This window comes from Momordica charantia, assembly GCF_013281855.1.
Source record: "Momordica charantia cultivar OHB3-1 chromosome 11 unlocalized genomic scaffold, Mcharantia_2.0 BLBB01000011.1, whole genome shotgun sequence".
NCBI lineage: Eukaryota > Viridiplantae > Streptophyta > Magnoliopsida > Cucurbitales > Cucurbitaceae > Momordica > Momordica charantia.
The window spans coordinates 18678049-18741422 of record NW_028275159.1 but is presented as its reverse complement, the minus strand read 5'-3'; the positions used below and the strand labels follow the sequence as shown (position 1 = coordinate 18741422).

At 39.1% G+C, this 63374-nt stretch overlaps 2 protein-coding genes and 1 pseudogene across 3 annotated transcripts; all 3 read right to left on the bottom strand.

The window, feature by feature from the left end:
- Positions 1-9554: 9554 nt before the first annotated feature.
- LOC111020005 (uncharacterized) lies at positions 9555-18182 on the bottom strand (annotated as a pseudogene).
- Positions 18183-27579: 9397 nt separating this feature from the next.
- Positions 27580-30593, bottom strand: LOC111019992 (SET domain-containing protein). Of its 2 annotated transcripts, XM_088119313.1 has the most exons (6): positions 29854-30593; positions 29724-29766; positions 29545-29645; positions 28737-28835; positions 28250-28652; positions 27773-27935 (listed from the first exon to the last, which is right to left on the bottom strand). In XM_088119313.1, the coding sequence occupies exons 1-6, from the start codon at positions 30532-30534 to the stop codon at positions 27916-27918; spliced, it is 1347 nt and encodes a 448-aa protein (XP_087975439.1). In that variant the 5' UTR covers positions 30535-30593; the 3' UTR covers positions 27773-27915. The 2 variants fall into 2 exon arrangements, with proteins under 2 accessions (XP_087975438.1, XP_087975439.1); XM_088119312.1 differs by having other exon boundaries at positions 27580-28652; positions 29854-30588.
- A 3786-nt stretch (positions 30594-34379) lies between these two features.
- LOC111020017 (thioredoxin Y1, chloroplastic) lies at positions 34380-41696 on the bottom strand. Its single transcript, XM_022296554.2, has 5 exons — positions 41433-41696; positions 40750-40838; positions 40250-40427; positions 39679-39749; positions 34380-34578 (listed from the first exon to the last, which is right to left on the bottom strand). The coding sequence occupies exons 1-4, from the start codon at positions 41625-41627 to the stop codon at positions 39684-39686; spliced, it is 528 nt and encodes a 175-aa protein (XP_022152246.1). The 5' UTR covers positions 41628-41696; the 3' UTR covers positions 34380-34578; positions 39679-39683.
- Positions 41697-63374: the final 21678 nt, after the last annotated feature.

The following is a 63374-nucleotide window of genomic DNA, read 5'->3' as shown; positions in this document are numbered from 1 at the left end:
TCAACACTTCATCTCGTCATTTGTCTTGTTGAGCTCCATTAAACCTTCAGAAAGCTCAATATGGTATACTGATAACTCTCTAAAAGAGAATACTGATAACTCTCCAAAGAGATTAATTTTAGTAAATAATTGGGTTAATTTGTTCGTTAATGCGAGAGTATTTGTCTAAATCGTATGCTTAAGTGAGGAATTGAGTGAAAAAGCTTATTACCACGTTCTAAATGCTCATGTTGTTGAATTTACGCAAGTTCCTATTTATTTCCCCTATTTTGGCTTAATTGTGTAGAATCTGGAGAAGTTGCTAAGGAGCAGTAGATTAGAGGAGAAATGCACCGAAGCGTTGCTAGGTTAGAGCATGTTGTGCTGAAGCATAACTTTCTGCATAAATTTCTGTGGAGCACAGTAACAAGTTTCACGAGGGATTTTTACTTATGTTCGTACAACTCGCGTTTTATTGAGTTTTGCCCTAATTTTCGGGGGAGCTATAATAGCAACAAGATGAGATTGTCTCATCATCAATCCTCAAGGGGAAAAAGATCCCAAGAAGAGAAATTATTGCCAAAACGTGCTGAAGACAAGGAAAGCTGCCCCCCATTTCGAGAAAAAGCCGACGGGAGAAAGCTGAAACTGCTGGTTTCTCAGTAAGCTGGAAGTTTCAGAGGGTTTCTCAAAGATTTTTTACCAAATGGGTTGTTAAGCTGAAACTGTTGGTTTCTCACTAAGCTAGAGGTTTCAGAGGGTTTCTCAAAGATTTTTCACCAAATGAGTTGTTTCTCTCTTTACCCATTGTATTTTCTTCATTCTCTATGAAATAAACCCCATTTTCGGGGGATCCTTTTCTGTGGCTTATGAACAGAGGCTTTTCAGCATATTTTTGTTGTTGTTAAATAGAGTTGATATAATATTTTCATCTTATTGATCTATGTTGGCCATATTTATCAGTTTGTTTGCTCCTGTATTGCTCGGAAGGGTATATAGGTAGCGTGTTTGGCTCTCTTTGTGGTTAGTTACTTTTTTCTAGTAAATTTGTGGATGCTTACGGATAAGGTCCCCTAACCATGCTTATAAATTATTTTTTATGCTCGGGTATTTAGCAACGAAAGTTGTAGATATTCATTTTTAGGTGTCTCGGAAGGGAACCACGTCGGTTTGAGAATCAGCATGTGATTTTATGCTAGAGCATCTTTTGTGAGTGAGTGAGAGCATGTAGCGATCTCCCCCGTTCTCACCTTATCGTTTGTTTTCCTTTCCGTTGGTTTTGCTGAAGCATCTCTTTGCCCCAACATCGTTAATTTATAGTATTTCTCTCTTGTATTCCTTTATGCATTTTTATAGCATTTTACTTAGTTTAGTTATACAAACACTAATTATCTTTTATTTGCATTTTTTATATTCTTAACGCATGCTTAAAGTAATATCTTTAGTCCCTGTAGATTTTGACCTTGTTTATACTACAATCGGCGATAATAGTGTACACTTGCACTTGTATTCACATCTATTATGGACACATGACATATACCGAGTCGGTCGTCCTATCATGAGGTTTCTTGTTTGTTTTCTTATCCTTAGTTGGCATCTAGTATGCCATTATATCCTCGATGAATAGCGGGTCTTCTCGTTCTCTTGACTCGTCATAACTAGAGTCATGTTTTTGGTAGCTCTGTTTTAAGCTCTCAAAATAGTTTTGGAGCTTACTGATGACTTCTTTTAACGAGCCAGGCACCACTAGAATTGCAACCGTCACTTGAGGCATCTGCATGGTGGTCTGTTTCGGTGTAGGTACAGTTGATTGGATATCTACTGTCTGGGGAAGTGATGGAGGCATCTACTACAGTCGGGTCTGTAGGTTGGACTATAATTCTATGGCCCTTTCATTGATAGTCTTTCGTAAATCCCCTATCGTTGCATTAAGATAATCACGAAGGTCTCCCTGCAGATCTGTGGCTGCCTTACACGACCGGCCTCCTTGATGCTTACTAGGTGGATCCAAGTTAACACGGTATCCCACTCTTCCCCGAATCTCCCGTTCCTTTCAACGGATCTCGTGGGAGGGGTGAGGATGTATATCCTCCTTGACCACTTGGTGTTGTGTAGATGGTCTTGATGCATCCCCTACTCGAATTGGTGGAGGTGTTTGGTTCCGCGGTAGAGCTATAGTTGGCTCCGTTATTTCTGCACAAAGATGGGTGATGCCACCCAACTCTGCTCTCATCTCATTCAATTCGTCCCTCAGTCTGATTAATTCTTGCTCCATTCTTCTAGCTAATTGAGATGAATTTGACCTTCGAGCTCCACTTCTAGTGGGGTTTAAAGGCGGCGTCCTTTTCCCCGTCCCTAATGATGAGTCAAAGAATGACTCCCACTAACACTCAATTGTTGACAAACGTTGCAACCATGAGTAACTTTTCCTTAAGGAAAGATTAAAAAACAAGACTTTCTTTCAAACGATCTTCTTGATATTTATTTGAAAGGGAAATAATTATTGGAATTATTTGTCCATCTCAACGGTTACCTTCGAGATTTAAGACAAGAGATATGCCATGAAGCAGGGTGGTGCATTTAATGAAGATTGATGGAAATTATTTGAATAATTAAAGTAAATTTTAATTGTAAACTTTTGACTATTTTTTTAGTATTTTTCCTAATAGGATTCATTTGGAAATGAGATAATTACCGACTTGGTTTCCAAACACATTTCTAAATTCTAATTAACTTTTACTTTTTACCTTCATCCAAATTATCTATCGATGGGATTCATATGTGCTTCATATTCTACTCATTTGAACAACTACCTTCAAAACTTTCATTCTATGATGACTGGGGAGAACTATTGTAATTTATATCAAAGTTATCAAGATAGTGCACTAGATCCTCCGATATAATCTTTCTGGTATTAATTAAGTTAGCTATTGTATTTCATGTCTCACCACTATTTGTATATAATAATATTTTATTTTTTAAAAATTCTAAGATTATTTCAATCTTTATATATGTCAATATTTCTCATATATTGTTCAATTGTGTAAGTAAGGACTAGATTGGATTAGAAATTATCAATAAAGCAAATTTCAAATCTTATTAATTATACTTTATACAATATTAAAATTCGAATATTTCATTGAACAGATTAAGATTATAATCATCGAGGTGAGAAATTATAGACTGTAGTAGCATAGTAGGAAGATGATGATAACCTTAAAAGAAGAAGAGGAAAAAAAAAAGACATGTCGATATTTCAGTCAACATGTCGACATTTTGACGACATTTTGATATGTCGACGACATGGGGGGAAAATCGACCTTTTCCCCCTATGTCGATGTCAACATGTCGCTCGACATTTTGAACCCTGGCTACAACTTGAATTGTTTTTAGAATTTCAAAATAAAAGTGTAATAAATATATATAAATTATTTTTAGAATTATTATTTACTAGTATAAATAAATAGTTTTTTTTTTAATATTTGACATTTTATTCACAATGGGGTAAAAATGTTAATAAAATATATATTAATTATTTAAAAAAAAATGAATCAGAGACGGGGTCGAGACATGCATTTCATATTCTAGGAGTGGGGACCCGACTATGCAGGAATTTTTGTCATTCGTAATGTAGAGACATGAAAATAAAAATTTAGAGAGATCAAAATAAACTTTTGAAAGATAAATTTTAGAGAGATAAAGTAAAAGATTTAGAGAAAAAAAGTTACGAAAAAAATTTGATGAAAAAAAAAGTTAAAGACAAGAAGAGAACAATTTTAGATAAAAGTAGTAAAATTGAGAGCAAAATATGTCAAAGAAAGAAAAAAAATCATAGTTAGAAAAAATTTTGAGATAAAAATAAGATTAAAAATATATTTTCTAGAGAAAATAAAAAATATAAAAGAATTAAAAGTTATAGTGAAAGAAAATTGAACGAGAAAAAAATTAATTTTTAGAAGAAAAATATATCAGAATAGAAAGAAAGTTATAGAAAGCAAATATTAAATTTTTAGAAAGAGAAATGAGAGTGATGTGTTAAAACAAAAAATAAATAAAAATACATAGAGATGAAAGATTTGGAGAGAGTGAGAAATAATAATAAATGTTAAATAAAAATGAGAATTCTACAGAGAAAAAATAATTTGTTAGAGAGAAATATGTCAAAGAAAAAGAAAAAAAAGTTGAGTATTAGAAGGAATAAATGAGATTTTGAAAAACATAAATATGTTTTTAGAAAGTAATTTCTTTTTATTTTTGAAATTTACATAGAATTTCCAAATTGTTTTCAAAAAACAAATAACATAAAATTAAAGGGAAAACCTGAATAATGGCTGCGTACATGTTACGAAAATGAAAAATGGTCAAAGGTTTCGTAATTTGTACAGAGGATCCAATTTGGATTTCCAAAAATTATGGAATGGGTAATTTTCCATTCTTTACCCCCACTCACATCCAGTTTTTCACAGGGATGGCCACTTGTGTCATTTGACAATTTTACCACGCCCACATTTCTGATCCAAACTCAAAACTAAATCCCTAAAATCTCTACCCTACATAAATGGAAAAAAAATTTAAACTAATTTAGATCCAGTTTCAAAATTAGATCAATCTCTCCCTACCCAAATAGGATTTAACTAATTTGTCGATCAACCTTATTTGCCATCATCCTATCTTGCTAATCTTCTCTTCCATTGCATGGGTCCTCTTGCTAATCTTCATCATGCATCAATCTTGATTTCCATGGAAATTCCTCTAGAATGAGTTAAATCCTAATAGATGTTCAGTAAGGCAGTTTTAAACTTACCTGGAGTTACAAAGTGGCACATGAAAGTGAATCTGATGGCGGTCAGTGAGAATGAGCATGAAGGATAACGTTGGGCGTGGATCAGACCTTCCAACCACGATGTAGTGCAAATAAATAATAGCGTTGGCCACCATGTAAAAGACAAAAGAGTGTACCAATGATCTCCAATTTCTAGGCTATGTGCAGTCAACTATTTTTTAAAAGCAAATCTACTTTTAATCTTGTTCCTACTGCTATGGCTATTTTTGGTCGTGAAAATTCAGATTTCAGATGACATTTTAGCAATCGGAGTGGTGGATGCCCTACTTTTGTCGAATAACTTTGTGCAACGGACCTCGTAGATAGTTCTATATACAGAATAAGTGAAAGTGTGAATGTCACTAAAGCCATTCAGACGAACATTCGCAAACTCTATAGAGACTTCGTAATGGGGAGCATGTTCCCATTCTAGATGTACCAACATATGTGCTTTTCAAAAAATAATGGAAAAAATATAAGAGAGTGACAGTCCTTGTAAACTCAACAAAAACACTGTAATTGGAAGCACATTCGATTGATGTTGTTCGTAATGACCACAGGTAAGCGACAACAAAAAATAATAAGTGAATGTGCAAAGACAATGTTAAACATGAACAACGGGAGAAGGCTTTAAACTCATTGAGGGGATCACCTGAATAGTCGTATGCTCTTGTCCCATCTTTTGCAGCTAGGCTGATTGAGAAAAATTCACATACGAAGTGTGTCTCTACTTACTCTGTCTATACGCGTACCCTATATATGTCTCCCAATGTAGCTACTCATCCATAAGTTTAAAAACAATAATTGATTTTTCTACTCATTTTCCACTTTTCTGCATTGATTTTACGTTTTGTTAGGTCATTTTTCATATTCTTCTACGTCTTAATCTTTTTTTATTTCAAAGTATTCATTTAACATATTTTATTTTTAAAATTATGAAATTTCTAAATCTAGATTTTATTTTTGAAATTTTGAACTTTAAAATTTTGATTCACTATTTTTATTTTTAGGGGTAATGATTGTATAGTTTTAGCTATTTTGGTGGGAGGATATATTTGTCCACATTAAATTCTAGTGTTGAACTATAATTGACTGGTAGCCATTTTCATGATATTTGATTTTTTTTGTCATTTTTTAAGTCGCACTATTTAATATAATCATTCTTCAAGTTGTCTCAAAATTAAATTGGTTGCCCAATGGACCTCAAAAAAACTTGCGAAAAAAAGAATCTAAATTGGTTTCCATGTTTAGACCCATTCAAAAAATTCAAAATTTCAGCCACTCATTGGGAGCTTAAGACTACGTCAAAGACATCCACAAAAGGTATTAGAGGGATTGTCTTCCGTGAGTCAAAATATAAACTATATTTCACAAATAATCTTTGTTTTAATTGTTTTAATATTCGGATTTCGAGATTTGATTTTTTTTCTAGCGTTTCTTAGTATGATAAACATACTCCTCCAAAATATTCTTTCCATATTTTAATCATCTTATTCTCCATATTATTTTTTTCCCAACATCTTTTTATTTTTCCAGCACATCTTTTTTTTCAAGAATATGATAAACATATACGCCAAGAAAATGTTATATAATATATATTCTTCATTGTATATACTCAATTAGAAGATTATATAATATATACTGTTTTTTATCGAACTTGCAACATGATAATATATACCCCCAATGTGTTATGCAATATATACTGATACATACATTTTTATAATATATACCAGTATTGATCATCCTCTATCTGTCTTCTTCTGCACCCTATCGCAACGTCATTGCGACCCGGAGTGGCCGACGTCATCCCCTGACAGGTCTCTTTCGAGATTAGGGTTTGGAGTCGCCACCAATCATCTACGAGGTGTGATTGGTCACTTATTTCAAAAACTTGGTCTACGAAAACAGAATTTTGGTTCGGGAGTCGGTTGGGCGTAGGGAAGGTGTTAGCACCCTACGACACCCGTTCGAAAAAAGTACCATATTTTGTAAAAAATTATCCTATTTTACTTTGGTCCAAAAAGAAAAATACTTTTGTGTTTGATTTTAAATGTCCCAAATTTATTGGTTCATATTTTACGATAAAATATGAACCAACAAGCATGAGTGGCGCAAAGACGATTAGAAAAACAAATTATCACCTCGAGAATATTGGAAAGATCCAATTTCTGTCATTGGGATTTTCGAAATAATTATTTAGTAGAAAAGAAAAAATTAATAAATAAAAATTAATTTTAGTATAGGCCCCATAAAGACTTGAACTTATTACATGAGAGTCCATATATAAACTTGTTACCAATGTATCAACGTCCTAAGATATCACATAATATTTTATATAAATGTTTTAAGATTTGAAATCTTATAAAAACGAAAGTTTTTTTTTTATATTAAAAAAACATTTTATCTAAAATAGCTGTTTGGTAAAATAATGATATAAAAAACAACATTAATTTAGGCAAGTAAAGACTTGAACCTGAGACATGTGAATTACTCCTAAGTAACTTACCACTATACCAATAACACATGAATCAACTTAGTTTTAATTCTTATGATACAAATGTTTATTTTAAAAAAAAAATTGTTAAAAAAAAAAACTAAAACTAAAAATAATAATAATAATAAAATAAAATAAATTTATTTTGTTTTAGATTTCAAATTCCTCTAACAAACTTCCTTAAAACTAAAAAAAAATATTTAAAACAAACTTGTTTTAAAGAAAAAAAATATCATATTTAAAACAAACTTATTTTAAAAATAATCAAATCATATTTAAAACAAATTTATTTTAAAATATATATATATATATATATATATATATATCAAATTTAAAACAAACTTATTTAAAACAAATTAAAAAAATCAAATCATTTCTAAAACAACTTTTTTCTATACCACGTACTGCATTGAGGAAATCCTTGGTGTGCCCGCGGGTCTGAAACCGTGAAGGAGCACTCGAGGTCGGAGTCAGGTGGTCGGTGATTCGTGCGTCGGTTGTAGAAATTATCCTTGTCTGTCGTGATTATAGAGCTTTGCGCCGGACTACTATGGTGCAAGTTGTTTGAACTTGTGATCACCGGGGGACGTGTACAGTCTGTGTATCGTCAGGGTCGCCGGTCTGGGTGAAGAAAGAAGATAAGGTGATGGTAGAGAAAAAGAATGAAGTAAATTTTTCTTCGTCTTCTGGTGTTTTGTCTTTCCTCTCCTTCCCACTGCAGCCCTCCTTAAATACACCTAAAAATAAAGATAAAAAAGAAAAAGGGGCAAGAGAAGAGAGAAAAAGAGGGAGGAGAAGAAGGGGAGGGGATACACGTATGAAGGAAAAAATCAAAGGGGAGAAAAAAAACTGTATTTTTTAAATCTTAAAATCAATTTAAAAAAACCAATTATTTTCAAATAAAATCTAATTTTAAAACTTAATTTGATTTAGTTAAAAATTTACATTAAATTTTATAATAAAGTAAATTATTTTATTTTAAACTAAATAAACATAAAAAATAATAAATAAATCAGTAAAAAACTTTTTAAAAAACGAAAGCGAGCCGGACCAAATACGGTGTCTACAGCTTGCCCCCCTTTGTGTATTCTTACAGAAAAAGGGTAGACAAAGGCAAAAAACAGAGTATTGGGAAGGCGAGATTTAAAAAATAAAATAAAATAAAATAAAAAGTAACGGACCTGGTTTGACACAGTCTTCGACCACGATTTATCGGGTTCGATTTAACCAACAGAAAACTAAAAAGTGACGGACCTGGCTTGACACAGGCTTCGACCACGATCTATCGGGTTCGATTTAACCAACAGAAAACTAAAAGGCAGCGGACCTGGCTTGATACAGGCTTCGACCACGATCTATCGGGTTTGATTTAACCAACAAAAAACTAAAAAGTGACGGACTTGGCTTGACACAGGCTTCGACCACGATCTATCGGGTTCGATTTAACCAATAGAAAACTAAAAAGTCACGGACCTAGTTTGACACAGGCTTCGACCACGATATATCAGGTTCGATTTAACCAACAGAAAACTAAAAGGCAACGAACCTGGCTTGACACAGGCTTAGACCACGATCTTTGATCGGGTTCGATTTAACCAACAGAAAACTAAAAGAAAACGGACCTGGCTTGACACAGGCTTCGACCACGATCTTTGATCGGGTTCGATTTAACCAATAGAAAACTAAAAGGCTTGCTTGAGCAAGAATGAACTGTCATGAAATTTTCTACCATAGGGCTTTGAGATTTCTTCAATGAAAATGCATGAAACGATGCATGAAATGTGAGTTTGACGCATGATAATAACATGAAAATTTTCTTGGATGCCAAAATAGAGTGAAATCACTTCCTTTCATAAAAACTTGGGATTGTTCAGATAGCCCGATCACCTTCGCTTTCTTTCGAAAATCCTTTTAACTGGATCGAGAGTACCCAAAACAAATGGGGCGACGACTTTGCCCCTGATAACTTTGTAATGTCATATTTGCCCCAATGTTCTAGAGAACAAAATGTCCGTAAGGCTTCCTGTGCCCTTATGTTTGATTTTGACTAACACATAACCTTGGAGACGTGAGTATAAAAGCTACCGTCCTTCGTATATAGAAAGAGACGAATGGAGACCAGACTTTATAAATGACAAGGGACACGCGTCTCAAAGATGTGGTTCAAATTTGTAGGCTATAATAGAGAATGGATACACAAAACTGTCTTTCAAGTATAATACTGAGATCAAAGTGAAATTTTTCGAAATACATCAGAAGTTATGCATAATATTTTCGAACATGATCTGAGTTGACTGGATTTAAAAATTCACTGCCATCCATGTTGGCCAGAACTAGTGCTCCTCCGGAGAAAGCCTTTTTCACCACAAATGGTCCTTCATAATTCGGGGTCCATTTGCCTCGACGATCTTTCTGTAATGGGAGAATTCTTTTTAGAACTAAATCTCCCTCTCTAAACCTTCTTGGGCGCACCTTCTTGTCATAGGCTTTCATCATTCTTCTTTGATAAAGTTGTCATCTGCATAATGTCGTCATCCTCTTTTCTTCTACAAAGTTTAACTGCTTATAACGCCTTTGAACCCACTCAGCCTCTTGTAACTTAGCTTCCATGATAACTCTCAATGATGGAATTTCTACTTCGACAGGGAGAACACCCTCCATACCATAAACTAATGAAAATGGCGTTGCCTCAATTGAAGTACGGACTGAGGTGCGGTAACCGTGTAAGGCAAACGGAAGCATTTCATGCCAGTCTCTATAAGTTACAGTCATCTTTTCAATTATTCTTTTTATGTTTTTGTTGGCGGCTTCCACTACACCATTCATCTTAGGTCAATAAGGGGTTGAGTTGAGATGCTTGATCTTAAACTGCTCACAGAGCTCACTCATCAATTTGTTGTTCAAATTCCTTGCATTATCGGAAATTATGGTTTCAGGAAGACCATAGCGACAAATAATTTCCTTCTTGATGAATTTGACTAAACTCCTTTTGTCACATCTCGGTAAGAAGCTGCTTCTACCCATTTAGTAAAATAATCTATGGCTACCAAAATGAATCGATGCCCATTTGATGCTTTAGGTTCGATAGGTCCTATCACATCCATGCCTCACATAGAGAAAGGCCAAGGAGCTGTCAAAGTATGAAAATGAGAAGCAGGAGCATGAGTCTTGTCCGAGTAAATTTGACATTTGTGACATTTTCTTGCATATTTAATACAATCTGTCTCTATAGTCATCCAGTAATAGCCAGCTCTTAAAATTTGTCTAGCCATCATGTGCTATTTGCATGAGTGCCACAAACTCCTTCATGAATTTCCTCCATAATCCTATTAGCCTCTCTTCCTTCGACGCACCTTAGGAGAACCATGTCATGGTTCCTCTTGTACAGTATCTCTCCATTTAAGAAAAACTTCATTGCCAACTTGCGAAGGGTGCGCTTATCATTTTCTGAAGCATTTGGTGGATATTCTTTACTCTTTATATATTGTTTGATGTCATGAAACCAGGGGTTACCGTCGGGTTCTTCCTCAATGCTCATACAAGAAGCTGGGACATCTCTCCTCCCAACTTTAATCGGACGGACATCCTCATTGAGTTTTAAATTGAACATCACCGCTAATGTGGCCAATGCATCTGCTACTTGATTATTTTCTCTTGGCAAATAATCAAATGAGATTTCATCAAATTCTTGTGACAATTCTGTTATGAGTTGTTTATAAGGCAACAACTTAACGTCTCTTGTTTCCCATTCTCCTCTTAGTTGATGAATTACTAGTATAGAATCCCCAAAAACTTTAAGTTTCTTAACCTTTATATCAACAGCAGCTTGGACGCCCATCGAGCATGCTTCATACTCGGTCATATTATGTGTGCAGTCAAAACATAATCTAGCGGTAAGAGGGTATAGTTCCCCTTTGGGTGATATCAAAATAGCCCCTATCTCATGACCTAACTCGTTAGAGGCACCATCAAACATCATGGTCCAAGTTTGCGGGTCTAAACTTTCCTCACTTGCGGTTATGGTGGAGATATACTCATCTGGAAAATCGAACTTCACCGGTACGTAGTCATTTATAAGTTGTTGAGCTAGGTAGTCGGCCCAAGCACTCCCCTTAATGGTCTTTTGAGTCACATAGACAATATCATATTCGGACAAGAGAACCTGCCACCTTGCAATTCGACCCGAGAGAGACGGCTTTTCAAAAATGTACTTTTTGAGGTCCATCTTTGAAATGAGCCATTTGGTATAATACAACATGTATTGTCTTAGACGTCGAGCAGCCCAAGCTAGAGCACAACAAGTTTTTTCTACTTGAGAGTATCTAGTCTCGCAATCGGTGAACTCCTTACTTAAATAATATATAGCCTGTTCTTTCCTGCCTGAATCATCATGCTGCCCCAGTACACATCCCATTGAGTTTTCAGTCACTGTGAGATACAAAATATGGGGTCGTCCTAGAGTTGGTGGCACAAGAATTGGAGGGTCTTGCAAATACTACTTAATCTTATCGAATACTGCTTGACAATCTTCACTCCATACCCCATCGTTGTTCTTGCGGAACAATTTAAAGATGGGTTCGCAAGTTGCTGTTAAGTGAGATATGAACCTTGTGATGTAGTTGAGTCGTCCTAGAAATCCTCTGACTTCTTTCTGCGTCTGTGGAGGTGGCATCTCTAAGATTGCTTTGACTTTATCCGGGTCAACTTTAATGCCTTCTTGGCTTACTACAAAACCCAGGAGTTTTCCAGTGGTTGTCCCAAATATGCATTTGTTGGGATTGAGTTTCAATTTGAACTTCCTCAATCGATCAAACAGCTTCCTTAAAATAGTTGTATCTCCTCGCCCTGTTTTGACTTGGCAATCATATCATTGACGTAAACTTCAATTTCTTTGTGCATCAAGTCATGAAAGAGAGTAACCATGGCACGCTGGTAGGTTGCGCCAGCATTTTTTAGCCCAAATGACATAACTTTGTAGCAGAAAGTTCCCCATAGCGTAATGAATGTGGTTTTTTCACGATCCTCAGGTGCCATTTTGATTTGATTGTATCCTAAGAACCCATCCATAAAGGAGAAGGTTGAGAATCCAGCAGTATTATAAACCAAAACATCGATATGAGGAAGCGGGAAGTTGTCTTTTGGACTTGCGCGATTCAAGTCTCTATAATCCACACACATTCTTACTTGTCCATTTTTCTTTGGTACAGGGATAATGTTCGCCACCCACTTAGGGTAATTAGATACTGTATGGAACCCTGCATCGATTTGCTTTCTTACTTCATCATTTATCTTGATCAACATATCTGGCCTCATTTTCCGTAACTTCTGTCAACCGGCTTGAACTCTGGGTTGATCGGCAATTTGTGCACTACGATGTCTGTATCTAAACCAGGCATATCCTGATAGGACCAAGCAAAAACATCAACATACTCATGAAGTAACTCTATCAACTTTTTGCGACTCATTGAAGACATATGAGTGCCTATTTTAATCTTTTTGGCTTCGGCTTGTGATCCCAAGTTAATTGTCTCAGTTAATTCTTCATGGGTCCCAACATCTTTTCTTCTTCTTCTAGCATTCTCAATAACTCAGCAGAGGGCTCGTCGTCTATTTCCTCATCAGATTCAATATTGTATATAGGTGTATCGAGCTCGTATTTCGAATCATTATCGCATTCAATCTCAGTATTACTGTTTAAGACATAATAAAGGAGAAAAGAAAAGAAACAGAAATAAATGAATAAATTGGCCCAGAGAATAGTACAGGAAAGAAACAAAGTGAATGAACTCAAACTTTATTGATATGGAAGAATTATAAACAAATAATAGGTTTGGATGGAATGTACAGGAAATAAAAATTAATTTAATTAATTAAGAAAATGAGGGGAAGGAAAAAAAATGGACAATTACTTTGATTTATTATTTACAAAAGATGGTAGCTCTATCACGCTCCAATTGCTCAGCTCAAAACCGTCTGGGCACGGGTAGATGATAAGTCTTGAATTTTAGGAAAAAGTGTTTACAAATTGTGCATGTTTAGTGTCTTCTGAAATTAAATACGTATGTTTCATGCATTGAATCCGGTATAAATGGGACATTTCTTAGGAAAGACTTGTACACTTGGTTTTGGATAAATAGATGGAATTATGAGGAAATATATGTTTTATAGGGGAAAAATTAAGGAGAAAGCAGCAATGTACCTTCTGCAGTTGACACAGAGGCTATCTTAAAGCTAGCAGCGATGCGTCTGGCGCATCGCCAACACTCCAGAAACTTCAGCAATGCGCCTGACGCATTCTCCACCTACAAATAAGGGCTTTTGTTGACCGGGCAGTTGGAAGAAATCTCAACCCATCCCTTCATCCGTGCAACCAAATGCTGTTAAGCCCCATTGTAGCTCCTCCACTCAAATACCCAAGATTTTCTCCACCAACTTGCAAGGTTTAGCTTATAAATACCAAATTCCATCCAGCTTCAAGGGGAGCTCACTTGACATTTAAAATTCCAGCTTGTTTCCTCTCTAGAATTTACGTTTCTAGAATTTGTTTTGTCTTTAATTTTGCTGAACATTTCTTGAATTATTTTTACTGCAATTCCTTTTTGTTATCATTTTCTTTAGATTTTGGTTCTCGATTTTAATTTAGCTATTGTAATTACTTCTTAAATTTACTATGATATTTTATTTCAATCCACTTCTTATTATTTATATTCTTCATGTTTTTATGAGTAGCTAATTTGCTTTTCCAACTCTCTTACGAATGACTTAGTTCCCATCATTTTAATTACATCTATCAGATAGCACGGCGTTTACGCTTAAATTGCTTATCTTGATTGAGTTAATTAATCCAGTTGATTTTACTTGCTGGCCACTTGTTTAAATCACAACAATTGAGTTTAATTCTGAAAAGGTTAGAGTCAACGGAGTTCATCAAGATAAAATGGGAAGTTACTTAGACATAAGAACTTAAACAAGATTCTAGACATAGGCTCTCTTACCCATTAAACGTAAGTTGGAGTTTTAATTACTTAGGATTCTTCTAGTATTTTACAGACATGTTTTAAATACTGGCCTAATCTTCTAAACAAACCAAAAGCAGTATGGAATAGGAGTTGAACCAGTTTGCAATTAGAGAGTAAATTTAGTGTGAGATTCTGATAGGTGTAATTCATTTCTCTTCAAATTAGTCAGTAGTATGAGGGTTGGTTTCAAAATTCTATTTTATTAAATTATAAAACGTGCATTTCAACCAATCAATTATCTTTATTCCCAAACTCGATTGCTCATTCCAACAATTTGCAAAATCAATTTTAAAAGAAAACTAGTCCCTGTGGAGACGAACTTGGAATATTTCCAGATTATTACTTGTGACAGTGTGCACTTGCACTCGTCCCTCTTGCTATTAAGCAGAGGCGCAATAGTAGACAAAATGTCCGACTTGCTCTCTTTCTTCTGTCACTGCTGCCACTACAGAGGTCTCATCGTACTCTTGATGGATTGTGTCGGCACTTCTGAAAGAGTGGCTGAGAGGTGGAACAGTCCTCCTAGGGTAATCACGCTCCTCATTCTCAAATCTTGAGAGGCATTTTGCCTTTTCCAGACTCCGCACTCTAATGATGTAGCCTCTACTTGGTTTATACCCCAACCCGAACTTCTTTGTATTCTTAGCCATCCTCAGCAGTTTGTCTAAGCTTCCATTGACTCCTTTAAAGGCGGTCTCTAAAAGTCGTGGCTTAGGTCTTCCAAACTTCCCATGTAATGTTGTAGCATTTGCAATCTCGAATGATTGGAATGAAGACTCAAAAGCTTCTTCTGCTGCTTCAACGTATGACATCGAAGCAAGCCTTGAGACTAGAATGTCTTCTTGTCCCGATATGATCACTAACTTTTGGTCAACCGCAAACTTAGTTTCTGATGTAAAGTGGATGGAACTGCTCCTGTCGAATGTATCCACGGTCGCCCCAGCAAGAAACTATAAGCTGATGTGATGTCCATAACCTGAAATGTTATGTCAAATGTGCAAGGACCTATCTGGATCGGGATCTCAATATCCCCAACAACAGCGCTGCGAGCTCCATCAAAAGCTCTTACTATCACAGTACTAGGTCTTATACGGGACATATCAACGGGTAACTTCTCTAGCGTGGATCTTGGCATTATGTTTAAAGAAGATCCACTGTCCACAAGGACTTTTGCTATTAGGAAGTTTTTACACTTAACTAAGATGTGGAGAGCTTTCGTATGTCATGTACCCTCTAGTGGTATTTCCTCGTCTGTAAAAGTGATTGAGCTAGATGCTGTTATATTCCCCACAACGTTGCTCAAATTATCCACTGTGATATCTTGTGAAACGAAAGCCTGCTTCAAGGCCTCCAACAGTGTATTCCGATGCACTTTAGAGGATAACAGTAAAGATAATATAGAGATCTTTGCGGGTGTCCGACCTAATTGTTCAATAACTTTGTATTCACTTTGCTTCACTAGCTTTAGAAACTCTTGAGTCTCTTCTTCGGACACGGGTTGTTTAGGATTTGCATCCTTTACAACAATTGCCTCCACCAGTTCATCATAAATATCATCTTTGAGTTTGGTCTTCCCTTTCTTATCTTCCTCTGCTTTTTCCTTCTTCTTCTCACTTGCTTTCTCTTTATTCTTTTCACTAGCGGGCTCATTCAGGCGCTTTAGCAAGATATCCGATGTATAACATCTCTCAGTTCATGTCAAACCTCCTACTCCGGTGATATTGTCAACTGGGAGTGAAGGAGATGATACCTCTTGCCCTACAGTTACCTTGCACTCATATCTCCAAGGCACTGCTTTGGAACTTTTATACTCGAAAGGAGTTGAGACCGTGATAGTGATTGGTTTCTGACTGTAGTTGGGTGCATCTGGCTTTTCACGGTAAAAGATGGTGAGAGGTTTTGGCTTAAGAGAATCACTTTAGCCCTCAACAACCAAGATATCTTCCACGACATTTGTCCCTTTCTCCAGGTGAGATTTTGTGACAGTAAGGACTTTTGAGTCTAACAACTATTGAACTCTCTTTTGAAAACGGTTGCATTGCTCTAGGGAGTGACCTTTTGCCCCAGCGTGGAACGGGCACGTCATACTTTCATCATACCCTTTATACTTGAGGTTTGGGCATAGGTACTCCACTGATACATATCCACTGCCCAAGAGAATTTCAAATAGTTCCTCCATAGGGGTTGTAATATCAGCAACCTTACTCTTCGACTCGACCCCTTGGCATTCGATTGCATTTATTTGGACATTCTGATGATTCGGCAGCGGATTCTTACTTACATCAAGCCCATTTTCTTTTTTAAAATTCAACCAACCTGCCTTGATCAAAGCTTGAACTCTGTATTTCAATGCAGTGCAGTTCTCTGTTGAATGCCCTATGGCTCCTGCATGATAGTCACAACGAGCATTTGCATCATACCATCTTGGGTATGGAGGCTGGATCAGATCTACAGGTACAGATGCCAGCTGATTATTTTGAAATAACTGAGGCAGAAGCTCAGTATAAGTCATGGGGATTGGGTCAAACTGGGTATGTTTACGTGCCCCTCTATTAGTCTGTTACCCTTGAGTATAGAATATATTATGCTGCTGACCCCTAGGTTGGAAATTTTGACTGGCTGGGGGTTGAAAATTTTGAGAGGCATAAGGGGAGTAATGTGAAGTTGCATTATTCACAAACGGTTGATTATACCCGTATGGCGTTGGGTAATAATATGGAGTGTATCGCGGTGTCTGACCGTACGGTTGTTGTTTCCAAGAGTGTCGTTCTGCTCCCACCATTTGCACCTCACCTTCCTTCTTCTTGGAATGACTTGCCTTCTTTGCGGCTAATGGCTCCTCGGCAGTACTGGTTATTCGCCCGTGTTTAACCCCGTATTCGATCCTTTCTTCTATGGTCATAATATCAGAGAAATTTGTGGAAGTGATTCCTATCATCCGATCATAGAAATGATGTTTTAGGGTATTGATGAACATGACAGATAGCTCTTTATCTGTTAAAGGAGGTTGGACTTGAGTTGTTGTGTCCCTCCACCTTTGAGCATACTCTTTAAAGCTTTTTGTACTCTTGTTCTCCATCCTCTGTAAATTTAAGCGATCTGGAGCCATGTCTATGTTATGCTTATATTGTTTTAGGAAGGAGTCGGCCAGATTCTTCCACGAGCCAACATGAGAGCTATCTAACTGCATGTACCAACGAGAGGCTGGATCAGATAAACTATCTTGAAAGTAGTGTATCAACAATTTGTCATTTTGGACGTACGCTGCCATCTTCCTACAGTACATTATAAGATGATTCTTAGGACAAGAAGAACCATCGTACTTCTCAAACTCTGGCACCTTAAATTTTGGAGGGATGACTAATCCAGACACCAAGCACAATTGTGAGGCATCAATGTTGCCAAAAACGTCTGTCCCCTCATTGATCTTAATCTTTCCTCCAGAACTTCGAACTTCTCGTTACTGGGGGCACTTTGTCCAACTGGGTCTGTCTTGGCTGGGAGACCACCTAGATTAAGGACTGTAGGGGGTGACATCATTTGCTCGGGCTCTCGAAAATGATGTTGGCTGGGATTTGTTGAGCTCCCGTAACAAAGGGATGCGGATACTGACCAACCGGGACGTCATACAGAGAGGGTTGTACGTTGTATATTGTGGCATGAAACCCTCTGCCACTGGCCTAAGAGGTGGACCGTACCCAGGTGGATAAGGCGGGGTTTCTTGCGGCTCATGGACAGGGTTGCTAGATGTAGCAGGATCCGCAGCCGCTTTGCCTTTTTCCAACGCAAGGAGGATGGCATCTAACTTTTCGCACAACTCCTCAATATCTTTCCTTGTTTTCTCCTGCTCGGCTTTTTGATCTTCCATCATTAATCTTGCCCTGTGTCTGGTACGATAAGTGCGATGTGGTGCCAGTGAGCGAGCTATCTTGAACAATCCCTTTTTGTTTTTTAGAAAAATAAAAGACAAAAAGAAAGAGAAAGAAAACCATAAATAAATAAGTTCGTGACTTTATTATAAATTGGATGAATAAATAAATTAAGATTACAAAAAAACAACAATTATGCCAAATTTGAACCGCAATGCTTAAATCATGAAATTGAAAGTACATTAAAGCAGAGTATCAATAAAACTGTCCCCAATGCTCTAGATCTCGCCGAAGTTTGCCCAAGAACTTGAATGTGCTTTTGCCATTCGGTTGTGTAAGAGCAATGGCAGACGTGAGAGCTCGTGCCTCCTCAGCTAAACCATCTGCCCTATGGGCTGCCTGTCTGACTTGGGTGAGCACATGTTCTGAATTATGGCGCAACAATGTGTTATCGCGTCTCACATGATCTAATTCATACCCCACTTGGTTGTATTGTTCCTTGATACGGGCATAATCATGCATTAAACCATTAGCAGCATTCTGGGTTTTGTCGAGATGGCTTGAAAGCACCTGAACAGTTTCCTTTAATCTTTGTTTTTCTTGAGCGTACTGAGCTAACCGTACTTCTTTCTCCTCCAGCACAATGGCTTTTTGACGAAGGGACATGATTTCTGTTTGTAGAGAAGACATTTGTTGTGATATTTGATTGTCTCGTGCCCTCAAGGCTGCTTGTGAGCTCTCTTCGTACTTTCTTCTGTTAGGGTCGTGAATCTCTACTTCTAGCGATCTGTTTTCTTTCCCTTGGTAACCGACCTCCCTTCTTGCCTGCTTTAATTCCAGCTCAATGCTTCGAGGTAGATTTTGATTGAACCCTAGTTGTAGTCTTTCTTTAGCTGATGTAGGGTTCCCTTCTCGCAGCTCGTATTCTATCCTGCGAATCTTCCGCTAAGTGGATTGATTTGGGCTCATTTCAGAAAGAATTCTCCTAGTGGGAACCTCTAGCTTTCCTTTGCCCTTGTCAGTTGGTAGGAGAACCATAGTTTTTCCTCTACTCGAATGCCACTGTTCATATCCTTCAAATATATTATCGTGGTAATTGCCACTTTGGATTCTGGCAATCGTCTTCCATGCCTTTACGACCTCTTGAATTTTGTTTTTGCAAAACCCAACATCATAGGCAAATTCAGAGTTTCTTAAGTCATGTGTAGCTGGGATAAACTGACGTACCCATATCTGGCGCAGTACCATTAATGGGGCATAAGATACACATCCCCATGGACCCAATAACGGTAGCTGTGAAATTTACCACATCTATACATCATAGGTTTGGTTGACATCCATTGGGCCCTCCACTCCACGTCTTCTGACCTTAGTCCTACGAAGAAAATGCTCCACTCTTCTTTCCCTGGGTGAATTTGACTACAATCTGTTTGGTTGAATTCAAGGATGGGATTTTGTAATCTACTCCACGATCTTGAAAATTTGACCTGAGGACTCTTGAACTCTGGTGGACAATTTATATGGCTGAGGATCCAAATGTATAGCAGCTGAGCACAGCCTATAAATTTCCCTACTCCTCGAGACCTGCAAAAATTTAGTGCTCGGAAAGTTTCTGCAAGGATGGGTATTACGAGATTAACCCCCATCTCTACCTTGACAAATAGCTTGACCACCCGCTCTTCAACGTACCCACTAACTTTAGGAAATAAAACCAAGTTGAATAAGCACAGAGCTAATAGCGATAGCTCCCTTTCTTCATTAATGAACCTCTGCTGAAGACTCAGGATATATTCTATCGGCAAGCATGTGTTTTCTCCCTTCCTTTTCACATGTTTTTCTATCTCACCAGCATATATCTTCCCTACAAGCAGCGATATTGCCCTTTTCAACGTAAACCCACCATCATAGGAATAAACCTCAATTTTCTCTTGCAGTGGTATTTGTAAGAGGGTGTGGTATTCCTCGATAGTTGGGGTTATATCCATTGAGCTAAAAGTAAAGCATCTATAGGTCGAATCCCAATGTCGAACTAATGCTCTCAACACTGAGAAGTTTACTCGCACGTACAGGAGCTGTGCTATGTGGCCATATATTTTTTATGAACTGGGTCTTTCTATCTGGTCTTAAACCTTCTCATAAACGTTTCAAGATATCCAACTGATTTTCTGGAAACGTTACATTTTGAAATGGCATGATTACATTCTGTGATAATGCGTCACCATGAGTATGTCGCATGTTCTCTGACCATTGACGGACAATTTCTTGGTCTTACTCTCTCCACTCTTGGGTAGGAGCCTTACTGGAACTCATGCTTTAATTTATTGTCAATGTTAATGATTTAAGACTTAGGTCAATTTTGGTAAAATTGGCAGAAAATAAATTTAAAGGGAAAGTTGCGAAACTCTTTTTTTTTATTGTTGTAAAAAAAATGATTATTAAGTGAGAGAATGCATGAGACTTTTTTAAACAAATCATTTTATCAACACCAACGAAAACAAACAAATAAATAAATAGCAGAAATCTGATGCTAAAATGAGTGTAAAATTAATGCCTACACAACCTAGAGGGAAGCGGCCCCCAAATCTTCCATACGCTTGCGTGGTATGGTCAACTTGAGTGGAGAATTTCATGTGCCTGCACGGGAATCGAAATTCTACGAAGGTCACACTACTCAGTCTCCGACCTAATCTTAAAGGTAAAGCCCGGGTAGGAGGCTTGTGTATTTGTGCGAGATGCATATGATGCCAAACAAAATTAATAATACAAAAAAAAACAACAAAGCGAACAACAATGTCATTGCGACGCGGAGCGGCCGACGTCATCCCCTGACAGGTCTCTTTCGAGATTAGGGTTTAGAGTCGCCACCAATCATCTACGAGGTGTGATTGGTCACCTATTTCAAAAAATTGGTCTACGAAAACAGAATTTTGGTTCGGGAGTTGGTTGGGCGTAGGGAAGGTGTTAGCACCCTACGACACCCATTCGAAAACGGTACCATATTTTGTCAAAAATTATCCTATTATACTTTGGTCCAAAAAGAAAAATACTTTTGTGTTTGATTTTAAATGTCCCAAATTTATTGGTTCATATTTTACGATAAAATATGAACCAACAAGCATGAGTGGCGCAAAGACGATTAGAAAAACAAATTATCACCTCGAGAATATTGGAAAGATCCAATTTCTGTCATTGGGATTTTCGAAATAATTATTTAGTAGAAAAGAAAAAATTAATAAATAAAAAATAATGGCCCATCAAGACTTGAACTTGTGACATGAGAGTCTATATACAAACTTCTTACCAATGTGTCAACATCCTAAGATTTCACTTAATATTTTATATAAGTGTTTTAAGATTTGAAATCTTATAAAAATGAAAGTTTTTTTTTACATTAAAAAAACATTTTATCTAAACTAGCTGTTTGGTAAAATAATGATATAAAAAACAACATTAATTTAGACAAGTAAAGACCCAAACCTGAGACATACAAATCTTTATTTAAAAAAAATTGTTTAAAAAAAATAAATAAAACTAAAACCAAAAATAATAATAATAATAAGAATAATAATAAGAATAATAATAATAATAATAATAAAATAAATTTATTTTGTTTTAGATTTGAAATTCCTCTAACAAACTTCCTTAAAACTAAAAAAAAACATTTAAAACAAACTTGTTTTAAAGAAAAAAAATATCATATTTAAAACAAACTTGTTTTTTTTAAAAAAATCAAATCAGAGGGAAAACAAACTTAGGGGAAAAATAATCAAATCATATTTAAAACAAATTTATTTTAAAAATAATCAAATCATATTTAAAACAAATTTATTTTAAAAATAATCAAATCATATTTAAAACAAATTTATTTTAAAAATAATCAAATCATATTTAAAACAAACTTATTTTAAAAATAATCAAATCATATTTAAAACAAACTTATTTTAAAAATAATCAAATGATATTTAAACAAATTTATTTTAATATATATATATATAACAAATTTAAAACAAACTTATTTAAAACAAATTAAAAAAATCAAATCATTTCTAAAACAACTTTTTTCTATACCACGTACTGCACTGAGGAAATCCTTGGTGTGGCCGCGGGTCTGAAACCGTGAAGGAGCACTCGAGGTCGGAGTTAGGTGGTCGGTGATCCGTGCGTCGGTTGTAGAAATTATCCTTGTCTGTCGTGATTATAGAGCTTTGCGTCGGACTACTGTGGTGCAGGTTGTTTGAACTTGTGATCACCGGGGGACGTGTGCAGTCTGTGTATCGTCGGGGTCGCCGGTCTGGGTGAAGAAAGAAGATAAGGTGATGGTAGAGAGAAAGAAGGAAGTGAATTTTTCTTTGTTTTCTGGTGTTCTGTCTTTCCTCTCCTCCCCACTACATCCTTAAATACACCTAAAAATAACGATAAAAAAGAAAAAGGGGCAAGAGAAGAGAGAAAAAGAGGGAGGAGAAGAAAGGGATCAGGGGATACATGTATGAACGAAAAAATCAAAGGGGAGAAAAAAACTGTTTTTTTTTTAAATCTTAAAATCAATTTAAAAAAACCAATTATTTTCAAATAAAATCTAATTTTAAAACTTGATTTGATTTAGTTAAAACTTTACATTAAATTTTATAATAAAGTAAATTATGTTATTTTAAACTAAATAAATAATTAAAAAATCAGTAATAAAAAATTTTTAAAAAACGAAAGCGAGCCGGACCAAATACGGTGTCTACACACGCCACTCCCCTTGCTCAACTGTCTTCTCCGACAACAAGCAACAACTCTATGAGGACCTTCCCACTACGACCCACATGCGGCGACCTCTGACATATGCAGTGGGGTATCTTCTAACATCAATAACAGTCGACGGTGAAGCCACTTGGAACAGCGGCTAACGACGAGACCACCTAGAACGTGGTTGACGACGAGATCAGCGACCAGCAACGACCTGATCCGGCTACCCACAAACAAATCCGGCAACCAGCGGCGACCCACAAACAGATTCAGTGATCCAACAACAATGCCGCTCCCTTTTCAGACAACAGCATTCTCTACAAAGATCCGATGACCAGCTTCGTGCACCAGTGGCCATGGTGGGGGTGGTGCGTGTGTTTCACGAGGAAGCAACAGCGACCTATTCATTGGTTGTCTTCCACTAGAAAACATCAAGCAATCTATCGGGAAAAAATAAGTCTGCATGCGAGGGATCTTCTTCTACGCAATCGTGTGAGGGGATTTTTTGCGATTTGATATTTTTAAATAAATAGGAAAGAAGCAATAGTGTATATTGAGAGGGATTTTAGGGATTCGAGGTGTTAAAAAAAATGGGAAATTGGGGCTCCATAATTTTAGGTATTTGATTTTGTGATTTTATGTTTATTTTTTTTTATTAAATATATATTATAAATGACCAATTGGTAATTTTCTTATGGTGTTTCAAAAAAAAGAATTCTTATGGGCTCCATCCATAAAAGGTAGGGGTGTACGTACACGAGTTGGGTTGGGTCGGTTAAAGGAGGATATATGGCCCAACCCAAAATTTTGGGTTCACTGTTTTGGTTACCCGAATGAACCCGAGGCTTAACTCAACCCAACCCAACCCTCCAATTTTCAGTTCATTTTGGGTTGGGTCTTCGGATTTCAATTTTTGAAGATTTGTGAATAAAAGAGAAAAGTCACGGATACATATTTGAATCTAAACGTGGAGTAGAGACACCGCCAATGAGATATATTGAGTGAAGACTGTTGGGTGTGTTACCCTAGACTCGTAGTTTGTATTTATGTAAAAACAAATTTATATTCAATAAAGTTTTATTCAATCAATTTGTTGTTGAATTCATAGCATTGCATTGAATCCAATAAACTAAACATCCAAAGTTATTATAATGTAACCGGGACAGTATATATACTAGGTATATATTTGATATATCCTCGATATACAAGTAGATAATGTCCCAGGAATAATCTAAAGGGTCTATAGTATATGGATAAGGCTGAGTACCTTGTCCTGACAACACTATGGATAAGACTCATTTTGTAAATGTTACAGACGACCCGATCCAGGTCGTTCGTGTGGAGACATGCGAGTGGGGGTATCATTTGCAATGAGTTTGTATAAGATCGGACCACGAAATAGCTGATCTTTAGATGTAACGTCGTTGACTAACAGATTGCTATTTCATAGGATGACCAAGCAACTAATTCTCAATCCTGAGTGAGTTATGGACTCCTGCCCATGAGGGCTCGTCCTTTAATCTGTATGGGTGAGAGTGGCCTGAGTCGCTGACTCAATATTCCTACCATTTTGGGGACGAGACCGAGTGGGGAGCTGGGAACATAACTTCACGAGATGGAACTCACTCTTCCCTGACTTTCGAAGAGTAGATGAGTGTTTTCTTAAATGTTGACTCCAAGACTTGAACAAGGGGTCCCACCCTCTCACTGATCGGATAGGGACTTTCGATTAGTGGTTGGACCATAACCGGGTTGTTCATTAGAGAAGCAGTGGTATTTAAGGAGTAAGATGTAACTCAGGGGTAAAACGGTAATTTGAGCCAGCTTGAGTTACGAGCACTCGTGAAAGATTGACTTGCCATTAATGGTCGATATCCGTGGACACAAAAATATTTTAGAGTGAGAAGAGTGCAACTGCAGGTTTTTAGTGGAGTAATCCGTAGTTAACGTATGTTGATTCATGTGGTTAATGAGTTCAACCAATTAATCTCGTAACGTTGGAGCATCTGATCTATAGGTTCATTAGGTCTCCTTGCTAGCTCGTAAAGGGTAATTAAGAACATTAAGTCTTGGAAGAATTTTGAATTGTTCAAATTTTATTAAAGAGAATTTGAGTTAATTGTATATGACACAATTTAATATAATGTATGATGATACATTATAAAACTATATATTATGAGAGAATACTATGAATTAGATTTATATTAAAACTATAGGTTTGTTTTAGAAGAATATTACAACTATAGTTTAAAGTTTAATGTGAATTAGATTCATATTAAAAATATTATAGGTTAAAGTTTAATGTGAATTAGATTCATATTAAATGCCCTAGGTTATCATAGATATGTATATTTTAATGTGATTCAAATATTAATTTATTTAAATGTGATTTAATTAAATTAAAATAGGTTTTAATTTAATTTATTTATTAAATTAAATATAATTAAATATATATATATATATATATATATATATATATATATATAATATTTGTTAATTATGGTAATACCATAATTAACAGCCACCACTCCCCACCAAAATTGCTGGGAAATGGTGAGGTGGAGAATCTCTCTTCAATCATGGCTTCAAAACATAGAGATTTCTCTAGGTTTTGGGTTTTGGGTTGCTAAAGGTTATGGTGTTTTTCCTGTAAAACTGCTTCTTTCTCTCACAATAGTATTCCAATTTCCCTTTTGTTTTCTTGCCAAGAAGGATCCCACAATCCATTCTTGATCCAAAAAGAATAGCAAGGTAACTTTGTGGTAGTGTCTAACTTCGGTTGCGAAGAATTGTTCGTGTCGTCACAACGTTCGTGCTTGAGAAGAGAATCCGCCAACGGTCTTCAAATGTGAGTTTTTTTTCTCTTCCCCAAGAGGCTTAACCTCATTTTAAATAGAAATGTTCTGTTTTTTAAAAATCGATATTGTTTCATTTTCTAATCGGAGTTGAATCACAACCGATAAATTACTTCCGCTGAGGGTTCGATCCCTTCAAAGACACCAACGGTGAAGCAGATTTAAAGTAGAGACATCGAAGATGAGGCAGATGTAGAGTGGATACCTTAAATGAGGAAGCTCTGAAGTGGAAAATGCTTACAGTATGGCAAATTTGAAGTTGAAACACCCAGATGAGATAGATCTGGAGACGTGACTGGAACATCGATGCAGACACTAGGATGGAAGAGATGAGACAAATGACGTTGACAGTGAGTTAGGAGTAGAAATGTAATGTGACGAAGAGATGAAGAAAGTTGCTGAAGATGGAACTGGAGAAAAAGAGACAGATAGAAGAGGAGAGGGAGGGTGGGGGATGCGAAGAAACCCTAAAAAAAATCAGAAGGAGAGAAAGGAAGGAGAGAAATGGGAGGGAGGAGAGAGGGGTGAAGGAGGGCTCACGGTACCATGAAGGTAAGGATGATTTGAAAACCATAAACATAATATATATATATATATATATACTTACATATATATATTTTTTAAATTATTGTGTAAATGTTGGTTCGGTTCAATTGAACTGAGAAAAAATTTTACTCACTCGTGAACCGAACCTAATTTTCGGGTCTGCCATAAATCAACCCTTACGGTTTGAGTTGGATTCTTCGGGTTGTCGATTTTTTTTAAAACCCCTAATAAAAGGGCCAATATTTAGACAATATTGTAAATTCTTAATAATTAAGCCAATTTTGTTATTTGAATTACTAACTAGACTAGTTGTGTACTTTACCTTTATAATCCATTCGTTTTAGGTTTGGGACGAGGAAGGGAGGGAGAGAGAGCTCCCATCTCTCCTTCGTTTCCTCTTGGCTGGTAAAGGTCGTTGGATGTTGGTAGCAATGGTGGTAAAGACCGACGAGGAATGAGACAGTAGGGGATGGCCAATGGTCAACTTCACAGAGGAAGGGGAGGAAAAAAAGTGAAAGAGAGGAGATAATGTTGAAAAAGAAAAAAGATAAGTTCAATCATCAACAAAATTTATTAAATTAATATACTCGACCAAATCAATAAAACACAATAAACATAATATTAGTCAACCAATGGTCAAAGCAACTCAAATACCATTTAGAACTATTTCTCCAACAAATGTCCATTTTGAAACTTCAAGAACTAAAGAGTTACCTACTACAAACTTCAAGATCATTCAAGATCAAAAGTGTCCATTTTGAAACTTCTCAAAACCTAACCGTCGCATTTCTAAACTAATATTCCACTTAATCTCACTCTTATACTGAGGTCTTCCTCCACCAGCAAGTTTTTTACAATAATCTCTTCTTCTTTTTTTTTTGTTCAATAAGACTCCTTTTGTTTCCATCCATTATTACCTAAAAATAATAGGTAATAATCAAGTTATTATTGACTAGACGAAAACAAGAAACGGTTCTTTTCCTTATAATATATTATGTTTTACAAATTTAATTTTGATACAAATAAAATAAATTTATTACATAAAATAATATATTTAACAAAAAAAATTCCTTTTTATTTTATAATTCTGCTTAAAGTTTCAAATTCAATACTTAAAAACATTCCAAGGATAAAAATGTTTTACATAATTTCCACTCTTTGGATCACAAAATCCAAAAACAAGTCGAAAAATGTGATCCAAAAACAAGTCGAAAATTAAATCCATTTAATTCTTCCTCATTGGTCCTACAAAACCATGTTCGAATACAGAAACTAAAATCCTGATTTCATACAACTGCAGGAGTCTATACAAAGTTTCAATCTCATAACAATTTACAATCTTATTGGATTAGCATTAAATCATTTCATCTCGTCCAAAATATTCTGAATCTGAGATGCCAAATGGGAATGGTGTCCATAACACAAACTTGCTAAATAGGCCCCATAGAATAAGCAATGCATTCCAAGCTCAAAGATCCATTGCCTCTCTTCGTTAGAATGCACCTGAGTTTCACACTGACAAATAATATCTTTAGTTTTCCGACACGCACCTGAGCGATTGATGCTCGAATGCGATGGGGTCGTCTTAGGCCAGCTGAAATCAAAAGGGTCTGTGAAAGCCTTCAAATATGGGCAACCATGAGTCAGAAAGCTCCAACATCTTTGAGAAATATTAGCAATGCAACTAAAAGTACCGATTGAGATGCCGTGAAAATCGACATCTCGACCGTGAATTCGACTAGAATTGAAGCTATTGACCCATGTGCATTTAGAACACATTCTTTTATCCATAGGGAAACTCCACTTTGAAATGTCAGCAGCCCAAAATGAGCTGCTTCTACAAAGAATAAGCATAGACTCTCCAGCAACAACCCAACAATTAGCAGCAGACGCAATCAAAGATGGTTCAGAAAGAAAAAGATGGTGAGTAGCACCTGCAAGGAACAAGGAGTATGCTGCACTTGTTCTGCTCATGGTCGATGCATTACGTAGATTTTCATCGTCATCGTCTATTTTGGAATCTAAAGCCAATAAATCACTCGATCGCACTTTATAAGCCGAGGCCAGAGCAGTGTATGCATTCAGTGACAAGTAGTGCAAAGGATGCAGCCTCAAATTAAGCAGCGGTTTTCCTTCCTCATATTTTGCTTGATCTTCACTGAAACCTGAAGTAAGCACGTTTTCCAGCTTCTCGCAACAAGATTCAGGAGAACCAATGGAAAGGTAATCCGAAATTGCATCATCGACATAATCAGTTATTCTTCTCACTGCATTGTCGTCATAGAAGTTGCTAATGGAAGTTGAATCAAACAAACTAACTTTAAAGGCAGAAATTTCCTGAAGAAATTTAAAATGAACATCACTTTTACTTTTTCCTTAACAAGAGTAAAAATAAGGGAGAGTTAGTCATTAAAGTCTTACTTGCAAAGCAAGGTCCACATAAGTTTGGGGCTTCATACTACATCGCTGGCAACAGCAGGAAAATTGATACCTTGACCACAACTCTGACTGTCTCATCGCCTAAGATAAAATCAACAAGATTTCTCATCTATTGCATGTCATCTCATCATAGTTTCTCATCTAAAATTTTCCTAAAATTTTTCCTTTTGGTAATGGGGTATTTAATGACACCACTAATTTTTTGAGAAGCTTTCGCAAATCACACCCCATGCTAGATACTCCCAAAGACAATGAGAAGTTTAAATTATTAGGACTCCGTTCGATAACAATTTCGTTTTTAGTTTTCTTCTTTAAGAAAATATGCTTTCTTCTTCTCTTTTTTTTTTTTTTTCTGGGTATGTTTTTCACTTTTTCTATAAACAAAATTTAATCCTAGCCAAATTTTAGTTTAGGGAAACTACTTTTTTTTTTTTCAAATTTTGGCTTAGGCTTAGTTTATGAAAACTTCTTAAAAAAAAATAAATAACAAAACAAATAGAAATAAATACATAGGTGGAAATGGTTTTCGTGAACCTAATTTTAAGAAACAGAAACTCAAAACAAAATGGTTATGAGAAGGAGCCTAAGTTTTCACTCAATGATCTATGTAGACATCCAAACGTCCAGCCCCTCCAAACAACAATATTCAACAAGCCTAAGTTCAGAAATTTCCCTCTTAAATTTGATTACCGTGGGCAAAACTTCTAAGCACATAAAATCAGGAACAGGAAACGGGAACGTATGCAAACGCAAAAACAAAGGACTGAGAAATCTTGAGAATGTATAATACCTTAGGTTGCAACAAGTCACAGTATGCAATTGTGACTGCCTCACCTTTCCTTATTCTCTTTATACTCCTAACCACGACTCTTGGACCAGAACCCTGAAAATCTTCATCAGAATCAAATAAATATACAACAAGAGACAACATCTAATGCATGTAATTGAATGCAAACTGAAGAAACACACCTTTTGTTATGAAATCCGACGGATTGCTATGAACAGTACCAATCTGGCAAAGATATTCATGCAAAATCTCTCAGGAGACAAGGATAAAAATGCTCATAAACACAAAACTACTCGTAGTTCAAACGATTACTTGATTACAACTTCCTCCACCAGTCTCGGGGCCAGTGCAGCTGGGAGCAATCCGCAGCCTCGAATCGACAGAATCCGAATTAGTTTCGGATTCAAGTAGAAATCTGTAACAAGCGTTGGGAGAGCAACTGTGATTGATCCAGCAGAAGGAAGGATCGTACACAGCGATTCCGATGGTGCGGCCGTTGGAATTCTGAACATCGACGGCGTTGGTCAAGACGAGGCAGAGGAGGGCCTCCTCCAAGGCGTTGTTCTCATGGCATCCATCGGCAGAGCCCGTCCTTCTGGAAGCGGCCATGGCCTCGGCGCCGTTCCGAATTCGAATTCTCAGTAAACCCTCGTCGTCGCCGTCGTCGTCGTCTTGGGGCAGCATCAGTTTCTCGCGATTGGTGAGAAGGCCGAAGATGCGCTCGGGAGGATCGGAGTGCCAAACAGAGGGATTAGAGAGGGCGAGGCGGAGGAGGCGGAAGGAGGCGCGGAGGTCGGCGGCGCCGGAAGCGATGGAATCGGAATGGGAATGGGAGCATTTGGCGGAGCAGTGGCGGAGGGAATCGGAGATTGGGGAGAAGCAGGAGGAGCAGTGAGTGAGGAGGAAGGAAGGGTGGAGAGCTGAGGTAACGGGCGGCAATGGCGGAGTAATATCTTCCCCCATTTCAATGTCTTCTGTTGCCCTCATTTCCATCTCTATTTCTGCCCTCTGTCAAGGGATTTTGTTTCGGAGGAAGGGACAGAGGAGAAAAGAAAAATAGTATCAAATTATTAAATTTTGCAGTATCCTTAAAATTTGCCAACTCAACATTACCACTTCGCTATTTTCGCTATTTTAAGGGTGATTTTACTTTATTGCGGATTTTTCTTTCAAATAATGTTTTTATTTAAACTCATTTTTAAAATAATACTGCATTAAATAAAATTAAAAAAAAAATTGCATATTTTGAAACTTATTCTAAAAATAATGTTTTTGAAATTAGTCATTTACTTGGTCTGTCTCTGGAAGAGACGACCATTCCATTTTTAGATGTTTGTCGTCGTCTCAGACGACCATGTGTTTAACCCCACCTCCCAATCCTTTTTTTAAGGGACGACTTGATATTTAAAAAAAAACTAAATATTATTATATATTATATATTAAAAAGTAGATTCTATTTAAGTGAATCAATTAGTGGTGTGGTGGATAATAATAACAATAATAATAATAATAACTAAAAAGTTGATTAATAATAAAAGAAAACAAGAACTTATCTTTACTGAGTCTCCAACCGCTAGACCGTTGCTTTGAAAGTTGAACGCCACACAATCAACCATGGCACCACTAGTTAATTCACTGAAGTGAAATCTACTTTTTTATTTCTAATATATAATAATAGTTAGTTTTTTTTTCAAATATCTTATTCGTCCCTTGAAGAAAGGACAGGAGGTGCGGTCCAACACATGATCATCTCTTCATATCTTGATTTAAAAAAAAAAAAAACAGATTTGGCGACGTCTAAGAGATGACCAAGTGGGGGACTAATTTCAAAAACATTATTTTCGGAATAAATTTCAAAATATGCATTTTTCTTTAATTTTATTTAATGCAGCATTATTTTTAAAATAAGTTTAAATAAAAGTATTATTTTAAAAAAATATCCTGTTTCAAAACCATTTCTTAAAGGTCGTAGGCCAAATTGTGACTTTTTTTTAACTTAAGACCAGATAAAAATTTAACCTCAAATTCAACCAAAAGTGTATTTACCTTTCAAATTTCAACGCCCGAGAAACACCAATGTATCAACTACTCTCCACGAGGGAATTTGCGTACTTTACCTCTTTAACACCTAAAGAGTGGGGGCCACTTTAAATTATCATATTAAGGTAACTTGAAGTGAGGCCAATCAAGCGACGTGGGTCAAGCTGTCAAACTGATAGATCAAGTCAAGTTGACCAGACTCGATTTAGTCGTTCCACCTAATCCAACCATAGGAGACTCCCTCTATAAATAAGAGGAGAGATCTAGGGCACAAGTTACGTCGTGCCCAATCCTACTTTTCGCTACTCTCAACTGAACTCTTTGTTTGACTTGAGCATAAAGATGTGTTGGGTTTTGCACCATACCAATGTGCATATTTCTTATGCGTGCACGTGTTCATTGGAGCTTGGATGCAAATACTATATCAAACACTAAATATAAATATATCATCGATATAATTGATATACCTAATATGAAGCATATTAGCCACGATAATGATTTGTTTCTTATCAATATATCAAGTATATTAATGATATATTTTATTTTGATATATTAATGATTATTTTATTTTATGTGAACTTGCTAGTTATCTATGTGGTTAGATATTTATCGCTGTGGTTGGTTATATTAGTCTGTTATTTTTATTGTTAAGTCAATTTAGTACTAACTGGCTAATTATTTTTCTGCTATTTAATTGTATTTGACCGAAGGTTTATATAAACCTCTGCTATTTGACCATTAACTTTATGTTTGGTGCATTCATTTCGTGATCATCTCTTTCTGCAATTTGTCTTATTGTTAGATCCCAAGTCTAACATTAATAACAGAGGAAATGCGGGAGAAGTGTTTCCGGTCGCACTTGCGACTTTTCAGAAATTGCACGCATAATACAAGTGAATTTTGGTCAACATCATCTCGGCTCAACTATAATTAGCATGCGTCTTTGACTAAGAGATAATTAGTTGTCACTTACCCATTAAGTTGTCGCTTAATTCATTTCGGATTCTAGCGTTTAAGGTATATATGTAAATTCTAGCCTAAAATCCACCCGCATTTCATAACTTGATTTTCTTATGTTAAGTCTTATTTTCCACGACTCTCACAAATATTTTTGCTACCTACACTCCATTGCTCACGCAAACAAATTGAAAAGTCTTTTCAAAAGAAACTAGTCCTTGTAGATATGAATTTTGGAGTATTTCCTGATATTATTTGTGACAATGTACACTTGCACTGAACCCTCTTATCCTACCAAGGTAGAGGCGCAACATTATTGTTACTTGATCCAAGAATGGTACTTTCAAGCCAAAAGCAATTTTTTTCTAACTATCTAGAAGTTGAACCACCTACGGTGGAGGAGGCTTTAGTATGCACATTGGATTGCAGCCATTGAAAGAGGAACATGATGCTCTTATATATACGTAATAAGACGTGTAGCCCACCTATAAGAAAATTAGAGGATACAAATGAGTGGTCTATTATTGAGTATAAAACCTGTATTGTTATTAGGGGTTTCGTCAAATGACTAACATTTATTATACTGAAACTTTAAGTCCCACGCTTAAACCTATTACTATTAGTGTCTTAGTGACTCTTGCACTTGTCATGATTGGTCTTTGCATCAGGTGGATGTTAATAATACCTTTTTTGTATGGTTGTCTTTTAGAAGGAGTCCTTATGTCTCAACCACTAGGTACATAAAAACCCTTTATAGTTTGAAACAAGCACCCCAAGCTTGGTTCCATCAGCCGAGTAAACTATTGAATATTTTGGATTTTTCAAACTCTCGGACTAATTCTTCCCTTCTAATTCATCATTATGGTTCTCCTCATTGTCATGTACTTATGTCAATGATATGGTGATTTTGGTGTATTGAGTTATTTTTCAGGAATTGAGGAATGTTTCTCGAGTTCCGGTCAATCGTGCTTGTCAGCCTTTTGGAACCTACAATTTCCATCCATTTGTATAATTTTTGTGATTTTTTTTGAAATATCCATCGACATCTAAAATCGGGACCTCAATATTTCCATTGACATTTCGAACCTTGGATATGATCGATTATTTTTTTCAAAGAAGAAAGCTGGATGCTATATTTGCAATTAACTATTAATTTAATTTAATTTTTTGGTCTTATTTACAACCGGCTCAAACAAAAATGTGTGGAACATATAAAAAATATGAAGTAATTCTATCAATTCTCTGCTTACCGTTATTCTTTATACACATGGCATTTTTATGTTGTTTAACGATTTGTTTGTCATTTTATAATTAATAAAGTTATTGTCATTTTCCCAAGAAAAAAAAAAGGTTATTGTCATACGGAAAATGTTTTAAACAAATTTCTAAGAAAAGACATAATTATGGACATTTTAATCATAATTTTGCTCAATTTCATTTCTATAACAATTCTAATAAAAATCCAATATACCATAAAATTTTTATTCTGAGCTGATCCCAATCCCTGCTTCTACTATCTTATAAAATCATTGCAATCAAAAAGTATTACAATTAAACTTTCAAACAAATTAATTCAACGGTAATTAGCATCTATCTCAAACCAAGAGGTCATGAGTTCGAAAATATTCACCCCACTTATTGTACTAAAAAATATCATTCATCCCAAACATAATAAATGCATAATCCACATTCACGGTAGAAAAAGTTGTTACAACTAAACCCTTTCTCTAATCTAAATAGTGAGATTGTTGGCCAACGATTAAGACATATTGCTCATTCCCTAAAATCGAAGATTAACGGGCAAGAAATATAAATTTATCCATATATCACAATTTGAAAAATATATCAAAAGCTAAGGATCTTATAAAAATAAAGAAAAATTGTGTTTTTTTAACGAACGTCTGTAAGTACATTCTTCAAATATTTCAACTACATACAAGTTTACACAGTGACCTACAAAGCTGGATTTGTCATATATCACACCCAAAATTACTCCTGGAGACATTGATTTCCATTTCAATAGTTTCTGTGAGATCCCCCCTGCATGTTTAACATCCCAGATTTGGGAAGGATGAATCAGGTTATCAAGAATTTTTTGAGTTTATAATATCTACAAAATCTCGAGGTTAACTGAGAATTCTTATTATGATATTCCGTGTTTGGAAAAAAAAAACATTAATATATGTTTTAGTTCCTAATGTTTGGGTGTTTTTCAATTCAGCTCCTATTGATTAAACGGTTTCAATTTGGTCTCTAATACTCTAATATTATCCAATTTAGTTTGTCGCCATTGGTAAATATTAAAACTGGTTGATGATAAATTTATATGACATAGAATTTAATGTTGGAAGAAATTTAGAGGAAAAAAGTCATCTAAGTAGAATTTTCAATTTTCCTAATCTTGTGACCTTTTTCTCCTCTAAATTTCCAACAATTCACTCAATATTACAATATTAACATTGGCGAGGGACTAAATTGAAAAAATGTTCAAAAAGACTAAATTGAAACTTTTTAAACAATGGAGACTAAATTGAAAAAAAATCCAAAATATTAGGGACTTGAAACATATATCCTAAAAAGAAATAGGATTCTCTATCAAACCCAAAATAATAAGGAAAAAATGAAGTGGCAGCTTTTTTTTTTTTTTTTTTAAGGAAACTGCATTTTTCATTAAGATAAATGAAAAAAAAAAGACAAAAAACACAGGCATACAAAAACAAAAGTCCGGCAGGGGAAGCCCTAGCTAAAGAAGGGCTTCCAATCCAAAAGAATATGACCTAACTAATAGTGAAGTGGCAGCCGTTAGTTAATTATGTTCCAAGCTTATAAGATGGGGTCATAAGGTGGAGTGTGAGGTTCCCTTGGTTTCTTCTAAGGGAGTTTCCTTTTGCAGAAAGGCAGCTTCAAACAAACAAACATGAATATGAATACCTTTTTGTTACAGTAATTCTTGATTCAATTATTAGATTTCACAAATTTACCTTAGGAATCTGGAAAATGATGATTTCCAATAAGGAGCGGTCTTATTTTTTATTTTCGTGTTCAACTGATTTGAAATAAGTAAATTAATAAAAAGAAATATTTTCTCGTGTAAGCAATTAGAAGATACAAAATTAATTTTTTTTAATGCCAATCAGCAAAAATCATAATATAAATCATCGATCGACTTTTCCCCTTTTGATAATCTCTCCCTCACCTACATGTTCGGCATTATTCACTCATTTGAGGATGTTTCCGGACTTAATTTTAACCACCAAATATCTGAAATTTTGGGGGTTAATCTAGATGATAGTGAGCTGGACTCTATAGCAACAAAGTTTGCATGTAAGAAAGGTACTTGGCCTAACACGTATCTTGGATTACCTCTTTATGGAAAACACAAACTCTATCCTTGTAGGACCCGGTAATCGAGAAAGTGGCAAAAAGGTTGAGCTCTTGGAGGAACTCTTTCATATCAAAGGGGGGTCATCATACTCTCGTCCAAGCCACACTATCAAACCTTCCCACTTACTACCTATCCCTCTTCCCTTTGCCCTAATCGGTTGCCCAAACTATCGAGCGCATCATTAGAACTTTCCTTTGGCAGGATACCCGTGAACACAAAGGAACCAACTTGGTCAGGTGGGAAACTACACAATATCCAATTGAACAGGGAGGATTGGGTATCACAAACATGAGGCTGAAAAACAAGGTGCTCCTTGCCAAATGGACGTGGAGGTATTTAAAAGAGAGAACGGCTCTTTGGAGGGCGGTTATTGAAGCCAAATATGGAAGATCTTCTTGGAATAATAAGCCAGTGTCTAATTCCCTCCCCACTGCAAAAGGCCCTTGGAAAGCTATTCTTAAAACCCGAGGTCTCATCTATGATCGAATAACTTACAAGGTCGACAATGGCTGTGTTACTTCTTTTTGAAAGTCTACCTGGCTCCATTAGGCATCTCTGGAACACTCCTACCCACTCCTGTTTTCTCTTTCTACTAAAAAGGATGCCACAATTAAGGATTTCTGGTTGACAGAAACAGCAGCATGGAATTTGAGTTTAAGGAGAAACTTAAAGAAGCCGAAATAGTTGAATGGCCGCCCTATCACACAAACTCTCAAATATATACATGACTACCGAAGAGGACACAATTTTCTGGAGACTAGAAGCAACCGGTTCCTTTTCAACAAGCTCCCTCACCAAAGACCTCATACCAAACAACCCGGTCTCTTCTACTAGACTTTACGAGGCCATTTGGAAGGACTATTATCCCAAAAAAGTAAAATTCTATGGGAATGCAGCCACAAAGCCATAAACACTTTTGATAAGCTACAAAGGAGACTGCCCTACATGTCTATCTCTCTCCATTGGTGCCCAATGTGTAAGACAGAATCTGAGTCGCAGCCACATCTTTTCATCACATGCCCTTTTGCATTTGGTATCTGGAAAAACCTTCTTCAATTGTTTGGATGGTTCATGGCATTACCTAATGATATCCCTCTTCTGCTGGAGTACACCCTCAATGGCCATCCTTTTACAAAAAATTCTATGGAAGCATTTTGTTAGAGCCTTCCTTTGGATAACTTGGAGAGAAAGAAACAATCGAACTTTCAACGACAAAGACCTCCCCTATGAAAGGGTTTTTGATTCATTAGTCTTCACAGTTATCACTTGGAGTAAAAGTTCTCCTCTTTTTCACCATTATTCCTACACTTTCCTTTTTTACAATAGGAAACGCTTCATGTAACCCTCTTTGAGTCTTTGTTATCTCTTTTGTAATTTCATTTTATCAATAAAATTGTTTCTTTCACAAAAAAAAAAAAAAAAAAAAAAAAAAAAAAAAAAAAAATTAAATAAAGAACTAGTGGATAACCATCATGGTTTGGCCTAGTGCCCATAATAAGGGCCAATGTAAATAGTAAAGGCCTTAAAGGGAATGGGTTCAAACCATGGTCACTACCTATCTAAAATTTAATATCCAATGAGTTACCTTAACAATTAAATGTAGTAGGGTCAGGCAGTTATCCCATGAGATTAGTCAGTCATGAATATATAAAAAAAAAAAAACAGAGAACTAGTGGATTCTAATGTGCGAGAACACTCATGAACCAAAAAAATATTCACTATGAAAACTCAATAACACTAAGAGGTGTCATGGAGTACGACAAGAGGTCCTCATGTTTTATGAGGGCAAAAACTATAGTTGTCTTTGATTAACAATGAGATAAGAATGTAATGGAGCTATGCACGAAGCTTTCATCCATACACCTTTGATGGTATTAAATTATAAGAAATCTACAAAGTCTATAACTTCAAGGAATGCGAATGCAACAATAGCCAGTAGATGACTTGTGCCACTTATCTGCTGAATAAAGTAGCAAATAATGATGGAACATGACTAAAAAACTTGAAATGCTGCTAAAAACCCAATTATCTGGGCAAGGTTCAAGAAACTCTTCTATGAGAAGGTCGTTCTTCGTACTAGACAAGACATGAAGGTAGCAAGGGAAATTGGCCCTATTGGAGCATGAAAGGAAACTTGAAGAGATTTCAGACTACCCCTTGACCGGTGGAAACTGATGGGAGAAAAAAGAGACAATTTGAAACCTATATTAAAACCTATATCCAGGGGTACTGCACGCAGATCAAACAATGGCAGAATATTTGAACTTTGCTGGGTCAACCTCAAAAGACAGTGGTCAAAAGGAAAGTATGTCCCACGATACACAGCTTCAACATCAGATCAGGTTCTTCTACTGGAAAATAAGCCATAACTCCCAACACTCATTAGAACATATCATACAAAAGGAATTCCCTAATTTGGGTATCTCCCCAAGCTGCTGTGCTACGTGCATGAAGAATTCTGGATCTCAAGGGTATCTTTTCATAACTGGTGAATTTGCTAAAAAATTATGGAATCAGCTTTTTGAAGCTTTTGATGACAGATTCCTCTTCACAGAAATGTAAACTCTTCCATTGCATCCTGATAGGCCATCCTTTCAAAAAGAGAGAAATCAAATGGCTGCAACTATCAGAGCCTTCCTATGGAGTCTTTTGGTCGGAGAGAAACAACAAAATCTTCAGAAACTAATCTCCCCTTGTGACATGGGTAAAATTTTTATTTTGTGCTTGGGTGGTGAATGTTTTTCTTTCCATTCACAGAGTAGCAGCCTAAATGACCTTATGAAAAATTTGGAGGTCTTTCTGCCAGTTGTTGGGAGTCTCCCATTTTTGTATAGATCATATATCAATGAAATATCCTTCTTAATTTTATGGGAAAAAATGAAGTTTTAGAAAACCAGAGTTCTAGCAACTAAAAAAATGGTGGTGTTAACAAAAATCATTGGTAGCAACAATCTCTTTGCTTCTTTGGATTTAGATACAAATGTGGAGTCTTACGATTTCTCTAGTCTGTTGTCACTTGATGGCAGAGGAGGTTGTATTCCAACCTCTGTTCAGAGACAAGGTTGATCTTTACAAGGATGGGAGATCTTGGAGCGAGATTTGGTCATTATCTTGGAGGGAGATTTGGTCTGCGACTAGGTTCAATATCTCTGGGTGTTGGTAACTGAAGAGTTTTGTATTTATCTGTGATAGGTCTGCTATTAGGATAGATTAGGGTTATTGTTAGGGTATTAAGGGTATATTGGTAATTGGGTTAGGAGGTTTAGTTATAAAAAGAGGGAGGGGGAAAGGGTGAAGGTATGCAATTAGTAGTATGGTTTAGGCTTGAGTAAGAATACTCAAAAGGAGAAGGGTCCAAGTACCTCAAATTACTTGGGTGATATTGTAGTTATTCTATCTTTCATATTTCATACTTCAATATATTGTTAGTAGTTCGGATTCTATCAATCTGTTTCTTATTCTTTACAGTTGGAGTCCTTCATTTTGGTTTATACTTTATATGGCCTTTGTCATTGTTGTGCTTTGGGTCCATTCGATTTGAATTGGTTTGTTGTATATCCTTTCATTTGCTCTATGAAAGAAAGCATGGTTTTTCCATCAATTTTTTTTCTCGAGAAAAAATAAAATTACCAGGTTTGCCCCCATAAATCTCAAATTGAGAGATTGATTGTTTTCTTGTTGATTTTGTATGCGGCGTTAAACCTTCTAAGCATGCAAGTTTAGATAATCTCTTCAATCAGGACATAGAGTCTCACCAGCGTTATTGCTTAACCTTCAGGGAATCTTCAATGCGTTGGATGAGATCACGTGCAGTCAAAGCTCCTTCCTGCATATAAATCATTCGGGTGCATGTTTAAAATAAATAATAACAGAAGAAACTGAAAGCCCCATCAACCGGAATGTCTAAACAGTTAAAGCTTGTTAATGAGATTTCTCTACAAATAAAAGAAAAGGCGAAATAGTTGAAGTCTAGTAAAAAAGATGTGCTAATGTGTTCACCCGGAGGTAACTAAACATTATAAACATGGGCATACGTCTTTATAGAAACTGGAAGTGTTAACTTAATTACAGATTTTCTTCGCATACCTAATCTTTTTTTTATTTTTATGAGGCAATTGTTGGCATACCTAATCAATGGTAAAATTTTCCCATTTTCATTCAACTTTGGAAAAATAAAAGGAAAAGAACAATGGTGTAATAGAATAAGATTATGAAACATGTAAGTGGTGTCTTCACGCATCTAGAACTTGACAGAATTTTGCTACAATAAGTTGTATATTGGATATCCTTCCAAATCACTAGAAATGAGACAAAGCTTTCACTTACAAATCGATCAAGTAGTTTTCCATCTTTGAAGAGGATGAACGTAGGCAATGCCTCTATTTTGTATTTATCAGCAATGGCAGGATATTTCTCCGTGTCAATCTTCACCACTTGAACTGTGTCGCCCAGCGTAGCACTAACTTTTTCAAGAATAGGAACCATGAACTGACAAGGACCGCACCTGCAGAGAAACTAGGTTTACTCATCACTTAGGAACATTACATTACTTCTTTCTACAACGAAGCTCTCCGTTTTACAATTGAAGCAACCTACTAACTTTATTTCTCCTTGGTAGTTGAGCAATTAACTAGCCTATTGAGTCGAATTCACAAGGTAAAATTTCTCCCCAAGTAACACTGGATTATTTTGAAATGATACATAAAAAAGTGACTCCACAGATTTTGTGCAAATAAATTTTGATGCAATGCTCTTCTAGAAAGAGTACTTTGAAAATATGTGTGTGCAAGTGCGAGTGCATATGTGAGAGAGAGAGAGAGACTAACCAAGTTGCATAGAAGTCGACAAACACAGGTTTGTCAGAGTTGGCCAGTAAATCATCAAAGGAGGAAAATGTCTGGTTCTTTGCTTTGACCTGCAGAAGTTAATTTGTACACACAAATTCATCATTATTCATTACAACAGTTTGAACACAAATTGTCATCCACATTCAAACAAGCTACTTAAGAATCAGGGAAAATATGAATGCAACAGTTGTAGCAAGGAGCAGGACGTCTTGACAAAAAGGGAAACAAAAATTTTCTAATCATTCGGGATGAACAAGTACTGCAAGAAAACCATTTTAAGAACTAAATTTGCAGATGAACCTGAAAAAAATAGAACCCTATAGGATATTCTATCTTATAAGGTAAAATCTAAGATGCAACTAGATCAGCGAACTATTGACTTGAGCCATGTAGTTTCAATTCCCGTGAAAAAGGCAGCAAACAATGTTTCAATCAAAATTTATATAAAATGAATTCCAGAAGCATTAAAACAACTAATTTACATCAAGTTCACCCTCCAGATTGTTCATAGCATCAATCAGGCCAATAAACCCAAGAAATAACACGTTTATAAAATTAGATGCGAACGAAAGGGAGGTCCATACTCCATATACCCTAATTTCTGTGTCAGATTCCTCCATTAAAATGACATAAAGATCAAAAACAAGAGAAAATTAAATTACCACGGGCAAGATTCGAGACCGCGAGGGAGCTGAAATCCCATTGTTTCCGAGGCGAAAACAGCGAAACTGGGGCGGAAGGTGTAGAGACGAGGAGGAGGAAAACCTGGAGGAAGAAGAGGAGTCATTGGCAGGGAAGCGGTTGGAGCGCTCTGAGGTGAGCAGAGGATAAGGTGAAGTTGAAATGGAGGCCGCCATGTGAAGCTCTCTCTGCTCCTTCAATGTCGATAGAGGAATTCTGTCGTGGCTTATTGGAGAAGCCAAAGGGACGGGGGAAAAATCTAGTTATATTGTTCCGGATTAATGAGAACCGTCGGATGAAGGCAATAAATCTGACGGCTGCAGACCAGAGTGCTATGTTTTGACCAACGGGAAAAATTAAAATTATAAAATTATAAAAAAAAAAAAAAGAAGAAGAAGAAGAAAAGAAAACGAAAAAGAAAAAGCGAGAAGAATTTTATATTACGAGGCACTGGGTGATGACTGCTACGTGAGGCCGCCTGCTATTGGTTGTTCCGCCTGCTATTGGTTGTTCAAAAAAGCAGCCAACTTTTCAAGTTTCAAATGCAAGTCGAATGTCAACATAAGTATAGTTCAACGATAATTGGTATATACTTTGTTGATGTTGTTTTCCAATCCAGCTCGTTGCGTGACGAGCTGATGTGGACGACTAGTCGAGGTGCTCACAAGTGAATCTGCACAAGGAACAAGCACTCTGACGACCAAGTCAATGCAAGCTCAAAAGTGTTAGGTCGTCCTCAGAGAGAAATGCATACCTGGTGAACGGGAGGAGTGTTCCTTTTATAGGCAGGCGGGGGGAGACAAGGATGTTAGGTTGTTACGACATGCAGTTACGACTGTTGTGTCCCCTAGGTCGGTGGTCGGATTCCTCAGGTCGGCTATGGTTCATGGGTCATCTCAGCTCGGCACAAAGCAGCTCGTTGAGTTCCAATGGTTGATTTACGGTAATTGGGTTGACCCAAACTAAGAGTATACTTACACGTGTCTAGTTGACTTTTGACCACCAACATTGGGCCCCTCTCTAGCATAACCGAGCTGCAATTTTGGCAGAGAAGAGAAGAAAAAGAGTTAAAATAAACTAAAATGAAATGTTTTTCCGAAATGACCTGACGAGGCACCAGTTGAGTTGATTTCCCTCGTTCTGACAGAATGTGAAACGCCGCTCTGACAGGTCTTACGCGTGCATGTATTTTCCATGTTTCGAGGGTTCATTTAGGATTTCAACCAGTACCGACCTGGCGAGGTCGATTTCGTAAGCAGAAGCCAACTTCGTACTTCGTGATCTCGGCCAACTGACTCTTGACCTTAGCTAGATATCTTTCCATTTTTAGGTCCTTAGCTTGATACTCTTCGACGATCTGGTTCACTACAAGCTGTGAATCGCTATAGACGAGTATGTGTTGTACTCCGAGACTTCTTACCACCCTCAGGCCGGCAAGAAGGGCCTCATACTCTGCTTCGTTGTTAGTAGCACGAAAATTGAAGCGAATGGCATACTCAAATTTCATTCCTCTCGGAGCTGCCAGTAGCACCCCGGCTCCGCAACCTTTATCGTTTGAAGAGTCGTCTACATACATTGTCTAAGGCTCCTGAGTTTCTGACTCCGAGCAGATGGATGGTGTCGGCTCGACTATGAAATTTGTGGTTGCCTGTCCTTTAATCGTTGTACAGAGCTCGAATGTTATGTCGTACTCGCTGAGCTCGAGTGCCCGCTTCATCAATATGCCAGAAGTCTCTAGCTTCTGGAAGACTTGACGTAGTGGAAAGTTTGTCAATACCGTGATGGGATGAGCTTAAAAATAAGGGTGAAGCCTCCGAGCTGCCGTGACTAAGGCTAGAGCGAGCTTCTTTATGGCTGGGTACATGTTTCTGCATACGTTATGGCTTTGCTTGTATAGTAGATGGGATTCTGATGTCCATTCTCTTGTTTGACCAGTGCCGAGCTGACAGCTCTTTCCGACACTGCAAGGTAAATGAGGAGCTGGTCTCCTTGTACTGGCTTTGCTAATAGAGGTGTTGAGCTTAAATATTTCTTGAGCTGCTCGAACTCGACCTGGCACTCAGGAGTCCATTCGTACTGCCTTTAGTTTTTAGAACCTTGAAGAAGGGCAAACATTTGTCAGTTGACCGTGACACAAACTGATTCAGTGCAGCTATTCGTCCATTCAAACACTATAGTTGCTTCAAATTCTTTGGAGGCTCTATGTCTAGCATAGCTCGAATTTTCTCTGGGTTCACCTCAATTCCTCTTTGGTTCACCATGAAGCCAAAGAACTTACCTGAAGAGACTCCGAAGGTGCACTTAGCTGGATTTAGCTTCATGCGATATCGTCGTAGTACTTCAAAGGCTTCTTTCAGGTCGGTATGATGCGAGCTGGCCTTCTTACTTTTAACAAGAATGTCGTCGACGTAGACTTCCATGTTGTGGCCAAGTTGCTTGACGAACATTTTATTGACCATGCACTGATAGGTTGCACCTGCATTTTTAGGCCAAATGGCATGACCTTGTAGCAATAAAGGCCCTAGTTGGTAATGAACCTATTATGTCGCTAGTCAGGTTTGTACATCTTAATTTGATTGTAACTTGAATATGCATCCATGAAAGTCAGCAGCTCGTGCCCGACTGTTGCGTCGACTAGTTGATCTATTCTTGGTAATGGTAAGCTATCTTTTGGGCATGCCTTATTAAGTTAATGAAATCTACACACATGCACCAGTTACCATTTGATTTTTTAACTAAGATGACATTAGAGAGCCAATCGGGGTAGAGAATTTCCTTTATGTATTCGGCTCGTAAAAGTTTGTTCACCTCTTCTTCAATTACAACACTCCTCTCACTATTTACAAGGCGACGCTTTGTTTTACAGGTCGGTGGGAGGAATCTATTTTAAGTCGGTGAACCATGATTTTTGGGTCGATGCCGAGCATATCTTTATGCGACCAGGCAAACACGTCAGTGTTGGTTCTCAAAAAGTAGATCAGGTCAGCTTGGTCGTTGGCCCCCAGCTGGTTCCGATGCTCACTTGCTTCTCGGAACTGAGTAATGGAACCAACTCTAACTCCTCCGCATGTGTTCCTTTGCTCAAGTCGGGTTTGTCTACTACTAGGTCTTCCTAACTCATGATGGCAGCGCAAGTGTTTGACCCCTTTAGGGCAGCAGCGTAGCATTCACATGAGGTTTCTGGAGTCACACTTTCTCCGGAGAACCCAACCAACAACGTTGGGCTCTTTTTCAACTTAGCTCGGCCTCACCCGAGTGCCTTATAGGTGGACAGTGTTAGTATGTTTGTTGAAGCACCACCATCTATGAGAACCCTACGTACGGTGATGTGGTCAATTAAAGGGGCAATGACTAAGACGTCATTGTGAGGGAAGTGAACATTCTAAAGGTCGGCATCAGAGAAGGTGACTGGGGAAGCCTAGGGTCCGGTTGCAGCATGCACACCTTATATCCTGCCTCCCTGGTGAGCTCCTTGCATTTGTGACCTAACTGGCCACTACTTGGCCCCCCGTGAATCGTGTTGATCACGGGAGGTCAGTCTTCGCACTTGGGAGGGGTTTTAACCTTTCCCTCTTCTACTTCTTCATGCTACTTGAGGGATTAGAGTTTTCTTATCGGTCTCGCTTTCCAATATATTTCTTGAAGTAGCCTTGTCGAATCAGCCGTTCAATTTGCTACCTTAGGTCAAAGCAGTCTGAGGTGTAGTGGCAATAATCTCTATGGTACCTATAATACTTTGACTTGTCGTGCTGTTCGAGATCCTTTTGCATTTTTCTCGGCTCTACTAACAAATCCAAGTTTGAATCATGGATGTTGGCCAAGATTTTCAGACAAAAGGACTCGAAGTTGCGTCAACGTGCTAAACCTTTGAGGTTTGTTGGTCTTCTAATCATCTCGTCGACTATAATTAGGTCAGCGGAGAGTATTTCCACAGCCGTTTCCACCGTTGCCATTCTTCTTCTCATCCTTCTTCTCGGACTTGGAAGGTGAACCCTTCCTCGAGTACTTATCTTCCTTGGACATCATAATGTCCTTGGCTTCAATGAACTTTGTTCCTCGGTCCAAGCAACCCTTCAAGGTCAGCTCGGGCTTCTTTGCTAGTGACCAGCTCAACTTTTCATATGTCAAGCCGTTGCAGAAGGCGAACCAAGCTAACAGGTTAGTACAGTTCTTGACCTTAATTTACTTTGAGAGAAAGCGTTTGATGTAGACCTTGATCAGTTCATTTGGCTTCTGCTGGATTGAGAAGAGGTATATATCGAAATGCTTCGCATCCTTGTGGGCTGCGAATTGAGCTATGAACGCCTTGCTCAGCTGCTTCCAGTTCGAGATTGAGTGGTGGGCCAGCAGTCTGAACCACTTCCTTTCTGGTCCCTGCAGGGTTATGGAGAAAGCTTTGCACTTCATCGCGTCCAAATACGCGTTGAAGTCCATGATTGACTCGTATGTCTCGACATGATCAACCAGATCTTTAGTCCCATCGTACTTGTCGAACGTCAGTAGTCGGCGCTTCTGCAAAATGGGGGCATCTAGGATGTCCTGAACAAAAGGCGGCTCATCCGGCTCATCATCTTCTATGAATTTCCTGGCTTTCCTTAGGTCTCCCTTTATCTCGCTTACCAGCTCTCTCTTCAGCTGATCGAATTGCACCTACAAGCTCATGTTGCCTACAGATTCCTTTGGATGCTCCATCCTAAGGTCTCCACGCTTTGGACCTCGAGTCTTGCTTTGACCAACCTTAGAAGGTTATAGGACCCCTACATTAAGCAATGCTTGGGTCATGGCTTCCAAGCGCACTTGCATGTCAGCCAACTGTGACTGTATCTGCTCGGACGACGGCACCTCCATTGGTGTGGATTTGGATTTGCGAGCGTCTGCTCGGGTCTTCGACTTCTTCGGGAGTGGGGGGCGCTCCAACTCCTTTCCTGGTCTGCAGTTGGGTAGGCCACGATCTCCGTTCTCATTCTCATTACTTCCAGAATGGGAACCATTGCCTTCAGCCATTGTTAGAGTACAAAAAGCTTACTGTGTCGGTTCCCACAGACGCCAAATGTTGATGTTGTTTTCCAACCGAGCTCACACATCGGTGACAAGCTGACGTGGATGACTAGCTAATTTGCTCACAAGTGAACTTGCACAAGGAACAAACACTCCGACACCCAAGTCAATGCGAGCTCAAAAGTCTTAGGTCATTATCAGAGATAATTGCATACCTGGTGAATGGGAGGAGTGTTATTTTTATAGGTAGGCGGGGGGAGACAAGATTGTTAGGTTGTTACGACATGCGGTTAATGCTGTCGGGCCCCCCAGGTCGGTGGTCAGATCTGAGGTTAGATTCCTAAGGTCTGCTATGGTTCATGGGTTCTCTCAGCTCGACACAAAGCAGCTCGTTGAGTTTCAATGGTTGATTTACGGTAATTGGGTTGACCTGAACTGAGAGTATACTTACACGTGTCCAGTTGATTTTTGACCACCAACATACCTCTTCCTTTGAGGTCGGAGTTTCAAACCCTCATACTCCTAATTTGTTGAATTAAAAAAAATGTGAGCCCAATTATTCATGCACTAGCTGTGCATGCGCCACACGTGACAGGCCTGTCCTCTTAATTGCACGGGTACGCCATTGTTTTTACTCGTTCATGGTCTTTATTTTCATAGCTTTCAATTTCTACTTCTCTTAGTCATTTGAGGGGTTTATTGGTAAGAATATTTCTTACTAATATTTGTTTTAAATTATTTCATCTACCCTCGATCTAAGGGGGCATTATTGGGATTGGTGGAGTCAAAACGACGTCGGAACGAGCTAGGGACGATTCAGAATCAAGTCGTGACCCGTCGGGGCAGGTTAGGGATGAAATCAGGTGAAGTGGAGCGCTACAGGCCAGGAGGGCTGAGGAAGCAGTGCCGTGGCGCACAACACTGTCCTGTTGTGCGCGCAGACGGTTCTCCGTCCGAAGCGCCATAGCGTTGTATCGCAATTTTATAAAAATGTAGCAATTCAGTTTTTGGTTTTCTGAGCCGTAAAAATGTAACAGTTCAAGGGTTTTTTCAGCAGCTGACTTTGGGGTGTTTTGGCAGCTGATTTGTGGCGATGGCTCGGGCATTGACAGCACAGATTAAGGATATTAAGATCATCGTTATTGGGGTATTGTATCTTGATTATTTTGTGAGTGTTTTCGTTCCTATACGTAAGTATAGTGTTTATAATACTTAGAAGCTAGAGGCCTTTTGTTGGGACCTCTAGAGGGCAAATATCGGGGTGAGATATTTGAATTCTTTGTATCCAATCTCTATTATAGTGGAACCCGCATCTGAGCGGAAGACTAGATGTAGCACATAAACTGTTGGGGTGAACCAGCATAAATCTTGTGTCGTTTATTGCTTTCCCTATTTTTCTCTTGTGTTGTGTGATTGACTAAGGTAATTGGATATAACTGTGTAAAGGGAAATTATACAAGGATCGTTAATCTCCCAACACGTTTGGCCCATAGGTTCGAAATCAGTAGTCTGGGTTTGTTGCTTGGGGGTTTGATGTTGGGTGTTGTATATTTTGGGTTTGTGTAGTTTTGGGGTGCAGAGTTAGGTAGCCTGGGTTTGGCATAATTTTTTTATTTGTTTTTTAGCAAAAGGTTAAATACTTGATATAATCTAATTAAATTTGCAGATAAATTTTTAGAAGGCAATTAATCTATCTATTTTGAAATTTTTATTTGTTAATTTATATTTTTTTCAACCATAATTTTCTTTATTTTTTTTCCATTGATGACCACACAAGTTTAATTTTAACTAAGACAAATAGTTCACAATAATTTGGAGCAAACTTTAATATTGACACTAATACTATAATTTGAAGTCAATCAAATTGTTTGAAACAAATGTGTTCATATCACATACATAATACTTGTCCATTTAATTAGAAATACTTAAGTTGTTCCACAAAATTAATTAGAAATACTTAAAATATTCCACAAAATTACATCATAGGTTCCTAAAATAGGTAATATAGTCAATAAATTTACATAATAAACAACATATTTAATTAAAAGCTTCAAAAGTCTAGGAATACGAAATGGTCACAAAATTATATTGTATCCAACATGTGTTGGCTTTACGAGCTTCAAATATCACATGTTTTGATGATATGAAACTTAATCTATTTATGATTTTAGTGTTTAAAAGTGTCAATAGAGTAGATCTTGTAAAGGTGAATCCAACACAATTTGAGTTGCTGAAATTGAAGTTCAAATTGAGAAGTTATGATCGAAACGAGCTAAATTGTTTAAAAATAAAAAATAAAAGAAAAGAAAAGAGAAAAGAAAATGAAAATGAAAAGGAATGAAATTAAAATGAAAAAGAAATAAAAAAAAGAAGTTACCGTTTGAAAAAAAAGAAACGAAAAATTGATATAATATGTTGAAAGGAAGATTATTATTATTATTATTATTATTTTGAAATAAATGAAAAATTTCATTAAACTTTAGATGCCATTAAGGCTACAAAGCTTTGAAAATCTGCTTCAATACGCTGACGGAGAAAAAGGGGAAAATCGAAGAGCCAAAGATGCGCTTGCCCTAACCTAAGGGCTTTCCTTGCCGAAGAATGAGTCCCGTGGTTTGATTCCTTGTAGATATGGTGGAAAGAAACCACAGGAAAAGAGCGAGACAACTCTTTGAATATCGAAATCCAATTTGCCGCCTCACCTCTCCACTCGGCTTTCACAGATCAGCTTAATTGCCTCCAAAGAATTAGACTCAATTAGGATCTTCTGCAAACCTAGATGCAACACAAGTCTCATGCCCTCGCGAATCACCCGTATTTCTGCCAAGAGAGGATTTCTGCATGCATGAACATCCACCATGGCTGCAATCAAGTTTGAATTTTCGTTCCTGATTAAAATCCCCATACCCAATATGTGGTTGTCACAAGCACTGTGTTTATTTTAACCATGTTCGGAGGAGGAGGAGGTAATGAACAATTATGCAATCAATAAAAGAAGATTAACAAGAAGAGAAAATATTGAACAAAATATTTAAGTAAACCTATACGCAATCTACCAAGATTCAAAGTAGATAAATACTGAATTTAAAAGAGAGGAGAGAAGAGAGTGGTGACACCGAGAATTTTTTTAGTGGTTCGAAAATTCCCACTCCACTCCCCAAGACTCCTTCTTGGGTATTTTACTGCAGTAGCCCTCTTATGGGTGAGAATCAAACCGATCAACCCTCTTTTTGTCCTAGGCTAAAGAGAAATCCAAGATCCTTTTTACTGGTTCAGGATCCAACTAATTTACTTTTGTCAGAACCCAAGGTGTACCCACACCTTAATAGAAAACCCAATTTGAAAATAAAGAATTAAAAAATACAAGTTGATTACACAAATTTTGCATTAAAGTAATAGCTAAAAAGCCACACTCTAATGTATCTCTCACAAAAGAATAAACAAGTTATGTGTAGGAGAGAATGAAGATTTTGCAAAAGTTGAGAGGAGAATTTGAAAACAAAGGATTTTGCTTTGATAGTTGGTGTGCAGAATGGAGGAATTTGGTGGCTTTAAATAGAGTTTCGATAATGAATTTTGGCCATTGGATTTAAGGCAACAAATGATGAATGGTGTAGATTAAGAGTGAGGTAAGGAAATGAAATGAAAACATAATTATGGTGATTAAAAGAAATTGGTGGAGATTGAGAAATTATTGAGATTGAGAGTGATTGAGGAGATTGAGAGAAATTGGTGAAAATAGATTTATAGAGATTGAAAGCGCCACATGTCATCTTCTCATTTTTTCGATTATTGGATGCCACGTCAGCATAAGTATGTCTTCTTGATGCCACATGTCAACTTCTGAGTGGTCCACTTGTCCATGTCACCCACCATGTAGGATTTGTCCACTTGTCTACGTCACCCGCCACGTGAGATTTTTCTCCTGACTTGTTTTGACCATAACTTCTTCGTTTAAACTCTGATTTGAGTGATTTGACAGGCATTGGTTTTGTTTTTTCGAGCTCTACGCTATGAACACTTTGTTACACTCAAATTGTTAGTTTATACTTGATTTGTAATCATCAAAATATTTGATTTGATTGAAGCCATAAAGCTAACAATTTCCCCCTTTTTTATGATGACAAACCACTCAAGAAAACACATTCTCAAAGTGGCTATATTCTCTCCCTTTTGTTATTATAAAAAAAAAAAAATATTCCATGAGATTCAGCTCCCCCTTAATAAGATAATTATTGCATGGTAAAAAAAATTCTCACCCTCATTTATACATACAGAAAAAGATCTCTCCCTATCAAGTATGTTTAGACAATTAAATGCGAATGATGCCAAGTGCAACTCTATTCCTACAAAATCCTTCTTCATTTAATGGTTTAGTAAGAATATCTACTACTTGTTTTTCAGTGTGAACATAATTAAGTACAATATTTCCATTTTGCACATGTTCTCTAAGAAAATGATGTTGGATATCTATATGTTTTGTTCTAGAATGCTGAATGAGATTCTTGGTTAAATTAATTGAACTAGTATTATCACAAAAGATTGGAACATGTTCAAAATTTTAACCAAAATCACGCAATGTTTGTTTCATCCATAAAACTTGAGAGCAACAGCTAGCAGCAGCAATATATTCAGCTTCAGTAGTAGATAATGCAATAGAATTTTGCTTTTTACTAATCCAAGACACTAAAAAGCTACCCAAAAACTGGCAAGTTCCACTAGTACTCTTCCTATCAGTGAAACTACTAGTAAAACCAGCATCAGAATAAGCAATTAAATCAAGAGATGCATTCTTAAGATATCATAAACCCAAGTCAATAGTTCCAAGCAAGTATTTAAAAATTCTTTTAATAGCATGAAAGTGTGATTCTTTAGGACATGATTGAAATCTAGCACAAATGCATACACTGAATATAATATCTGATCTACTCACAGTTAAGTAAAGCAAGGATCCGATCATACCTCTATAAGGTTTTATATCTATATTTTTACCTTTTTCATCTTTATCAAACTTTGTAGTAGTGATCATCGGAGTCTTTGCTATTTTGGCGTTATCGAACTTGAACCTATTGAGCAGATCTCTTGTATATTTTTCTTGGTTGATGAAGATTCCCTCTTTAAGTTGTTTGATTTGAAGCCCAAGGAAGAACTTGAGTTCTCCCATCATGCTCATCTCAAACTCATTGTGCATACACTTTATGAATTCTTCACATAATGAAGTGTTGTGGCACAAAAAATAATGTCATCTACATAAATTTGCACTAACAAAATATTATTTTCTTTGGTTTTAATAAGTCCCATTTTAAAACCTTGTTCAAGCAAAAATTTACTCAAACGGTCAAGCCAAGCTCTAGGAGCTTGTTTAAGACCATAAAGAGCTTTCTTTAATTTATAAACATGATTTGGATTTTCAACACTTTCAAAACCAAAAGATTGTTCAACATATACTTCTTCCATTATAAAACCATTTAAGAAAGCACTTTTAACATCCATTTGATATAAAGTAAAGTTCTTATAAGATGCAAATGCAAGCAACATTCTAATTGATTCAAGTCTAGCAACAGGAGCAAAAGTTTCCTCATAATCTATTTATTCTTCTTGACTATATCCTTGTGCAACTAGCCTTGCTTTATTTCTAACAATATTACCTGACTCATCCATTGTATTTCTAAAAACCCATTTAGTACCAATAACAGGATGATCATTAGGACGTGGGACTAATTCCCAAACATTGTTTCTTTCAAACTGATTTAACTCATCTTGCATAGCAATTAACCAGAATTCATCAACTTCAGCTTCTTTAAAAGACTTTGGTTCAATTTGAGATACAAAAACAACATTATTTAATGCATTTAAAGAAGATCGAGTTCTTATCCCTTGGGATACATCACCTATAATTAACTCCTTCGGATGGTGAATTGAGAAACTCCAATCCTTAGGAAAGGTTTCCTCTGGCACTTGTTGAGTCTCATTTACTACAACTTTCTAGTTATTATCTTTAAAGTTCAAATTCTGAAAAGGCATTTCTAACTCATCACTAGCTGAAACTTGATTAGCAGTAATATGAGATTCATAAAAAACAACATCCATTGACTCTTCAACTACAAGGGTTGTTTTATTAAAAACTTTATATGCTTTACTACATGCTGAATATCCTAAAAATATGCCAATATCAGTTTTTGACTCAAACTTTCCAAGTTTCTCTTTATGTTTCAAAATAAGACATTTGCAACCAAAAACTTTGAAATAACTGATATTAGGAGTTTTATCATTAAAAAGCTCATAAGGGATTTTCTTCAAAATTGGTCTTATTAAAACACGGTTCATCACATAAGATGTAGTATTAACAGCTTCAGCCCAAAAATATTTAGGTAAATTAAATTATACTCATTTAACAAAGAAGTAGCTAATTTTTGCAAAGAGCGATTTTTCCTTTCTACAACACCATTTTGTTGTGGTGTTTTTCGAGAAGAAAAATCATGAGAAAAACCATTTTCATCACCAAACTTTTCAAAAGCTGCATTTTCAAATTCTCCTCCATGATCAGTTCTAATTTTTGAAATCATAAAACATTTTTCATTTCGAATTTTCTTTGAAAAACTAATAAATGCTTTTAAGGTCTCATCCTTATGAGATAAAAATAAAACCCAAGTAAACCTTGAAAAATCATCAACTATAACAAAAGCATAATGTTTTCCACTTAGACTTGCAACTCTAGTAGATCGAAATAGATCTATATGTAATAGTTGCAAAGGCCTAGAAGTAGAAACTATTTTCTTTGCTTTATAGGATGACTTAGTTCGTTTACCCATTTGACATGCATAACTTTGTCTTTTTCAAAATTTAATTTTGGAAGACCACAAACAAGAGATTTATTGGAAACATTTGTAAGGGTGTTCAAAAGAACCGACAACCCGAAGAACCCGAGCAACCCAACCCGAACTGTAAGGGTTAGGTTGGGTTAGATAAAGAACTGGGTTGGGTTGGGTTAAATTTTAGGTGAACCGAATAATTTGGTTCGGTTTAGGGTTTGATCAACAAAATTTCGGTTCGAATCGAACCGAACCGAAATTATACCTTTTTAAATATTATATATATATATATTTATGTTTTAGGGTTTCCTCTCAAATTTGTGCGCCTCCCTTCACTTCCTCTCTTTCCATTGTGCGCCTCTTCTTCCCTCTTCTTCCCACGATTTCCTCTCAAATTTTAGTCTCTCACTCTCCTATCTTTGATTTCATCACTATCATCGTTCAATCTTGATCCCACCTCTCTCATCGCTCATCGTTGACGTTTGTCGCTGCAGCCGCTAGTTGCCATCATCTGTCTCTACCGGTCATCTTCCGTTGCTGTAGGTCGTCGTCCGTCATCCTACGCAGGAGATCATCGCCCGTCGCTGTCGTATGTCGGCAGTCCCAGCCGTCTGTCGTTGATTGCCACCGTCTCTTTGTCTCAGAAGCTTTTGTAACTGTTGTTGAATGTTAAAGTTGAGGTTTTTTTTTATAAATGTCTGAGTAGTTTTTCTCTCTCTTCTTCCTTCTGTTTGTTTAGATCTGTAATTTGAAATTAAGAGCAATTGATTTGTTATAGATCTGGAACTTGTAATGCTTAATTTGTTTTGATTTGAAATTTTGCTCTTGATTTGTTTGGATCTGGAACTTGTAAATTGTAATGCTCTTGATTTGTTTTGATTTATTTCTAAAAAAAGAAAGATTTGTTTTGATATGGAACATTGCCCTTGATTTGTTTATTTAGATCCTTGGATCTAGAATTTGAAATTAAGAGGAACCCGGTGACCCAATCCGACCCAACCTAAAAATGGCTATTTTGTTCGGTTCCTTGATATGATCAACTCGAAAATTTGGGTTGGTCCAAAAAACTTCCTTAACCCAACCCAACCCAACCCGTGAACACCCATAAATATTTGAAATCAAATACATGCTAACATGACCTAAGCTTCTATGCCATAACCAATAATCATCATGCATAGCAGATAAACATTTATTAACAACTAGGCAGTCATTTAATTCAATAGCATAAACATTTTTATCTCTATTTCCTACAAACAACATTTTTCCATCCCAAGCATTTTCAATTATGCAATTTTTATGATTAAATACTACTTTATAACCTTTATCACATAATTGACTAATACTTAAAAGATCATGTTTTAAGCCATCAACAAGCAACACGTTCTCAATCATAAAGTTTGAACCATTAGCTATGTTACATTTGCCAATTATTTTACCTCTTTTATTATCGTCAGAGGTAACGTATCCTCCATCTTTCATTTCTAGGTGTGTGAATTTTGTGTGGTCTCCGGTCATGTGTTTTGAACACCCACTATCCAAGTACGACTTATTCTTTATTGATCTCAAACATACCTAGAAGAAAGATGATACTCAAGATGTAACTTTAGGTATCCAAGCTTGTTTGGGTCTGTTTATGCAAAGATTCGCACAACAGTGCGTTCCTGGTTGTAGCTCGAACCCGGCCTCCGGACCGACCTGAACGCTTGGGCAGACCTGCACAAAAAGGTGAGCACTCCGACGATCAAGTCAGTATAGGTCGGATTCCAAGTCTAGTTCGAAGCCAGAAATCATCGTACCTGATCGTGGGTGAGGTCCTCTACTTATGGGTGGTAGTCCCGCTAATCTCGCGACTGTTACACCCGGTAATCTCGGGACCGTCGGTTACATCCGGTAACCTCGGGACCGACGGTTACGCCCGATAATCACGCCGCAGACAGTTGCGCATCTCAGCCCATACCGAGCTCCCCGGTGGGTCGGGCCTGAGCCAGGCTCACCTCGGCCCTCACACTTGTCGGCGTTGGTGGCGGCCATCTCGGCCTTCCGAGCTGGGCATGATTCATGAATCATCTTGGAGCACCAATAGGGGTCTTCCACGTGTCCCAAGTATACCCTTCCCCAAACATTGGCCCCCTCTCTGTCTGGTCCGATCTCGACCTGGCAGAGAAGTTCGTTCGACCTGCTTTGAACACGTGGCGACTTCCTATTCGTGGGAAAATACAACCGTCGCGGAAGATTTATCGTCGGAATATTCAAATATTCCGACGCTTCGGATCTCAGAGAGGATCCCAGCCGCTCGTTGATTACACGTGTACGGTGGGGAAGTTCCTCCGACGGGCTATAAATGCCCCCAATCCTTCAGATCACACCTTACGTTCCTTGAATTCTTGGAGTTCGATCTGAAGGCAGCTCGAACCTTGGTAGGTCGGTCTCTTCCCTCTCTCTTTCGAACATAATCGCCTTGTCGTCCTCTATTAGCAGCAACCTAGGATCCGATTTAGCTCGTAGGTTAGAGTCCGAGCTCGAGGAGATAGAACACTTTAGAATCTCCGATGACGGGGAGGATAGCGATGCCTCCACTTCAGGTCAGGGTTTGGAATACCCTTCTAGGATACCTGAGCACTACCTCGGATCCCTTCGTAGGGGGTTCGCCATCCCTGAGAACATCCTCCTCAGGCTTCCGGAGGAGGGGGAGAGAGCTGACCATCCTCCAGAGGGATGGGTCACTCTCTACTTTAAAATGTTTGAGTACGGCCTCAGACTTCCCCTTCACCCTTTTATCCAAGAATTTCTCTTTCGGACTGGGTTGGCTCCGGCTCAAGTGGCCCCCAATAGGTGGGGTGTCATTTTCGCTTTGGCCATCCTCTTTTGGCTTCGAGCTCGGGATAGTGAGGAGGCCGAGCTGTTGGACGTAGACCAGCTCCTCACGTGCTTCGAGGCGAAAAGGATAGCTAAGAAGCCTGGTCGGTTCTATATGTGCGCAAGGAAAGGCGCAGGCGGTATAGTTAAGGGGCCGACCTCCATCAAGGGATGGGTGAGGAAGTGGTTCTACGCTTCGGGGGAATGGCTCGCAAAGGACGAGTCAGGTCGTTCCTTCTTTGACGTCCCCACTAGGTTTGGGAACCTAGGTACGGAGTAGTTCTTACTTTTCGTAATTTTCTTCTGTCATTCAGGTCTAACTCGGATTTTGTCTTCGCGCAGTTTCAATCTGACCAGTCCCCAAGCTTACGCAGGCCTCCTTCGATACTCTGAAATACTACAAGGAGCGCTTTTCGAGGGGTAGGAAGGTCGGAACCCTGGTGACTGACGAACTGCTGCTTGAGTCCGGGCTGCTAGATTACAACCATGCAGTTCGTCCCATCGAATCCTCAAGGCCGAACTCTGAACTCGGTATGCCGAACTTGCCTTCCTCCTTTTTCCTCTAACCTTGTGTTGACCCTTGTTTTTATCTTGTAGCCATGGTTTGCGGATTTGCAAGCGGTGTGAAGCGCAAGTCTAAGGGCCGAGCCCATGCTCTTGAGGCTGCCTAGAGTTCGAAACCGCCCACCCCTGCCGTGGTAGGGCCTGCCTCGGAAGATCCAGCCCCGGTGATCGAGCTGGAGTCTTCTGGGGGTCCCTCGAGGGAGAAGCGTCCCAGAGATCAGACCGAGGCGGTGGACGCCCAGACCGAGGCGGCGGGTGCCCCGCCTTTGGGCGAGGAGGCGAGGGAGGGAGCCCCTCTAAAGCGAAGAAAGAAGAAAAAGAAGGCGATCTCTCCCTCGGAGGTCGGAGCTTGCAAGGTCTTGCCTGCAAGTTGGGCTGATCGGGTGGACGATCCTGCGGCAAGGATGGGCGGGACGTCCGATGTGACGGCGCGGTTCAGAATTGAGCCGTCGAGTCTCGGGGTGAGGGAGCAGGTGACCCGCATCTCAGCTGCGAGTTTGGACCGCTGCATAAGGAGGGCGTCCAAATTTGTGAGCGCTCCTGGGTCCGTTCTGCAGAGGACCATTGATTACGCTGCCGAGGTAAGACTAGCGCCCCATTTTTTTGCTTGATTTCGCCCAACAGATAGTTCGACCTAACTGTTTCCTTGTACCATTTCTCAGGCGTTTGTTGCTTCCATTCAATCGTCTCTAGTTATAAAGGCCGAGCTGGATGGGAGAGAAGCTTTGGCAGCGAGGGAGAAAGAGGAGTTCTCCGCTGCCTTGGAGGCTGCTTCCTCCACCATGATGGATGAGCTGCTGAAGGCTCACTCCGAGGTGGAGACTTTGAAGGCCGAGGTGGAGTCTCAGGCCGAGCTACTGAAGAAGGAGGAGGACAGGCACAAGGCTCAACTCCGAGCTGCCCACGCCATCACCAGGGGCTTGGAGAGGGAGAAGTTCCAACTCCTGAAGGAGAAGGACGACATGCTCCAGGCGCTCGAGGCGAAGGATAAGGAGTTGGAGCATGCGACTGCCGAGCTGGAGACGGCGAAGGAGCGCCTCAGCAATGGAGTCCTGCTGGAGGAATCGTTTAGGCAACATCCTGACTTCGATGGATTTGCCAAAGACTTTTCTGACGCGGGCTTCAAGTTCCTCATGAAGGACATTGCTTCCGACATGCCCGACCTTCAGATCGATTTTAGTGGTCTGAAAAAGAGGTATGCCGAGAAGTGGGCGTCCGGGCCTAGCGGCACCCCTGGCCCCCAAGCGTTGGTGGATCGGTATGTCAGGGATCTGGACTCTGACTACTCCGATCCCGAAGAGGACCAGGTCGACTCCACTCAGGAGGGCGCTCCCCCAGCAGGCTCTTAGGCGACCACTCTTCACGAGGCTTTTCGCTGTTCTCCCTCCCTTTTCTTTTTGTTTGTAAGTGTCAGGGCAGAGCTGCAAGGTCTATAAGCCTTGGCTCTGCTCTTCATTCAATAAAGAGACTCCCATTCGCTTCTACTTTGTTGTTAGCGACCTCTTTTCTTTGCTTTTCCTTTGAACTGCAGCTAATGTCACCTCGCACCTCTTTACTTTTGAGGTCGCGCTTTTAATTAAAATAACTTGAAAGCTTGAGTTTGAATCTCTTAATGTTCAACACATTGCACCAACTCTGGATTTTTAACATTCCACCCTTAACTTAAAAAGGAAAAAAGGCTAAAATCCTAAGTCCGTAGCTGTTCTTCATATCGTTCCTCATACCCCCAAGTTCGGAGGCTTGATCATTTTGAACTTTTCACATCGCCCCTTTGCCTTAAAGGTTCGAATTTTAAGTTCGTCAGTGGTTTTGGCATCGCTCCTCGTACCCTTAGGCTTCGAAGGATTGAATTTGAACCAACTTCTGGAATGCGATCGCGTGGGAGTCCGTGGCCCCCATTTAATTTCTGGTCGAACTCGGAAGCATGAAATTAAATCATCACATTTATTCCGATCACAATGCTTTTGGAACAGTCGTTACAAATTCATTGAAAACCCTTTTGGCATTTCAAGGATAATAACGCTTCAGGTGTTCCGCGTTCCACGGGTGCGCGAGGACATCTCCTTTCAGATCGGCCAATACGTACGTCCCTGGTCTGACTATGCCCTTGATCTCAAATGGGCCTTCCCAGGCCGGATCAAGGGCACCCACATGCGTTTGGACCCTCCTTAAGACCAGGTGTCCGACCTGAAAGGCCCGAGGTCGAACGCGGCTATTGTAATGTCTGGCCATCTTGCCCTGATATTCCGCCAGGCGTAGCTGGGCCATTGCTCTTCTTTCTTCCAACAAGTCGAGGTTGAGGAGCAGCTCTTCCTCATTTGTCGAAGGCTCGTAACGCTCTACTCTGTCAGATGGCATGCCGATCTCAACCGGCACTACAGCTTCGGAGCCGAAGGCCAGGGAGAACGGGGTCTCACCCGTCGACCCCCGTTGGGTGGTCCGGTATGACCATAGAACTTCTGGTAGCTCCTCGGCCCACCTGCCTTTCTTGGAGTCCAGTCTAAGTTTGATGCCTCGCTTGATGATCTTGTTAACCGCCTCCACCTGCCCATTTGCTTGCGGATGTGCGGGGGACGAGCTGAGATGACTTATGCCAAGTTTGCTGCAAAAGTCTTTGAACTTGGCGTTGTCAAACTGCTTCCCATTGTCTGTCACTATGGCCTGTGGTATACCAAAGCGACATATGATATTCGTCCATACGAAGGACGTGACCCTAGATTCCGTTATGTGGGAGAGCGCTTCGGCCTCGGCCCACTTGGTGAAGTAATCCACAGCAACCACAGCGAACTTGGTCTGGCCCTTGCCCAAAGGGAAAGGACCAATGATATCTACCCCCCACTGCGCGAATGGCCACGGGGCCGAGATGGGGGTGAGCAGCTCGGGAGGTTGGTGGATTATGGTTCCGTAGCGTTGGCAATTGTCGCAAGTTCTAACGAACTTCTTGGCGTCCTGGCTGAGGGTCGGCCAATAGTATCCTTGTCGGATCACTTTGGCTGACAGCGACCGGGCGCCTGAGTGATTGCCGCACACTCCTTCGTAGATCTCTCTGAGGACGTACAGGCCCTCTTCAGGGGTTAGGCATCTCAACAGAGGCAGGGAAAAGCCACGTCGGTATAATGCCCCATCTCGGACCACGAACCGAGCTGCCCGCCTTGCCAACTTTCTGCGCTCCTTGGGGTCTTGTGGTGAGTTGCCCTTAATGAAGTCCGCGATCGGGTCCATCCATGAGGGTTCTGGAGCGCCGATCTCCATCAGATCTGGCTCTAAGATCGAGGAATTATCTAGGATCTCGACGGGGACCGACCTGGCCAGGTCGGTTTCGTACGCCGATGCTAACTTGGCCAAGGCGTCAGCATTAGAATTTTCTGCCCGCGGAATCCGGCTTACTTCGTAAGTTCGAAACTGGGCTAGGTATGACCTGACCTTGCCCAAATACTTCTCCATTCGGGTGTCTTTGGCTTGGTACGCGTCCTTGATCTGGCTCACAACCAGCTGGGAGTCACTGAAGACCTTAACGCAAGAGGCCCCCAATGCTTGAGCGACTCGCAGGCCGGCAATAAATGCTTCATACTCAGCCTCGTTGTTAGAAGTCCGGAAGCTGAACCGCAAGGCGTACTCAAATCGTTCACCCCCTGGTCCGAGCAAGAGGACCCCGGCTCCGCACCCCTTCTCATTGGAGGATCCGTCGACATAGACTGTCCAAGGCAGGTCGGACCCGCTCAGCTCGGAAGGTGGTGTGAGCTCGGCTATGAAATCTGCCGCTGCTTGCCCTTTCAACGCAGTTCTGGGTTCGAACTGGATGTCGTACTCACTTAGCTCTATTGCCCACTTCATTAGGCGTCCGGAAGCTTCCGGCTTGTGGAAGATACTCTTAAGGGGCAAGTTAGTGAGCACCACCACCGTATGGGCTTGGAAGTATGGTCTAAGTCGTCGGGCCGAGGTGACCAAAGCGAGAGCCAACTTCTCCATCTGAGGGTATCTAGTCTCGGCTTCGGTCATAGCCTTGCTTGTGTAGTAGACCGGGTTTTGCCGCGCTTCCTCTTGCCTGATTAGGGCCGAGCTGACGGCACTGTCAGACACTGCTAGGTACAATTGGAGTTTGTCCCCCGGCATAGGCTTGGCAAGCAAGGGTGCCGAACAGAGATAGTTCTTCAATTGCTGAAACGCTTGCTCGCACTCCGCCGTCCATTCAAACGGCCCTTTCTTTCGTAAGACCTTGAAGAAAGGGAGGCACTTGTCCGTTGACCTTGAAACAAACCAGTCCAGGGCCGCAATCCTGCCATTGAGGCACTGAAGCTGTTTCAGCGTTTTAGGTGCCTCCATCTCGATCATGGCTTTAATCTTTTCGGGGTTGGCCTCGATTCCCCGGTTGTTTACCATGAAGCCAAAGAATTTTCCCAAGGAGACTCCAAAGGCGCACTTAACAGGGTTGAGCTTCATTTGATATGCCCTCAGAACCTCGAAGGCTTCGGCAAGGTCGGAGAGATGTGACTTAGACTGCTTGCTCTTGACAAGCATGTCGTCCACATACACTTCCATATTCCGGCCGATCTGCTTGGCGAACATTTTGTTCACCATTCTCTGGTAGGTCGCTCCTGCGTTCTTTAACCCGAAGGGCATGACCTTGTAGCAGTACAGACCTTGGTCTGTTATGAAAGCGGTATGACCTTCATCTGGGACATGCATCTTGATTTGGTTGTACCCAGAGTAGGCGTCCATGAAAGTGAGCAGTTCGTGCCCGGCTGTGGCGTCCACGAGCTGATCGATCCTCGGCAGTGGGAAGCAATCTTTCGGGCATGCCTTATTTAAGTTCGTAAAATCTACGCACATTCTCCACTTGCCGTTAGATTTTTTAACTAATACAACATTGGAGAGCCACTCGGGATACGAAATTTCTCTTATGTATTCAGCTTTCAAAAGTTTGTTAACTTCCTCAACAATTACATCACTCCTCTCCTTGTTTATAGGTCTTCTCTTTTGTTTCACAGGTCGGAATGATGGATCTATGCTGAGGCGATGCGTCATAATTCGCGGGTCGATGCCAGGCATGTCCTCATGGGACCACGCAAAGACGTCCGAGTTGGATCTGAGGAAGTGGATTAGCTCCTCTCTGTCGGTGGCCCCCAGCTTGGTTCCTATGCTTATCTGCTTCTCGGGACTAAGCAGAGGAACAAGCTCGAGCTCCTCAGTGGGCGCGGCAAACTCCTTCCTTGGCAGGTCGGCCTCGAACTCGAGCGTCCCATCCCTGAGAGTTTCGAGGGCGCAGACCGATGGGCCTTTGAGTGCGGCGGCATAACACTCCCTCGAAGTGGTTTGTTCTCCTCGGATCGTGCCCACGCCATTGGGGGTGGGATACTTCAAAACTTGATGAAGTGTTGAAGGAATGGCCCGAAATGAGTGGATGATGGGTCTCCCAAAGATGGCGTTATAGGCCGACCTACCGTCAACTACCACGAACTCGGCCATTTGAGTGATCCGGGTTTGGTTCTGCCCCAGCGTGACCGGCAAGTCGATGCAACCCTCTGGGATGACCGATTCTCCAGAGAACCCCACCAGCGGCGTCGGGCTTCTCCTCAATTGCGACCTCGTCCAGCCCAAGGCGAGGTAGGCCGGTAAGGACAGGATGTTAGCGGATGCGCCCCCGTCTACCAGCACTCTCCTAACCACCACATGATCAATCAAGGGAGCAATCACAAGGGCATCATTGTGGGGCAGGTGGACCTCCTCCAAGTCTGCACCGTCGAAGGTGATTGGGCAGGTCGGCCCCTGCTCTCTGATGATGCACACCTCGCGTCTGGCTGCACGGGCTAACTCCTTTCTTTTATGTCCGGATTGACCCCCGCTTGGCCCTCCAAAAATGGTATTGATGACCGCAGGTCGGTCGGTGCGCCGAGGTGGCGTACTTGAACGCTTTCGCTCCTCCTTTTTCTCTGCTGAGCTGGTCCCGGGCTTTCCCACAAACTTCTTGAAGTAGCCGTCTTGAATTAGATCTTCAATTTGGCGCTTCAATTCCCAGCAGTCCGACGTGTTGTGGCCGTGCTCCCGATGGAAGCGGCAATACTTGTCCTTGCTGCGCCTCTCCGGGGCTCCCCGAAGTTGCTCCGGACGCTTGAGTAGTTTTTCCATTCCAGAATCCTCGATGTTCGTTAGGATCTCGGAAATTGGAATCGTGGTTGGGGTGAAGCGCTCGTAAGGTCGGCTCCTAGTTGGTCCGTTCTCCGCCCTTCGATACTCAGCTCGGCCGCTGGAGAAGGATCCTTTGTCTTTGGACTTGGGATCTGCCCTTTCATCTTTTCCACTTCTGCCCCGGCTCATCTTTCGTTCAGGTCGGCCGGTTTTGGTTCGGAGGAGCTCCTGTCCATCGATGACTTTCTTCGCCTTCTGGAGCACCTCGGCGAAGGTGGCCGGGGCCTCCTCTCCAAGTTTCACCGTGAGGGCCTCATCGGCTAGACCGGTGAGGAAATAGCACATGGCCGAGTCATCGGAGCAGTGTGCGACCTTCAACTGCTCCTCCTGGAATCTGGTAACGTACTCCCGCAGCGTCTCCCCCTCCTTCTGCCTGATGGTGGCGAGATGGGTCGCTGTCATTTTGTCGTAGTGCCGAGAAGAGTAGGTCGAGATCGACCTGGCTGGCAGTCTCCGGTACCACAATCACGCGCTGCCAGTAAGCGCGATCTGAAAGGCGCGGCATTT

Excerpts from the sequence above, each read along its gene's own strand:
- LOC111019992 (XM_088119312.1), bottom strand. The coding sequence starts at position 30,534 with ATGGAAATGAGGGCAACAGAAGACATTGAAATGGGGGAAGATATTACT. Across the intron at positions 29,767-29,853 it reads GTGGAGGAAGTTGTAATCAA|ATTGGTACTGTTCATAGCAA; the intron begins GTAATCGTTTGA and ends TATCTTTGCCAG. Across the intron at positions 28,653-28,736 it reads ATGTGGACCTTGCTTTGCAA|GAAATTTCTGCCTTTAAAGT; the intron begins GTAAGACTTTAA and ends AAATTTCTTCAG.
- LOC111020017 (XM_022296554.2), bottom strand. The coding sequence starts at position 41,627 with ATGGCGGCCTCCATTTCAACTTCACCTTATCCTCTGCTCACCTCAGAG. Across the intron at positions 40,839-41,432 it reads GGTCTCGAATCTTGCCCGTG|GTCAAAGCAAAGAACCAGAC; the intron begins GTAATTTAATTT and ends TAACTTCTGCAG. Across the intron at positions 40,428-40,749 it reads GTCGACTTCTATGCAACTTG|GTGCGGTCCTTGTCAGTTCA; the intron begins GTTAGTCTCTCT and ends GTTTCTCTGCAG.